Raw genomic sequence first — 60,948 nt, forward strand, 5'->3', positions numbered from 1 at the left:
TGATGTTTGAGGGTCTTATGAACTAATTAAAATTGTATCCACATCAATCATTATATCGTCTGCAAATACAACACATTATTAATGTTTATTTGATCTACTTATATATCTATATAACACTATATGCCTACACTGAGCTACTTTCACTGACATTTGCAAGTGCCTACAAGCTACCCTACATGCAATTTTAATCTTATGAAAATGACAAAAAAACACAACCTTTCCTAGTTCAATCCTTGTCAAGTCTTATATGTGGAGAGCTCAGATATTGGCACAACGTTAATGAAATATAGTATGTAAAGAAAAAACTGTTAACTTAACAGTGAAGAAAAAACGAAAAGAAGAAAAACCTTGTTAACTTAACTAGTGAACATGCTGAGCATTACTAGTTAACTAGTAAAATATGAAACATATGAACTAGTTAACTAGAGAGAATTTGGGCCTTACTAGTTAACTAGTGAGCATTTTGGCTGTCACTAGTTAACTAGTTCACACAGAAATGGCTCACTAGTTAACTAGTGGACAGAAATGGCTTACATGTACATGACAATTATGCCTGATATCAAGATATCTGAATAAATGCTCAATCGGCTTGCCATAGTCACATGACAGTTCAGCTTGCGTTGCTCCAGTCCAACGTCGTTCGATTAGCATGAAAACATATCCCAGAGAACGGACGAACTCGGTACACATGTGTTATTAACCCCTAGGTTCATTTTGCGCCAGAATTGTCCTTTAAGACTACAGATCCTGTTCCACTGCTTCCTCTGTCCACAACTGTTTAAAAATAAAAGTCCTCACCACAATAATTCACAATTTAACCATTTAAACTATCCACCTATTTAACTGTTCAGCCATTCCAACTATATTAAACCACCACCTACCTAGCAACCAACATAGCAACCACCTCAAGTACCCTAACAACAGCCTAGCAACCACTTCCACAGTTACAACCTAGCAACCAATATAGCAACCAATGAGTTTAACCTAGCAACCAGCATAGCAACCACCACAAATAACCTAGCAACAGCCTAGCAACCACCTCAAGTATCTTAGCAACAGCCTAGCAACCATGTCAAATACCCTAGCAACAGCCTAGCAACCACTTTCACAACCTAGCAACCAATAAGTTTAACCTAGCAACCAGCATAGCAACCACCACAACTAACCTAGCAACAGCCTAGCAACCACCTCAAGTACCCTAGCAACAGCCTAGCAACCAAGCTAAGTAACATTGTTAGCACAACTGCTAGAAAACATCAGCTGAGTTAGCTAAGTAAAATGGTTAGCATAGTTAACATTGATAGCATTGTTAGCATAACTGCTAGAAAACATTAACCAAGTTAGCTAAGTAACATGGTTAGCATAGTTAACATTGTTAGCATAACTGTTAGAAAAAAATAGCTAAGTAAGCAAACAAATACTGTTAGTACAGTTAACTTCTTTACATTGTTAACAGAGTTAGCCAATTAGCACATCATCTGTTTTAACAATATATTTCACACCATATGTTTTGCATTTTCATGCACTAGTAATTCCCTGAAATTACATTTTCTAGTTAATTTCTGTTCTCTTCCTAACATGGGAACATAAAGTGCTATTTGGTAATCTAATAGAGCATGCAGACCTTTGAGGTTCCAAGTAGCCTATGTGATGCTTATGAGGTGGACGGGGTACCTAAAGTACATCCTTTTAGCCAATGGACTGAGAGTAAAGACATCATGTGACTGATGATGCTCATGAACGCAATAGCAGGCATGAGACTAATGAGGTAATGAGACTCAGAACTCAAAAAATCCTCCATAGAAATGTATGAGGTCAGTCTGTAATGCAAATATGGCAGCTGTCTACACATATCCCCCTTCCTGTAATGTAAGAAACCAACCACATTTTTATACTTTTTACATTTTTCAGCAGACATTGTTGTCCAAAGCAGGGGCGCCGCTAGGGTTGTATTCCATAGTACGCACCATGGCCCAGGGCGCTAATTATCCCCCCCCCCCCAAAAAAAAAAAGAACGGTGGCTACCCTGCACATAGAGGTGTTTCAAGCTCTCATTTCACCCCCGGGAATTTTTTTGATTCTGGCTGCTAAACACACCATTTTTATATATATATATATATATATATATATATATATATATAGTATATTTTTGGGGCTTTTTGCCTTTATTCTGACAGGACAGTGAAGATTGACAGGAAATGAGTGGGAGAGAGAGATGGGGTGGGATCGGGACATGACCGCAGGCTGGACTCGAACCTGGGTCCCCGTGGGCACTTGGACCCGTACATGGTACGGGCGCTGTAGCCTGTTGCACCACAGCGCCCCCTAAACACACCATGTTAACGCAATTTGGGTGGGGCAGAAACACCTAATTCCTTTACAGAGCAAGCAGCTCTGGCCATATCGGCTCTGGCTCACATGACGTGAACATTGCTTTAAATGCATTATCGCTTCACTACCCAACACGCGAACAAGGGAAAGAAAAGAAAAAAAGAAACCAATGAGCTCATGTCGCAATTTGCGATAGACATTTTCAGAGTGCACAGCCTTTAAAGCTGCATACACACAGCTCGCAACTCACCTGCCACCCCAAAAGTTAGTTAGTAGGTTCTTTATCATCCCAAGGGGATCATCTTTTCACACATCAGAGGTTTCAAGCAGCATAAGAGCTAAAACATGAGGAGACATCTTCTTTTACATATAACAGATACAGTAATACCAATAACCCTCTCCCCACATAACCCACTCACCACAGAAAAACATGTAAACCGAAACAGCATGACAATCAGCAGACATACTTTTCCACATGACAAATAGCAAAAGTTTAAATTATTTTTTGCGTTGCAAATAATTATTTTGCTTATAATCGTTGAATTCATTAACGTTCCATGGTCTTTGTCGCTAGTCTCTTCCTGTCAGAATGCAGTTTAATGTCTACTCTGTAAAGTAGAGAGCATGATAAACAGGCTCCAATGAAAGCCATCTGGTGTTCTATGCATGACTTTTGTAGTTTTGTTAGGAGAAGGTAGCCTGGTTTGGGTACTTTGGATACTCAACTTTGAAACACTGGTCTATCCTAACCAGTCATGTTAATAAGGGATTCCTAATATTGACCTTTGCTTGCATATTCTTCAGAATACAATTTTTGGTAACACTTTACTTTAGGTTTACATATAGTGTTATGACACCGTCATAACCCTAATAATAACCATAACCCTATCCCTATCTTGTCATGACAAAAACCAAATGACACAGAAGCGAGTGACAAGCGCTATGTCATAAATGTTTATGGCTTGTTTATAATGTTTATGACACGTTCATGACTGTGTCATGTCACTCTTATGTAGATACCTTCAAGGAAAGTGTAACCCATTTTTTTTATATATTTGCAAGTGTGTATGTATTTACAATGAGATAGCATGTCTCCCACAAGAATCAGTAATATAAGGGCAACATCCTGCAGCGAAGCCTTTGACCGAGTGAGTAAGAAGTGTAAGGGGTGATGCAACATTTCAAGAGATTTCGGCATCTAAAAAGTCAATGTCTGACAGAAAAACAACAAATAAAAAATAATAACAGTATCAGCCTGTACCTCCGGTGCTCAGGCCCTAATTACATAACATAGGCTGCATTACATCAGACAGAAAAATGTCACTAAAATTACTCATATGAAATAGCTCCTTCTGGTGACAATAAGTGGTCAGAAGTTCTCAGTAATATAGAAATGTAATGTTCTATTTTATTTGTTTGACTTGGATTTTGACTTAATTTGCATGAACTGGAGCTATTGTACTCCAATGATAGATCAGATAAAATATACAGCAGATCCCTCATTTGCATACTTTTAGAAATACATATATTTTGGGTTGAGTTTGTGAACTTTTAACTCGATCCTGGTTAGGTTCAGTAAAAAAATCATACTGTATAACACACTCTGAGCACATTTCACAGTGTTTTGCTATGCTTTCCAGGTTGCATAACAGAATATTGTGTGGCTTAGGATATGTTCTATCATATGGTGTAACAGGCTTTGGGATATATGTTCTATTGTATGATGGAACAGGCTTTGGAATATATGTTCTACTGTATAGTGGGTGTGTCAGAGGTGTGGTCCTCTCAGCAACGATGTGCATACAAAATTCACCATATTAAAAAGGTAGCACAGTCTTTACCCACCTAAAGTCATTTAGAGATGAACAATAAGTAAGAAAAGAGCACAATATGAGAGATATGAAACACATCCATGTGTTCATGATTATGTTGCACACCACTGGTTTGTATTGTTGGGGCTGAACACAACCTCTGTCTCTTCACAGCTGGGTCTCCTGTGTCCTCTTTGTCCAGCCAAACTGGAGGATCTGTCACTCTGGAGTTCCAGCAACACCAGCAGATGGAGAGGGAGAGTATAGATCTCATCCAGTGGTACTTTGGCCAACATAAAATAATGAAATATGTACCACACCAAGGCACTCTTACAGTATTCACCCATAAAGGCAGAGTGGAGTTTAATAATGAGACCTTCTCTGTGGAGCTGAAGAACCTGCAGAAGAATGACAGTGGACTCTACAGAGGAGAGATCCATGCTGGAAAGACAGACGTTAAAGTTGAGCATGAACTCTCTGTTCTGGGTGAGTGTCTCTGATGCTGCATTAAATAATACAAAAATTGCAATTACATTTAGTTACTTTACTCTGATTCTGACAAATAGGCAGTCTCCAGCTCTATCAAAAGGTGCAATGTGTGTACGTGTGTGTGTATTTGTGTTTCAGATCCTGTAGAGGCCCCTGTCCTGTCTGTTGTCTCTAACTGGTTCAGCAGTGACTCCTGTAATGTGACAGTGATCTGTAGAGGTCATGACCTCTCTCTAAACACCACCTGTAACAATATCACCTGCTCTCCAGAGCAAAGAGCCTTCAATGACTCCACCCTCACCTTCTCTGTCAGAGATAGTAGAATTATCTGTGACCATAAGAACCGAGTCAGCTGGAGAAATGTTACCATGGAGATCAATCAGTTGTGTCTGTTGTATTTAGGTAAGAAAGGGATGAATTCACAATCAGACACTTGCAGTGCAATACAAACTCGCACCATTGTTACAGTATTACATTTGGGTTGATTGAATAAGGGATAACGTATGGAACGCCAGTCATTATTGGGAAAATAAGTCCCGACAGGGCGAACCGGACGCGGAGGGGTCTTGTTCCGCCCTGAAGGGACTTTATTTTAAACAAATAGTTTGCAACAACACACGCTGAACTTGAATCAACACAGCTGATCAACTGTCTGCTTTCACTTTTGAATGAAGTTCCAGTCCTTCCGTAGTGATATGAAATACCTGAATTAGAAGCACAAACTCCATTGCCATTGACAGCGGTCATTATTTTTTTCCGAGGTCCTTTCCTCGGAAATAATGACTGCTAAAACTTTGGGAAATCCCATTCAAGTCAATGGAGCGTTCTACTTGCCTTGTAAAGAGCCGTGTAATAATGATATTAATTGTAAAGTGAACCTGGCTATCTCTGTCACTAGCCACATGAGACAGTAAATATCTATAAAGTAGTCAAAAGAATTTGAACTAAGGAAAGCGTATGTGTGTCATCGGTGTATGACAATGCTGTTATTTCTTTATCCTCACAGAGTCCACTATTGTTGGAAACCCAGTATGGATAGTGTGGTTCTCTTGTGGCTTCGGTGCTTGTTGTGCTGGTTTGTTCTGGTGTATCAGGAAAAGGAAACAAATGGGAGCAGGTAAAGAGACTCCTATTACCTCAACATCACATGACGTAACAGCACCACGGCTGGAAAAACAACTGATTATGGTTCTCAATCTGTGCAGGTGGAGCTCACACAGACTTTGCAAAAATCACGGTAATCCAACTGCTTCCCCAAAATATATCTCTAGAATTTGACAACACTAATCCACAGTGACTCTCTGCACTGTCTGATTTCAGCTCCATTGTTTTGACTCTTTTGGTCAGTAACAGTGTATTTCTGTATTTCTTTTGCAGGTGACTTCTGCTCAACAGTCCCCTGATCCAGAAGCATCTATATACAGCACTGTGCAGGATGTAAAGTCATCTGTAACTGAGGAGAGTCCTTATGATGAGGTGAACATTAGGCACTAACTGAGTCTCCCCTCCTGCCCCTGTTAGAGTGAAAACTACACCATCCTCAATACATTTCATCTGTACTGAAAAAAAAAGACGTTCAATGACATTTTGTGCATCTACAGTATATGTGACCCTGCAAGGCGAAACCAGACGCTTTGGTAAAATTTACAAAATTAAGTTATTGTGCTCACATGAACAGCCATTAACTAAGCTTTCCAACGATATATATATATATATATATATATATATATATATATATATCGAGGGTATTGTAAAACGTATCGCTAAGATAACCGCATCCAAAGTTGTCATGGTTCTCCTGTCACGATACGCCAGAAGAGGAGAAAATCACCTTTTTAAGTAAATTGTCACATGCGATAGTGTGAGGACACAGCTATTATTAGCCTTACGGTAGTGTGACTCTGAAGCGGATGACTGACTATGTCCAGTTTCATCAACCGAGTGAGTGTCTTTTTCTGCCCCCTAGTTAATACCTGGGACCGTCATAAGGTGTCACTATAGAATATAATTAATGTATTTCGGGGGAAATAAGGGGAGAGGAAGTTCTGTGTACACAGCTTGTATATAGGCCTACTATTAAAATGTGCTACGTCAATGGAAAACTTCTCCTGGTCCGTAAAATGACGCCAGGATATTTCTAAAAGTTTGTGCTTTTGACCGTTCGTGTCCTGAAAGGCAAGTATTTCACATTCATATTCGGTTACATCTGCCAAGAACGATAGCGAGCTGACACATTGAGTAACGAGTAATGAGTAAATTTTAGCTCTACCGTTAAACCTTATAGCGGCGTGGACAAAGGGAATGACTGCTAATGTGTTGAATCTTCACCTAAATAAAGTCATGGTTTAACAGTCAAAACGTATGTCTATCCGTGAAATGTGTTCACAATATGAATATGTAGACTGTATACTGTCGAATTATGCGAAAACGTGAAATTTGACATTTTAACCCGTACGTTTGTTTATCGTGGATTTTCTCAAAATAGCACTGGTTTCGCCTTGCAGGGTCACATATAGATCTATAATGTTCTTGATTGGGTTGAGGATATGAAGTTTCATATCTCTCAATAACAACTCACAAGCTTCTCTGTGCATCTGCAGATCTCCTTACAAACCCTAGATGATAACAGAACCCTAAATCCACCCAGAGATCCAAGTTGCAATGGAGAAGAATTTTCAGTTACACTTTACTTGACTGTCTCGACATAAGAGTGACATGACACTGCCATGAACGTGTCATAAACAAGTCATAAAGGTTTATGACATAACACTTCTGTTATTAAGTGTCATTCGGTTTTTGTCATAACAAGTTAGGATTAGGATTAGGTTTAGGGTCAGAGTTAGGGTTAGAGTTCATGTGTCATGACAGTGTCATGTCACTCTTATGTCGATACTGTCAAGTAAAGTGTTACCGAATTTTCTCAGGTGAACATCTCTTCTACTTTCATTGGAAAACAAAGCGTTTGACATTGATGGAGAAATTGCTAAAATAGAGTGTGTACTTGCACCTGGGTACAAATGGCACTGGCCACACAGTGACACTGTTTACACACATTACATTAAAAAGAACACAAGTGTGAAAGCACATGTCTACCAATCACTACAAGACAGCATAAAATGTATGGTTTCTGAATACAGCATCATTTGAAATTAGTGTGCGAGTCAAAAATATGACAATATACCAGTGGCGGACCGTCAGTGCCACTATTTTCAAACGAATGAAAAATAATAGTGTCTTTAATAACATTGTACTTTAGCATTTATTATTTGCTTCTGCTTCTCCTTCCACGATTGTTCTTGACAACTGATATCCTACCGCTGTCCATATGTGATTTGATTGGCAGATTGTGTGAACAAATAGCGAGGGGGTGCGATACATTTTTATCCAATCGCACGTCTTCTCTTGTTAAGTCCCGCATCAGGCCTTCACAAGGAATCACTGCGTCTTCGGTACCTAAGCAACCATTAGAAATCATATGTTTGGATTCGGCTTGATTGATGGCTACATCTGATTGATTAGCCAATCAAATCGACCTGTTATGGCGAGGAAGGCAGGTCTGACTGCAGCTGGGCCTGCAATGTTCGAAAAGAATACCCGGAACCGTTCATCACGAATTTTGACGCCATCTGTTTTACGTGATGAACTTCGTGAGCAACTTCTGTCAGTCAGACAGACAGACATTCACTGGAAAAGTACATGTCACACTGACATGACTATGGTTATAGTTATGAACAGTAAATTGACCGTTTTTATTTAAAAAATATATATTGATAAGCCTTCATTAAGCAAAATAATATAGGCTAATGTACGTTATGGTGTCAGCTGGACTACATGTTAGCAAGATGCACATAACGTCAGCTAGCTCTGCACGTAGCTGGTAACCTATGCAGGAATTGGTAAGTTTTGTTTCATGTTTATTTGATAACATACTGTAGGCTTGTACAGTAGTACAGTAGTACTATAGATGCTTGTTATCTGGCCCTTTTCTATAAAAAAAAAAACTTTTTGTGCCTCTTGCAGACTGCAGTGTCTGCTTGGTTACTCTACTGTATGCTAGCTTGAAATTGTGTTTGAGTTGGTGGCTTTGTTGAAGATGTCTGGATCGGCATCTATGTGAAAACTATCATTTGTCTTTGGTTCCCTGCCCTGCTAGTTTAGTCTGACTTTTTATCTCTCTGAGTTTTGTGGAAATTATTGGTGAAATCAGACCAGGCTATCAGACATTCTAAAATAGCCAACACACACTACATCTGCTATAAGGCAATACATCTGGTGACTTTTATGTTTAATAGCATGGTGGTGTGCTGACATTTTTTTGTATAATTTTCTGTTGAGGCATTTTCTCATAGTGTAGGCCTACCGCGAAATAGCCTACGTTTGGCAAACACTGTAGGATAGCCTACTGTAGTACCACATGAGTAATCAGAGCAGCGTGGCACCTAGAACAGTTGCACTGTAACGTTAAAGCTACAGCTAAATAGGAGAGCCACAGTCTGAAGCAAGTTTGCTGGTGTCAGATTAAAGTACTAAATGGTTTGGACACATCATTGTAGACTGGTGGCAGTGCTATATGTGCGTGCGAGTCATGAACATAAATTAGGCAACCGATAGCCTAAATATTTCAAAGTAGTCTGCACAAACCCATACTTGAGTACACTTGGTGTTCACTTTCAATATGACATGGACTAAATTGTACGTCTTTACTGGACAGCAGTAGGCAGCAGTTTATAATGTACTTGTGAATATGGGTGGTAAATAAATAGCCTAGCAGCCTACTTTGCTGCTGAGGATGATCTGTTAACCAATAAGCAATCGGAGCATTAATTGCTTGTGTAACAAAGATTCTAGTGCTACAAAGACTCGCGTAAGAGAGAGAAAACTTTTCCCCCCACCATGGAATGTACGCCCCCCTATTATTATTTTTGTCAAAACATAGTCATCAGTGAAGGCCTAAGGCCTAACTATGCATAGTCTGTCTGCCTCTTCACCCCCTCCATGTTTGGATACTGTCTGTCCACTAGCCACTTTTACCACTGTCTTTCTGCCTCACTGTTTGCGTGCTATATTAGCACATTAGCATAACCCCTCCCTCCATGCCACAGCCGAACTGTGGCCACACTTATACCTTTTCTTAAAATAGTTAAATATATAGATATATAGACTTTACTTTACTTTATTTCTGCATTGTTGCACTGTTGGACTTTCACCATTTCACTATCACCATGACACTCATTCACACAGAGCACTTTACCTTACCTTACTAAGCACAGACAATCACAGGCTCAGTCCCTGCCTCAGTCATTGCAAGCGCCTCTGATTGATTAATCACCACTATGTGGATACTGTTTTTAGAATTGATTTAGATTTAGTGTTAGTTAGTATAATTTGTATTTTAATATATTTAGCTATTTTGTATTTTAGTATATTTAGACTAGCTATTTAGCTAGTCCTTTTGTTTAGTTGTGTTTTTATATTATATACTTTAATTACTCTTTCTGCTGTTAAAGAATGTGTTTGTGTTGTCTGTATGCTGCTGAGACCTTGAATTTCCCCTGGGGATCAATAAAGTATCTATCTATCTAACCTAGATGTATATTAAATCAAGGTATTTCCTTTATATTTTATATAATGCTTTGCTAATGCAGCTAATTTGTACAATGCTAGCACAGCTCTTTACTAGTTCCTTGTATAGTTAAAGGTACTGTATTAATTCAACGCTTCCAAGCGATTTCTAACTCTAACAATGTCACATTTGGTGAATATCGATCAGCACGATCCACTGTCCATTCTGTTAGCACACTGTAAATTAAATCTGATCTTCATACACAACCCTGGCTCCTTGAACTGGAAACAACATAGAGCGGGTCTGTCCAAATGCAAAAGCAAAACAGTTCAAGCCAATCTGTGAAAGGGGGGACGGAAGTTTGGGAGAAGGGAAGGAGAGTTTGGGAGCGGAGAGATGAGCTCGCTCTCTTGTATTTTGTTTGGTGTTTGCTTCAAATATCAACAAACGTGACATAATCTAGAATCACTTACAGCATCTTTGGGTCATTTGCCCTGTAGGACTACGACTAGCGTAATATAACATATGATATAAAAGTACTTATAAGTCTCTCCACCCAGCAGCGATCTTGGGCAGTTATTTTGGTTGAACTGCAGCAGGTTCCTACCTAAAGGAATGAATATGGAGACCCCTAACTCCACAGGATGGTCCAATAAACATTAAAAGTACATCACACAAGTACACACGTAACTCTTAATCCATAAACTTAAAACATAAACAATGTCACCATCTTCCCCATCTCGCAAATACTGTAAGCAAATACTTCATTCTTCATATTGATTCTTTGTGTGAATCTAGGACTAACACGGACCTAGTACTGTAGGTCACATGTCTTGTGTTACCCCTGTGTGTGTACTGCAGGTTACTACTCTTACCTCGGTGCAATCAGCCACCTCAGTGTACAGCATGCTGCAGCCCACCAGCTGAAGGGAACCCTGGTGCTAAGGTGAAAAACCACCTCCAGCGGTCGGCAGATGCAGTACAGTATATGCTTTAAATCACATGGCATGTTGTGTTGTGTGGGTAAAGCTCCATCACACCCAGTGCTGATGTATGTCTGTGTGTCTCTGTGTTCAGACAGCTTCAGCTCCAGAGTAGGCTGGGTCTCCTACAGCCTCCATCCTCTGGGCCATACAGGATCCCCCTCAGCCAGACCCAGGCCTCTGTGCCAGTGTGAGGAGGACCTGAGACCACAGCTACAGAATGAGGCCACTGCTGCAGTTCACATGTACATCATACATCTCCTGAAATTGTGACTGTGATGAAATTAAGGCCTATAAGCAAAGCAAAAATAAATATTTTCTTGTGTTTCTTGGGTTATTCTCAAATGATTGATTTCTGATCTGTTATTTTTACTCCTTATTTCTTTTATTATTTCTTTATTTGAGAGAAAGACAAGTTAGCAACATTGTCCCATTGGCGCAGCAGAAGTTTGGTCTGTGAATGATACACACTGTAAGTGCCAAGAATGTCTCTGTCTGAACAAGACTATTTTATCACAATAGTCCAGCGCAAGGTGCAGTTATTCTTGTGCCAAACCCCCTGCTCAACCCTGTTCTACATTAGATCCACTCCAGTTTGCCTATAGTCCAAACAGGTCCACAGATTATGCGATAGCATTTGCTTTGAACACTGCTCTTTCCTCACCTGGATAAGAAAAACACCTACAGTATGTACGGATGCTCTGCATCGACTAGCTCCACTTTTAACACCATAGTTCCATCCAAGCTGATCATTAAATTGAGAGACCTGAACATCAGTTTCTCTCTGTGCAGTTGGATCCTTGACTTCCTGACTGACAGGACACAGGCGGTACGGCTGGGTAACAATCTCCTCCACTCTAACACTCAGCACTGGTGCACCGCAGGGATGTGTGTTAAGCCCCCTGCTGTACTCGTTGTATACTCATGGCAACTCACACCTCAAACATCATTAAGTTTGCTGATGACACCGCCATGATCGGCTGTATCACGAGTGATGATGTCTGCTTACAGAGCAGAGGTGGCAACCCTGACATCCTGGTGCCAAGACAACAACCTGCTGCTCAACGTCAGCAAAACCAAGGAGTTGATTGTGGACTACAGGAGACTGCAGGAAGAGCACACACCCATCTTTATTGGAGGCATAGCAGTAGAAAGAGTTAGCTGCTTCAGATTCCTTGGAATTAACATCAGTGAGGATCTGAGCTGGTCACACCATATAGGTATGGTTACAAAGTCAGCAAGACACTCTTCTTTCTTCGGCGGCTGAGGAAGTTTGGTATGGACAGTGTAATACTGACTGACTTCTACCGCTGTACCATTGGGAGCATCCTGACCGGCAACATTATAGCATGGTATGGTAACAGCACCGCTCATGATCGCAAAGCTCTGCAAAGGGTGGTCAGGTCAGCGCAACGCATCACAAGGTCTGAGTTACCAACTATCCAGGACCTTCACAGCCAGCGCTGCAGGAGAAAGGCTAAGAGAATCCTCTCTGACCCCAGTCATCCCAGCCACAGTGTATTCACCCTTTGCAAGCACACTTAATTATCCCAGAAATATTACTTAAATAGAAGTTAGTTAGTTATTAACAATTAATTGATAAACTTTTAGAATACTTTGAGCACTGATGCAGTCAGCATAGGCCTCTTACATTGTTTGCAGGCCTACATTTAATTCCGTTTTCGATGGCAAATGCAAAACAGCGCCAAAACAACCACCAGTGGACAAAAAGAGTATTACATGTGTACTGTTAAAGATGCCCTGCCACACGTATTTCATTACTTTGTGGTAATGTCTGAAGTTCTACAAGTGCTAGCATTTTCCAAATGTGCATAAATAAAACCTGCTAGGCTAGCGAGTTCATTAAACCTGTATAACATAGCACTTCCTTGAGTTGACAATTACGTTTTACTTACAGGCACTGGTCGTAGACTGCGATGGTAGCCTGCTCCAGGCTTCAACAGCAACCTTTTTGCAAAGCCTGTGGCATTGTTCCAAAAAATAAACTAAAGCCATTTATCCTCAAGTCTGGGTTTTTGGGCAAAATGCATTGTTGAAGTTCGATTTGTGCATAGCGCACAAGTTCGTTGACATTCAGCCATCCTTGCATAGGCCTACGAAAACGGTCACAGAGCTAAACAAATTTTGTGGGCGTGGTCTCAACTGGGCGAGCTCATGAATAGTAATGAGCTCATCAATTCCACATCAAACTGAAGAACTTTTGCAATTGGCCTAATTTCTCCGCTTATTTCTTTTCAGTGACTAGGGCTGACAGAGGAGTTAGCTGTTCATTTTCACATTCACAACATAGCACAAACACATATGGACCTAACATGTTTAAAAAAATACAAGTAAAAACGGTTTTGTGTGGCAGGGCACCTTTAAGACTCGCCATAGAGAATGAATGGGGGAAATTACGAAGGTTATATTTTGACGATGTCATACTCCTGTGCGGGCCGGATGCTATATACCACGGACATGTTTTGGGGGGCCACCCAAAATGAGGTGGCGGGCCGTAGTTTGGTGACCACTGATAGAACATTATCGGAATATAGAATCAATATGAACATTTTCTGCAGAAACACAGATAGGAATGTAGCCCAGTCAGTAACAGGTCACTCTGTGACGCAGGAGACCGGGGTTTGATTCCTGCTCGCTGCATCAGTTTTGAAGGTGCATTTCTCACAGCTAAATCAAGCTAGATAGATAGATAGATAGATAGATACAGTACTGTAGATATATAGAGATAGAAGGTCGGGCTTGTGGAGCTATAGGCTACATGGTCCTCACTTTAGATTGGGGGGCTGCAAAATTTACTACAAATAGGTAAGAAAGGTCTTATAAGCATATTAGTTATTTACCTCTTTGTCTTATACACCATTAACAAGCATTAAAGCCCCCGTGTAAAAAATTCTCCCATCTAGTGGTTAGGAGTTATATAGCAACCAACCTCTCAAGCGCTGCCTCGTTTACAACTACGGGAGCAGTCTCACACCAAAGCATAAACTTCTCTCTGAAAGCGTAACTCTCGCCAAAATGCACCCTAGGGTGTTTTTGTGAATGTACACGAGTCAAACTTTCGTTTAAAATCATAATTACGTCAGAAGCGCCGCTTGTCCGTGTTGTCGTTTTTAGGTCAAATGGAGTTTTGAATGGGAACTATTTTTTGATAAATGATCGCGTCAAAATCACTTTTTTCAAAACACTAAGAAGGCTTGACACAACATGAAACTTTGATCGAAGTAGTGTCTACACATGAACTCGAGCATTGAAAACATTGTTCGTGTACACAGTGTTCACTAAAAGAAAGGTTTTGAACAACTCACTTGGGTTTTCTGCTCGCTGCCATCATGCCAGTCAAGGAGTGAGTTGTCCAAAACCTTTCTTTTTAGTAAACTATGTGTACACTAACAATGTTCTCAATGCTCAAGTCCATGTGTCAGTTGTGCATTCATGGCACTTGGGAATGACAAGGACCGCCCCCGTGGCTACTTTGTTTTTCCCACAGCAAGTGTTCATGTGCTTTGCCGTCGGAATGTGTGACAAACACGGATGCCACAACAAAGGTTAAAACATACAATCACTAATCCTAAATTAACAACTGTATTTGCTTAAAAATAAAAAACAGCAAATTCCCAACTTCACTTTAAAACTGTTGGACATGAAAGGCCACATGGACTAACAAACTACAACGTGACGACAAAAGTGATGACGAGCCCCTAACTGGGCAACTCTGTTAGCAAAATCTAGCCCCAGTTTCCGACCTCTGACTCACACATTACGTGACGTGCGGAATGATGATGTTTTCACTGGGAAAAAGGTTTTTCCGAAGCCCATGAACCAGTAGGGGTTAAGTCATTGAGAGACCTCAGACGAGTCCGGGAAGTGACATCAATTCCAGAAGTAAGTATATCATTTACTTTACTCTTTATGGAGAATACAGCGGGAAAACACATATTTTCTTTTACAGTTTATATAAAAAATAGTCAAATTAGGAGCTTGTGACACATAGGGACTCACGGCAGATATTGCGCGAAATTTTGGTTTACAGTATGGCTATGGTTTAAACAGAGATGGCAAAAGTACTCACTTCCCGTACTCAAGTAGAAGTACAAATACTTGTGTTAAAAAATACTCTGGTAAAAGTAGAAGTACTGATTTAACTTCTTTACTCAAGTAAAAGTAACAAAGTACAGGCTTGGAAATGTACTTAAAGTATAAAAGTAAAAGTAGTCTTGTGAATGACAACATTTTTTTATGCAACGGTACCTGGACCACACAAATGTTACCAGAGTGCAAGAGTGCCAGTCTCTCTTTTTAAATCTTCCCATAACCTGTTGGGCCATTTCTAGGCTCCCCCCCAACATTGCACTGCCTACATCAGAGGGTGTTCTTTTGGCCTACCATCAAATGCTGGACATCTTTAGAAAGCCAAGATCCTGTAGTTTCTTAGGAAGCACTAGCACAGAGTTACAGAGCCTAGAATATTGTTTTTTCTTTCTGCCGGATAACAAGCATCTCTGAATTGACCACATTTCAGCCCTCTAGGTGACTTGATATGATTTTAGAAACACAACTGAGCCCTAGCACCAGGTCTTGCGAAACTGTGTGCAAAAGTAGATCAATGTAGAATGAAAACTAGATGTACCGCAGAGTGGTACAAAATATGACCGCCGCCCAGTCCAGCACATGTTTTCCACAAAAATAAATCACGCTGAAAGGCCTATATGATTCTAACTGTCTCACTAAATTGCATTATCCACACTCAATTCTCACTGGTATCTGCTAGACAACAAGTACCAAAACATGATTAGTTCATAGATTTCACATGTAAAATTCATTTTATACAAAAGGCTTTGACCTTTGAACTGTATTCCAGTACAAGCTCTTACATGCACAGTGGTCACCTTTTCTGCTGCCAGACGAATTATCTTCTTTCCAGATTGAACTGTTCCGATTTCACAATCTGAATCATCCTTCATAAGCTTCATCATTAACTTTGCTGTCCTACAAGTGACAGAGAAAGCCTGACATAGTCTTTGGATCACTTGTGGCATTGACCGTCTTCCCTCCCTCCCACTTATTATGGCTTGAATGACATTGAACCCAATTATGGGCTGTTCGGCAACATTTGGGTCACTTGAGACTAACATGGGGGCTAATAGTGGTTCTGATGAATTTAGATTTTGAGCTAACTTGAATTCCACCTCTATCCAGCCTAAAAAGGGTATTTCTGTTTGGTTTGCCGCAAGGCCAATCAAAGTACCTGGGCCTAACAACTCATCAATGGGGCGCACTGCACTATGGGGTAGGTGCGTCTTTCTCCATTCCTCATTGATGAGGCTAGCTTGTGCACCGGTGTCCCAAAGTGCCTCCACAGCCACATCATCTAATAGGCATTGTATCAGACATCTCTCACCGATCAGATTTAACAACTTGGCCTTGCGCTTCAACAAAGAACGCTCTACTCTACTTCCCTGCTGAGATTCTCGTGAATACAGACTGCAGCATTGAAATACTGTTGTGCTTTGTGTTATTTATTGCACGTTGGCACTTTATTGTATTGTACTTATTGCATTTTTGCACACTGCATTTTGCACACTAGCACTTGAAGCACTTTGCACTTGGCACTTTAATCACTTGCATCATGTGATGTCAGGTGTTCAATTAGTATAAGTATGGGCTGCTAGGTACCGGTCTTATGTCTGAGGAAGGGCAGTGTGTATAAGTATGGACTGCTAGGTACCGGTCTTATGTCTGAGGAAGGGCAGTGTGTATAAGTATGGACTGCTAGGTACCTGTCTTATGTCTGAGGAAGGGCAGTGTGTATAAGTATGGGCTGCTAGGTACCTGTCTTATGTCTGAGGAAGGGCAGTGTGTCCCGAAACATCACATGTGGTGAATAAAAATAAAAAAATAAGAAAAATAATGGAGCTCTAGTGTGCGGACTTAACTAGTGTGTCTAGTGTGCGGACTTCTTTGTAATTTTTATTCACTCCTTCAGACGTACGCCAACGCATAAACAAACTAGTCAGCTCACGGGCAAGTTCAGTATGTGTTTTATCTCTCCCCCTTCTTCCAATTCCTAAAGTCTGTATTTCGGCAGAAATTTTATCATAGTAGACAAGTTTGACTCAGATGTATTAGCTGATTGAGTTGATGGTAGAGGCAAATCACCAGTGCCACCGGCTGGCCATTTACCTGCTGCCATCAACCGAAGTCTCTAAGTCTCATTCTCTAACTTGATGCGCTCAAGCTCACTTTCTTTTTCCAATTCGCGCTGCCGTATTTTTAATCTCTCATATTCCAGAAGACACTCTTTTTCAGTCCTCGTTCCCTCTCTTTAGCCCTTTCGGCCAATTCTCTTGCTGCCCATCTATTGCGTTCGGTTTGTAATTCAATAAGTACCTTTTGTTGCTCAAAAGTTAAATGAACAGCCTGAGGAGTCGATGTACTTAGAGGGGCAGGCCGCTCAGATAACTCATTCATCGAAACGACGTCCATCTCATTAAGTCTCTAATACCAATGTTTGTAATGTTGCCTTTTTGGCCGACTTCGGAAGTTGAGACTCAAAACAATAGTGTTCAGCGACTTTACGCAACTGGTCTCTCGTTAGACCAAACAATTCTTTTTTCGTCGGAGCAGCAAAAAACACACTAAGATTCTCCATTCAAATAACAATCTAAAAGTAGTCCGATTGTCATAGTACAACAAGCTTACTCAAAAAAAAAAAAACATTCATGAAAAATTCGAAAGCCTTAATAAATCTACCCAATAGTACACATCCCCCCCACCAGTCACTCGGCCCCTGAAAGCACAGCGGAAAACTTTGGCCTACCTATACAGAGAGTGAGCTGCCCGGCATCTATTTCACCAACAAATGCCCTGAATATGTCCACCCCCTGGTGATGTAGTACTCGAGTCCGGTCACGAGACCAATTTCTGCTTTCTCGGTCTCGTCTCGGACTCGTTCCTTCAAAGACTCGGTCTTGACTCAGTCTCGGACCACAGTGGGAGGAGAAGGACTCGTAATTTCAGACCGAGTCCTCGAGACCAACGCATTTTTTATGTTCATATAAAAAAACAGACAACACATAACAACAATAGTAATAAAATGCAATGTTGACCGGCATTATTTAAAAATGACATCCCATGGTGCAATGCAAAGATACTGCCGTCAGAGCCGTTTATTTATTTCTAAGGCTCTGCTGCCGGTGAGTGTCTGTAGGTCAGCATAGTCCATATTAAGACGTTAAGACTGCTCCTCTAAACAATTCCCAATCTAGCTTAGTCTGTAGGCCTAACTGTTGATTATTAACTGGGGTGATATTAAATTATGAATATTAAAACTGAATTTTTTTTATGGTCTTGGTCTCGACTCGGACTTGCTTCCTCAAAGACTCGGTCTTGACTTGGACTCGACTGTATTTGAAAACCAACAGACTCGGTCTCGACCCTTCAAAGACTCGGTCTTGACTCGGACTCGGCATAGTCTCGTCCCCATCACTACCACCCCCTATGTCTTCAGTGTGCCCACCTATGATTGAACCGAGCAGTTCCCCCACGTTCGACACACCGATTAAGCTACAAGTTAACCAACACAAAAAAGTTTTAGGCGTCTCACCTAAGACCGGGTTTGCACGTAGCTCAAAAGTAACTTACCCTATTAGGTTCCGCCAGGCCTCCCGACACCAAGAAACATCGAGGAAAAAGCGCACGAAACGATTAATCCTGCAGCTAAGTACAGGATGCCAGCGGAACTCCCTCCCGTCGTAACAAGCGTACACTGGAAAACACGTAATCAATTAAGCTCATTCACAAAACAAAACATGGAACTCCCCAAAAAATCCCTGTGCGTAAGGCACATCTAATCACACAAAACCGGAGTTATCAAAAAAAAAAATATATTGTTATCGTGCGTCTAAGAGGGGGAAAAAAAATCTTACCGACCTAGGCACAATTTCCAGCCCCCACATGTAACACATGCTGGCTCACGCATGAGCATAAGGGAGTTCCACGCCAGAATGAGTAAATAAAGAATATTTATTAACGTAATATAAGAAAAAGTCAGTGTAATGAGCAAGGTGTAGTGCGAGTGTGTCTAGGAATGTGTTCAAACAAAATAAAAAGACGACGGTCAAGAGGAGAGGAAGCCCCTCTGCGCTTGGAACCCAGGCCTTCAAATACAGGTGCTCATCAGGGCAATACCAAACACCTGCACATCTCGGGCAACCTGCTTCACTCAGAGACAGACAAGCATGAGTGCAAGTGGGCGGGGCCAGTGGAGACCCGGCAGGGTCGTAACAAGCTATATCCAGCTAATGAGGTAAGGTCTATGGAAGCATCATGTTACATTCATAATGCAGACCCTAAGGCCCAATCCCATTTCTCATTCTTCTCCTTCCCCTAGCCTACCCCTTGTCTCTTGAAACAGAGTGGCAAGACATAGGGTGAGAACAGTGATGGGCAGTAGCTTACTACTTGGAGCGAAGCTACTAGCTTAAAGGATATTTCCGGTATTTAGCATGTTGAGTCCCTTTTCTGGTTTATTTTAGATGAACTAGAGTGGTGGACACCTACATTTTGATGATTGGTCCTGTCTCGACTTTTCTGACTCGTTTTGAATCGGCAACAGAAAGAGAAGGCACATGGCAAAGGATGCTGCTATTGAAAAATACTTTGAGAGTGAGTGTGTGTGCATGTGTGTAGCTGGGTAGGTCATGGTACATGGTACAAAAATACAAATGTAAATGCACTAATACAACACTTAACCCACAACTACTGACAATGGAATTACTCTTTTAGAGTGAGTGAGGAAGAGAAACAGAATATTTCTGTAAATGTTTAATGTTAATTTAGAATCATTTATTTCTTTGAATCATTATACAGTTTCAAAATGTTTAATTGTTTGTGTTTTTTATATGAAAGATGTCGATTGTTGTAGATAAAAGTAGCTTGTATATTTCAACTGGTTTTTAACTGGTTTAATTTCTAAGTGTATATATGTAAAAGCTTGTATAATTTTTAAATGTTTGTTTTATTTGCAAGGTTGTGTTTGTTAAACTTGGTAGCTTGTGCTTTTAATTACTAGTTCTGGATTTGTGTTAATTTTCAAGTACTTTTGGTAGTTACTGTAATGGGCCACATGTGGCCCGGGGACCCAGCCAACATTCAGCCAACACTCAGCATATCAGTTTTATAGTATGTGGGCCAGTACAGGCCCGGCGGGGACCCAGCCGACATTCAGCCAGCACTCAAAACAATAAGTCATTTTACTGTGTGTGAGCCACACCTGGGCCAACAGAAACAATAAGAGTCTTTTTACTGTGTGTGGGCCACGAGAAACAATAAGCGTCATTTACAGTGTGTGAGCCGCACCTGGGCAAAGAGAAACAATAAGAGTCATTTACAGTGTGTGGGCCAGAGCAAATTCTTTGTGTCAGTTATCAGTGACTGGGCCATTTTTGGGCCGGGGACCAAGTCAGTAGTGGGCCAACACTGAGGCAACCCCGAGGCAAGGTAGTGGCCCAGAAGTGGGCCAGACAAATTTTGCTATGTGGTTTCAAGTGCCAAACTGATGGCAGTATAACACTAACTTCCTCTGTCTGTCTGTGCATCTGAGAGGAAGTAGACTAATACCTGCGGTCTGAGAAGCAGAAAAACAGAAAAACCACTCAAATACCGGTACTCACTAGACACCAATGTTCACTAGACACCTACAGTACACTCTTAAAACGAATGTGTTGTCCCTATCTGGACACAGAGATGTGTTAAAAAACAACGCAAGTTGTGTTGTTTTCAACACATTTGTTTTAACAGTGTATGTTCTACTTACTGATAACATAAGTCCTTTCATTATTTTTTTGTCTTTATAATTTTGGTCTACCTTAAAGCATGATGTCCAGCAGTCGTGAGCTTTTTTCTATCGCAGCGGGATTGGAGGTGATTAAAAAGGGTTTTGTTAATGAGAAGACTTAATAGCTGAATACATTTGTTTGGTACACTCTTAAAACGAATATGTTGAAAACAACAAAACTTGTGTTGTATTTTAACACATCTCTGTGTCCAGATAAGGACAACACATTTTGCATTATTTGTAACACATCACTAGTGTCACATTGTGTTACACAGCATTTGTGTAATTTTTTATAACACACTTTTGCGTTATTCTTACACCAAATTAACACATGTGTGTGTCAACTTGAATTACTACATTTACAACTACAATATATTGCAATTATTACTATAATTAATACCATTGAAAACAAATCACAAACAAACCAGATACATTTACCATCATTTTTATTAGTAATAGTACTAATCACTGCAATGCACTTCAGCAGCGTTTTGAAAACACTGACTGGAGAGTGTTCGCAACTCAGGCCACCCATGACCTCCACACGGACATTGATTCATATGCCTCCTCCATTTTGGACTGTATCAACTCCAACATCAACAGTGTCACCACCCTCAAACGGATTACCACTTTCCCTAATCAGAAGCCATGGATGAACAGTGAGGTCAGACTTCTGCTGAAGGCACGAGACAGCACATTCAGATCTGGTGATGCTCCAGCCTATAGCTCATCCAGGGCATAATCTGAAAAAGGGCATCAAAAAGGCCAAGTACAACCACAAGCTAAAGATTGAGGATCATTTCAAGAACAGCTCTGACCCCCGACCTATGTGGCAAGGCATCCAGGCCATCACAGATTACAAAACTACTAACTCCACCCCCCCTGTCATCGACACCTCCTTGCCTGATGGGCTGAACCACTTCTATGGTCGCTTTGATAGGGACAACAAGGAGGTGGCCATCAAGGCTGTGGTCTCTGCAGATCACCAGCCCCTCACACTCCACCATCGATGTGTGTGCGGCACTGAGCAGGACTAATGCACGTAAGGCCGCTGGTCCTGATGGTATCCCCGGACGCGTACTCAGGGCCTGTGCAGTGCGGCCGACTGAGGTTTGGACTGACATATTTAACCTGTCACTAGCCCAGGCAGTTGTCCCCGTGTACTTTAAAACCACCTCCATCGTGCCGGTGCCAAAACACTGCAACAAGCCTTAATGACTTCCGTCCAGTCGCACTCACCCCCATCATCATGAAGTGCCAGCCGCTTGAGAGGCTGGTCCTGACCCACCTCAAGACCTGTTTACTACCCTCACTGGACCCCTTCCAATTCGCCTACCGTCAGAAGAGGAGTACAGAGGATGCCGTCTCTATGGCACTTCACTCGGCCCAGTCCCACATTGACAATAGCAACACCTATGAAAGAATGCTGTTCATTGACTTCAGCTCAGCATTCAACACCATCATCCCCTCCAAACTGATCACCAAACTCAGAAAATTGGGCATCAATACCTCCCTCTGTAACTGGATTCTGGACTTCCTAACCAACAGACCTCAGTCTGTTAGGTTAGATAACCACACCTCCTCAACCATCAACCTGAACACCGGCGTTCCACAGGGATGTGTGCTGAGCCCTCTCCTCTACTCCCTCTTCACCAACAACTGCACACCTGTACATGGCTCTAAAATCATTGTCAAGTTTGCAGATGATACTACGGTGATTGGTCTCATCAGCAACAACGATGAGACGGCCTACAGGGAGGAGGTCCAGCACCTGACATCGTGGTGCACTGATAACAACCTGGCTCTCAACACCAAGAAGACCAAAGAGCTCATTGTGGACTTCAGGAAGTCCAAAGCTGGTACACACACACACCCATTCTCATCAACAGGACTGAGGTGGAGCGTGTCACCAGCTTCAAGTTTCTGGGTGTCCACATCTCTGAGGACCTCTCTTGGACCCTCAACACCTCTACACTGATCAAAAAGGCTCAGTGTCTCTTTTTTCTAAGGAGACTAAAGAAGGTCCATCTGTCTCCTCAGATGGTGGACTTCTACCGCTGCACCATCGAGAGCATCCTCACCAACTGTGTCACAGTTTGTTTGGTATGGCAACTGCTCTGCCCATGACCGGAAAGCACTGCAGAGGGTGGTGAAAACTAGATAGATAGATAGATAGATAGATACTTTATTGATCCCCAGGGGAAATTCAAGAAACTGCCCAACGCATCACCGGTTCCTCACTCCCCTCCATCGAAGCCATCCAAAGCAAGCGATGCTTGCGTAAGGCGCGCAGCATCATCAAAGACTGTTCTCACCTCAACCACAGACTGTTCACCCCACTTCCCTCCGGAAGACGTTACAGGTCTCTCTGCACCCGAACTAGCAGGTTCAGAGAAAGCTTCTTTCATGCGGTTGTCACCCTACTAAACTCTAGCTTTGCATCCCGGTGACATACACCAAACTAAGCCCGCATCACCCCCTGCCCCGCCTGATGCCTCGTTGCCTGTGCCTGTTGAGGTGTCTACGATCATGGCAGCCTTGACAGGGACAACAAGGAGGCAGACATCCCCCAGTCCCATTTATTTTGCTCTTATAAGGTTACTGTTAACACTGCACATACTTATATTTAATTTATACTACTCTAAACCACCTTGTGAAAACAACTGTATACTACTGTCTACACTGCACTATATATTTTGTCCTGTCTATGCACCACCTACTTTGTATATCACATTGCACTTTTTCTGCTTTTTTGCACTTCCGGTTAGACACAAAACGCATTTCGTTGTCTTTATACTTTTACTCTGCACAATGACAATAAAGTTGAATCTAATCTAATCTAATCTAAACCTCTTCACGCTATATATAGGAACTGGTGCAAACTCAAATTTACAGTAATCTAAAGCAGGCTGTGTTATTGGGGAGTTGGAATGACTGAGTGAGTAACGGAGACACATAAACGTAACATTTTACAGGAGGGAGGTAAGGGAGGCTCAACATTTCTACATTTCAACACTTGACTATTTATATAGCAGGAACGTGAGAAAGTGCATGAATATGTTTCAGTGGTTGTACCACGATAGCTGCTTCCGGGAGATATCTGATCTTTTTGGTGAGCCGAGCGTCCCAAGCAAAAAAGAGAGAAGAGTGTGACACGGCATGAAAGACATCTACGATGAAGTCTTCCTCAAGGTAAAGATCTCTGTTAAGATGCCGACTCCCGACCCTCTCATTGCTAAACATTCCCTCCTATGGTGGTTTAATGGTGACAAGACAAGACTTTCACAAATGTACATTATCTTCATGCATTAGTTTAGATATATGTTTTTTTGAATGTGAATCTATACTGTCTGAGTTCTTGTGTACTTTTCATATACCAATTTCCATAACCAGAAAGGCAGAAATGAAACATGGCTGAATATGGGTCCCACTAAAATTGAATATACTAAATGTTAATTGTAATTGTTTTCCATCTTGAATTTAGATGATGCATGGCATGTGTGGTGACCTCAAAAGCACTAAGACAGTGGTTTTCAAACTTTTCACAATGAGTACCACCTCAGAAAACAATACCACCATTATGACTGGCATTAAAAAACAATTCACATATTGTATGTTATTGCCAATTTCACATATTGTATATTGCAAACTGTTTTGCATTGTTTGTTACTGGCAGGTGACATGGAAGCTTAGTCACATGTGCTGGGCTCATTGTCACCAACTTCGGTTTTGTTCGACATATTCAGGGTATCTGCACATTTTCCAAATGCAAATTTAAAGACTTTTAAGACCTTTTTTTTAAGACATCTAAATGGAAAAATTAAGACTATATCACGGCAAAAAGATACATACAACAACTTAAAACTGTTTTATGCAATAGTTTTTTTTCTACTAATTTGAACACCCACCCCATTTTGGATGTATACAGAAGCTACCAAATATATTTTGGCGAAAGAAAAATAATTGTGTGTGAAGTACCTTCACAGCTATAATTGCCCAATGTTAGGGTCTGGGCTGCTTGCTTTTGAAGCTGGCTGTAGGCTACATATCTGGTTGTGCTACTGGCTGAGGCTGACTGTTCTTCACCGGTGTCTGTAGTAGCCTAGGCTACTTGCCAAAGACATGTGTAGGCCCTACTGGACTGGATTCCCTTCAATATTTATACGAATGTCAAAATAAAATAAGAGGTTTTTGTTAACATAACCTGTTTTTACGTTCAATCTAATGAACATCATTCCATTCCATTCCAAAATAGGCCAGTAATGTTAACAATGTAAATTTAAAGATGCTGGCAATCAAACAAGCGCACGCAGCGTTACCATTCAAAGTCCTAGTCAGGCCTTAAAAAAATGTTGCAAAACAACCTTTTCCATTAATTTCCCAAGTATGGAGCCGTCACTTAAGTCACGTGACGGCTCCATGCTGGACGGCAAAAAGATGGAGACGGACGGCAAATTACATTATGTCATAAAGATTATGATGACCTGAACACCATTACTATAACATCTTTGTAGTTCAATGTATTGCTGTTTGGGGTCTGATAGTCAAAGAAGATGCCAGTGGTGTTTTTTGATGAAATGGGTCATGATCGCAAATGTAAAGTTATTAAAACTGGTGGTAACAGCAAAGGGGAGATAACGTTACGTTAGGCTACTGTAATTAACATTATGGTAAATGAACACCCATAAGTATTTCTGGACTAAAATATTGCAAAGCGATTTGGTTACTTTATTTGTCTTGCTTTTATCAGTTGTAACATAGTCAAAACGTTAAGAATGTCATATCAGAACATGAAATAATAACTAGCTGCCACACTTAGAAGCTAGCTATTCTAGCTAACGTTTATCGTAGCTCATAGTGCTAGGGCTAATGTAACTCGTCAGTTTGTACGTTGCCCAGCGAATAAACTTACTTACATGTCTTAAGTTAAAGAATGGAAAGAAATAGGAAATAACAAAAAAAAAATTAACGGTATTATCTGTTTACATTCAGATCTTGCCAAAGACTTTGCCTAAGTGCTATCTGCCGTCCTGTTCAGAGTCTATGGTTGCTATAGCAACCGCTGCTGCGCTTCATACACTGAGGAGATAAGCATGCAATTGTGGTTGAAATACTCCCGAAACACAAAGAAAACAAACCAAAATATATCTATGCAAGAACATGGGATGTTGTTGTATTCCAAACAATAAGCCAACAGTCGTGAAAGGGCATTACTACGGTTAAATCTCACTATAATCTCCTAGCTGTGCGATATGTCCCATTACAACCCATTGATTTGATTCGTGTTCTTGCCGTCCACTAGGCTATTTTGCTGTGGCGCGAACAAAACGTGACGTCACTTGCAAGGGGTGAATACGCAAAAGGCATTTGTAGAGAACTCCAGACAATTTACTGTACACAATTAATTTTCCAGGCAAAGAATACTATATCTTAATATAGTAAAAAAATAACATATTTTTACCTGCTTTAAAAAAAAATGAACTAGAAAGGACTAGTCCATAGACACAGGCATCTTGTACAGCTTTGTAGAGACAATGAATTATACAATACATTTTCCAGGCAAGGAAAATACTTTCCACATTTATGTTCATGCTGTTAGTTTTTAATCAGTTTTCCAACTTTTGATTTTGACAGCCTACACAGCAAAGTGCAAACCCACTCTTTGCACCTGCCCCAGGGTTTTACATGTTTTTTGAACAAGTGCAAGTACAATGTAGGCTACACGTTTTGCAAAACACATACTAAATCATTGAAAATATTTATATTGTAGAGGTATGTACCCTTTCAACAAGGTAAACAAAAACAATGCTTGAACGTTCTATTTGGGCCCCAATCTACTTCCTCTGAATTAAGATAACATATGGAATGTTAATAAGGAAGTCTTGTGGGGCCAACTATGATGCTGATAATGGAACTCTCTTGAAAGGGTCCATATATATATTGAGAAGTATTGTAAGATACAATATTATGGACAGGTACTGTAAAATCATATATATTAAAAGGATATTACTGTAAATGGTTTATATGTGTATTGTTAATATACAGTGTGTGCTCTCTCTCTCTCCTCAAAACCATCTCCTCTCTCATTCTTTCTCTCCACCATACTCAAGTCTCTCTCTCCCTCCCTCCCATGTCTTCTATGTTGTGGGAGACACGATACGTGAAATTAAATCGTAGTGATGGTTGTCAATGCCATCTTGAGTTTCAGTACGGTGTTTGCTAAGATTAAATATATCCTGAAAGCCTATATCTGCTTTCACAACTCTGTTCAGCAGTTTCTCTGAACACTGATGTGCTGCAGATGAGATATTGGAGGAGGCCCGTCTGATGCAGTGCTCAGCTGAATCACCTTTACTGTACCATAGCTCGGTACAAACAGACCTCCATGGTTACGCAAGGTCAGCAAATGATAGTGATGACCGAGAGATGAGGGCTCAGCTGTACTAACCAAGCTACTGCAGCATACATCACACTTCACACAAATCCTGCGATATACACTAGAGCAGTGGTCTCCAACACGGTGCCCGCGGGGCGGCTATGAGGCGCCCCCAGCGCACCTTCTAAAAATAGCCAACAGGTCGCCTGCAGATCACGCTCTAAAAACACGCTCCATTGTAAAGTTTTCAGTAGATATTTAATTCAAGACCAGAACCATTTTAAGAATGTATGCCATACATCTGTAACAATAAATTGATATTGGTGATACCTTACAAATCGTAGCTGCGTTGAATTTTAGCCTTTGGCTCCAAATCCGTTTCCCATTCAATCTTTAAACAACGACGGAAGCGGAGCGCATACACGCTGTTCGCACGCATAGACAGTTTAGGGGGAATAAACTTGCTCGTGTGGTGTAGCCAATGGAAGCATATCTTTGCAAAAGTTTTGTGGCCATTCCATGTTCGTCAAATACGGTGCATGATTGTTCAAGGACTGAAAAACAATTGCTTTAGCTCACAGGCCTTTTCTCCTCCGTTGGCTATTGCCGTATAATAGCGCTGAAAATGTTGTGGCATGCCTGGCTGAGCAGGACTGTGCATTACCTCTTTTTGTCAGAACATGGAGAGATTTCAGGTGTGCAATAACTTTAAAAGGAGTTTTCATATGTTAGGGTGGTGTGGGCGATTGAAATGTTAAAACCGAATTGTCCACTTAAATCAGAACTTAAACAACCCCTGAATTCATAATGGTGGGTGGGTATACATTTACAAATTGTAACCCAAATTATTAATTGCACAAAAAGATTGTTTTTTTTTGGTTTAAAAAAAAAATGAATAGATTCCCCATGCAAACGTTGAAATGAATAAACTGAACAAAAATGTTGGTAGTGTTGCATAGGCTATGGATATTAAAGTTGAAAATACAGTTGCTTAATATATCAAGACTTACTGTATAGGCCTACACAATATTGATAATTTAAAAGTAAAAATCACATAGGCCTATTATTTAGGAGGACTACCCTCGCAAAAAAGGGGTGAGGGTATGTTTGTTTCAAATGAGTAGCCCTCCATATGATTTGGGTCTTCAGGTAGCCCTCATTCCCAAAAAGGTTGGAGACCCCTGCACTAGAGCATTCTCAGTTAGGGCCCCAAAGCTGGTAGGTAGGTAGCTATGGTCTAACACCACACCAGTCACTTGCTCAAAAGGAGAGGGTGCAATGTCACTGTCATTCTCCACAGCTGGCGCCACTGAAGACATGTCAATAGCTGACAGGCAGTTAGTGGTGTCCTGTGCTTGTACATTGCCTGTGTCTCCTGGAGTGATGCCACAGCGGACCATAATGTGCCTGAAGTAATTCTGGAAGCTAACAACACTCGGGTTGTTATTCCATCCTCCTGAAATAATAAAAAAAAAGAGAAAAAGACAAAAGCAGGATTGAACTTTTGAATGTTTCATGTCATGGTTCAGACGCATTAAGTGCTGAGCAGTGTTCAGTGCAGCGCATCTGATGTAAAAGACCAATAAAAGCCAGAATTTATCAGTTGTGTTTGTATTTCTATCCTTGCCTGTTTAAGGGTTAAGTAAAGACATTGGTGTTTATAATTTCCACTTTAAATGAGTGCACATTTCAGCCTAGACCTTGTTGTTATAGGGTTTCACATACTTTCATTTGGTACAAATATGACAAAAACCTATTAAAAAATGACCAAGCTAACCTGTTAGGCTTAGTTCAGACTGTCATCAGAAATCCGATTCAAATATCCGATTAAAATCTGATCTCTCTGACTGACCGTTCGCTTTGCATAATGAAAGTGCTCAGATCCGTGTTGGATCTCTGAGATCCACCTAGGCTACCATAACAACTAGACGCTTCATGCCCAGAAATGGTAAACAAACCGCGGAAGGTAGAAATAGTTATGTCAATGACCGCATGCAATAAACATCTGTTCTTACCTGAGGCCCTGATGGAATTTAAAAAAAGCTCTGTAGCGATCTCACCCTCAGCCAAGAATCACCTTTGGCCAGGACGGCCATTTATTGGAACAGGAAGACTCAAACACAATCAGACATACTAGGATAACTACATAGGGCAACACAGGGGTAGTCTCTGCCACACATGTAACACACAATAAGGGTTTACCACACACATCAACACGAGGATAAACACATAAGGTACAACCAAAGAGACTAACACGCTAACAAATACACAACATGGTAAACGTAACTACAACTATTATAACCATAATCATAATGTGACATTACACATTATAGCATTCACTCGCACTGTGACACTCATTCAACGTTAAACATGTACATCCACCGACGCTACAGCTCTAAGTGGTCCTGGCTGAATCGATAAGTGCACACATACTGCTGTCTCTCAAGCAGCTCTGGTATCATCATGGGGAATGACTCAAACGAGTCGTTTCAAATGCTAATGTTAAAGTTAGCTCAGTTTGCCTCAAGTTCATTTCATTAGGCTAACGTTACTCGGTTGTGGACCATAGCTTGCAACACCATTATCAGATATTACTCTACAAACATAGCCGACAAAAAAGTTTCTTACCACCTTTCCAAGATTTTGATATCATACATCTAAATAGTTTATGGTTTTCTTCCATCAAACGTGATACTAGTGCAAACGCTAGCTAACGTTACCCTCACTTGTCAAATGCAATTGCCTAATGATACCGTGTGAATAACGTTATTTTCATGAACACAAACAAAAAACAACATTTAGTATCATAGTCAATCAAAATAAAATCTTACCTATGAAATGTTATGCCTTTCTCCTTTGTCTTCTTGTTTCGCTCGTTTGAACAGCCGTATGCGGCGCAAAAGTCTGGCATCTTTCCCTCGCAGGCGTAGTCAAATGACTCACTGAACCCCTGTACCAAGATGGCGGCCGTATCGACGCATTCCAAGAGGCTCAACGCGACTTCTAGTGTTTATTTCTATGCCGTCGTCCTACTATGGTTGTTATAGTTACCATTCATAAGCACTGATATGGAACGGTGTCCTGTTATTCAGAATTAATAGCCACCCCACCAGCCAATCAGAAAAGATTAATGGGAAAATAAGTCCCGACCGGGCGAACCGGACCCCGACGCGCAGCGGAGCGGTCTTGTTCCGCCCTGAAGTAATAAATAATAAAGTCCCCACAATATGCCTTTGGCTTCATAGCCATATTTGTTTCCGTTCATCGTGGCATTTGCTGAGAAACAAGTAGTTTGCAACAACACACGCTGAACATCAAACATTCTTTAGAACACAGCTGTGCAACCTAGAGATGCACCGATAGATCGGCTGGTGACCGGAATCGGCAGATTTTCATGTGATCGGCCATGACCGGCGACCGGCCGGTCAGTCTGAGACATGCCGATTTTATGCCGGTCAAATACACTCGTGCGCCACAATTGTAACAACACCCAGCTGAGTTTGCAAAGTTTGAAGAAGCTAGCAACCAGGCCAACAGGGCTGGATGTAGGGCTACAAAGAAAGCGCTAATAGGCTAGTGAGTTTTTCTATGCAGCAAACGCTGTGCTTTACCATTGGCCTACTGCGTGGAATTTACTAAGCTGTCACTTCATTAAGCTACGTAAACATCGCTCATCACCGCCCGTCACTGCCGCTAATTGCGTGCCCACAGCTGAACCACAAGCCTGCTGAACGGAGATAAACGACTGCGATATTAAAAATAATCAAAGATGTCAACAAGCAGCGACATACAGTAGCCCTAGTAGTTCTACTCCGCTGGAAAAAAAAATACTCTAACTATTTACTGCACGTAGACTGCGGCTATGCCTTAAAATACCCTAGTCTAGCAGATTGAGAAGTGGATGTCGTGAAAGTGAACAAACGATAGCCTATTAGAAAGGCAAACAAACGTTAAAGTTGCTTTTGACATAGTAGCCTACAATGAAGAAAACTGATGCTCTGAATACTGAATCAGTCGTCTCTGAAAGTTTCTATAGCCTAATTGATGCATTTAACCGGAATTTGGATTTAATGTTTTCACCGCAAAACAGACGTGCACTGTTTTCATATGGTGGAGCACCTAATCGCTATTACCACTTCTCCCTTGTGTTTGCGTGATAGCCTAGGCTGCTACCACTTTTCCCTCGCCCTCCCATAAATTCATCAATGCATATGAAAATATGTTACATGGTAGTATGTTCAAATGTATCATGAAAATTGTTCTTAAATCTTTAGTTGGATATTGGATGTGAGAAGCATAAAATGGGTGTTCCATAACTTAACTTAATCCATAATTTGATAGCCTACTGCATCTGAAGTTAGACTTGAAAAAGAATCTGTCTGCTCACCGGTTCCATTTTTTTTTAACAGCCATTTCATCATTGATAAGTTGATTACACATCTATATTAACATGTTCTATCAAAGAAAAGATAGAAAATAACTATTTGTGTGTGTGCTGTAAAATGGTTAGAAGAAATGAAATCGGAATCGGCTAAAATCGGTATCGGCAGGTCAAACTCTATGAAAAATCGGAAATCGGTATCGGCCCAGAAAATTGCAATCGGTGCATCTCTAGTGCAACCGTCTGCTTTCACTTTTGAATGAAGTTCCAGTCCTTGTGTAGTGATATAAAATAGGCTACCTGAATTAGAAGCACAAACTCCGTTGCCATTGACAGCGGTCATTATTTTTTTCAGAGGTCCTCGAAAATAATGACCGCTACTTGAGAAATCCCATTCAAGTCAATGGAGCATTCTACTTGCCTTGTGAAGAGCCGTGTAATAAAGGTATAATAACTTGGACAGATAGTGAGTGTGTTGTGATTTTGAAAGCACAAGGCTCAATGAGAGTGAAGCTATTGAATTTTATCCCCAATAAAATATATTATAAATAGGCTGAACATAATTTCCCAAAACAAGCAGGTGTAGTATGTTGATAGGGAGGCCCTAGATGTGTGTTGTGATAATAGGCTCAATGACAGTGAAGGTATTGAATTGTATCCCCAAGCAAAATATATTATAAATAGGCTGAGCATAATTTCCCAAAACAAGCAGGTGCAGTATGTTGATAGGGAGGCCCTAAATGTGTGTTGTGATTTTGAAAGCACTATAGGCTCAATGAGAGTGAAGCTATTGAATTTTATCCCCAATAAAAATATATTATAAATAGGTCAAGTCAGTTTTTCCATAATTAGCAGGTGTATGTTGCTAGTGCCCTAGATGTGTGCTGTGATTTTGGAAGCTATAGGCTCAATGAGAGTGAAGCTATTGAATTTTTCCCTCCAATAAAAATATATTATAAATAGGGCGAGTCAGTTTTTTCCACAATTAGCAGGTGTAGTATGTTGTGATTTTGGAAGCACTAGGCTCAATAACAGTGAAGCTATTTACATGTAGCCTATCTTTGTATCCACTTTCGGTTTTGCACTTTGTAGACGGTCCCTAGACGCCGGCTGAAAGCAGAATGCTTACAGGGATGCTTTTTATTTATCCACATATGTACACGTTTCTTTCGGATGAAAACCGGGTTGTAGCTTGTTGTCTACCTTAGGCCCTACTACGGTTGGATAGAGCACTCTATTGTGCATTTCGCTTATGATTTATTGAACTGCAAAACGCGAATCTTGCGAATCTGCCAAGTCTAGTTGCAGTCACATGGCCGTAATTACCACAGAGGACACTGGTATTTCTTTCTTTAAGTTTCGTTTCATTTATTAGGTTAAAATTGGGAACCAACGAGACAATGGGGAAGCCAACGAGACAATAGGCCTTTATCACGGCAGCCGAAGTAGGAAGTGAACAGCACTGTTCCTGTGTGAGCACAGGTTTTTCTAATTAAGTGTCAGATTCGGCCACAGTTAATTCAACCAGAGGCCTCGTTAATGTTTTTAGGAACACCTGTGGTTTGCCTGCCAACAGGAAAGTGAACAGCCCTGCTTCAGCTGCCTGTGGGCTGCCGTGATAAAGGCCTATTATCCTTGCCTCAACACGTAGTTGCAGTCACATGGCTGCATCAAGTTTCGTTTCATTTATCGATTCAAAATAGCCGACGAGACCATTATCATCAAGTACTCAATTTCCAAAACAATGAAGGCTGTTTATACCAACTTAATATTATGCATATAATTGTTAATATAGTGCTGTAAATGTAGCACAAACAACGCTAGAGTTTATCAGCCATAGTCTATATTTGAATGGAGCTGGCAAAAGCCCTTAAAATGACAGTGCACCATTTATACTAGCACTTCAAACTAGTAATGTTTTAATAGTAGTATTTTTCTTAAGAAATTTATATTTTAAACAAAAATACGGGGCACCACAAATGTAGTTCTGCTTAGGGCACCCAAATGGCCAGCAGCGGCACTGGGAATTACAGTCATTTTCCACCTCCCCTTGAGTTGAACAATGATTTTTACCTTTCTCCAGTTCATCCAGCCGTTCTCTGATAGCTGATACCACTTTTAGGAAAATTACCGGAAATCTTAGACACTTTAAACGTGATGCTAGCAGGCGAGAAGCTAATGGTCTAATCAGATTCAATGATCTATGCTAGGCTGGAGCTAAAACTGGTATCGCCAGACTCAGAGAATGGCTGGATGAACTCGAGAAAGGTAAAAATCAAATGTTTAAAGGAAAAATATGTAAGATTGTGGCCAAAACTAATTATAAAAACGAATATAGGCCTACTTTTTCATGAACAATAAAAAAAATAGTTTAACTTTTAACTTCATTGATCGCGTGGTTAAGGATTTTGAATTATATACAGTATGTTTTGATATAATCTGAAGTGATAACCGTATGTCATCTTTGTAAAAAAAAATCTTGGAGACTCCTAGAGTACCATTAGAAGGAGTCCGTAGAAGGAGTAGAAGGAGTACACCAAGGATTAAAGTTCTCCGTCGTACGACGGATTTCCGTCAATTTGATTTTAGAAATGTCATTTGAGATCGATGCAGATCCGGTGAGAAAAAAAATATGAGGGGGGGTCTATCACCTTTTCTTTTCCTTTTTTTAAGGCAACTAAATATTAGGTCCGATGAATGAAAGAGAGATATAACATCCACCTTCTGTCAAGATGATGGATGGGGGGCCCCCTAATTAAGGTCAGAGGTCAAATTATAAATTCGCTGATTCAGGGGGGCGTTACCTTCCAGATCATTCTTGATCACGTGAGGTAGGCGTATCTTATGACGTCATGATGGGGAGGTCTTATTTTCTGCAGGCGTGTCTTATGACATCATACAAAGGGGCGGGACCGTTCTTGTTTTTCTGGAACTTTCAGCAACATCGGCGTAACTTTGCTTTGTGCCTTGAAACCGTAAAAAGTGTAGAGTTTTTTTTAAAAATGTATAAAAGAAGTAATTTTTTTAGTTTTTAAAATGTATAAGAAGTTTTTAAAATGTATTATTGAAAAATAAAAAGAAATTAAAATAAAAGTCTGTAAAGCACAACCAGAGAGTGTGTGAGAGGGACAACCGTGTTGAACAGTTAACTTTTGTTGCCGGGGGCCTGTGCGGCGTGCGTGGCTTGCGAGGGCTCTGAACTCGGGGGGAGCTTGGGATTCCTTAGGATTCCTTAGGATTACCCGGACCTAGTAGCGGGCAGAGGCAGGCAGGCAGGCAGGCAGACAGACAGAGTCCCTGGGATGGGACTCTGCGCGCGCGCGAGAGAGAGAGAGAGCCTGAAGTCTGGAGCTCTTAGTCGCACGTCTTCTCCCTCCGACGGTTTGGCTGAAAGTGACTGAAAAAGCGGGAAGGATTAGGGGCGTGATCAAACAAATGGGGAGGAATCAAAAATGCCTGTGGGCCGGGCTAGAGGCTGACTGTACAGGCACAGCAGGGGGTAGAGGTTGACCTTGCACATGCACATGTATGTTGCAAACGTAGGGGCATTCCTTAACCATCGAGTCACGCTACGTCATCAAGCACGAGGTTCGCAAACACAGAGAGGATAAAAGGAGCAGATGCAATCGAGCCCCGGTAACCTTTTTAAAATTCTCCTTCTCTGCAGCATCAGCGCGCATAAGAGGTGAAACCTAGGCTAGCCATTGTGTGAAAATGGCTGAGCAGATGCAAACAAGCACTGGGTAACCTTTTTAAAATTCAGCTTTAAGCCTTATGACCTGCGATTGAAAGTTCAAGCACAATAGAGGGTGGTGTAGGATTACATACATGTAGCCTATGTTGCAAACGCAGACATTCCTTAAGCATTAAGACACGCTGCGCCATCAAGGACGAGGGTCGTAAAAACAGAGAGGATAAAAGGAGCAGATGCAAACGGGCACTGGGTAACCTTTTTAAAATTCAGCTTTAAGCCTTATGCCCTGCGATTGAAAAGTTCAAGCACAATAGGGGTAGTGTAGGATTACATACATGTAGCCTATGTTGCAAACCTAGGTATTCTTTAAGCATTAAGACACGCAGAGGCTCGTAAACACAAAGAGGATAAAAGAGCTAGAGAGAAAGAGCGGCAGTGCTAGCGGCAGTGAGGAAGAGGCGCTCACTATTGATATGGATGCTGTTGCGGGGCCGTCTAGCGGAGCAGGCACTCCTCAAAACAGGATTTCTAAACCTGACGAAGACCTGGCGAACGCTCCGGCAAGGAAAAAACCGAAGCCCATTTTTACCTCCAGATATCAAGATCCTCCTCCCAACGAGTTAGGAGGAAAAGAGAGATGGTGTAATATCATTTTAGGCTACGACTTTCATTTTCAATTGGGCCAACTGAGTCTGTAGACCTATAGTCTACTATGACTGAACAACAGATCGAGGGAGCTCCTCCAAAGGACCCCATCATTTTGAGATCTTATGACTTTAAAACGTGTCAAGGAATCATCGGTAACTGTTTGAAAGGTAAAACGGAGGGAGAAGAGAGTATCTCTGCGGTGTGGTGCTCTGTACCTACAAATGATGAGAACGTTGTCTATCAGGTGTTTTTGTTGCCTGAAGAATGAAGCTCCGCCGTCTTTCTTTACACTCTCTCGTCAAGTGGGTGACGATGAGGAAAAGGCTACAGTGTAAATTGTGATTAGTTCGCTTTACTTAAAAAACTGTGAAAACCTGTTGCCTTAGAAAAAGTAAGTACATTAACTTGTTAAAGTTTGTTGTACTGTATATTGTATAATATTCTGAGTTGTAAATTCATACGAAAGTTGTTGTTACTCACACACTCACAAACAAACACACACACACACATCCATATGAACATGTATACAGACACACACACAACAAAATGTAGTCATTCAAACTAACTTGAGCTTCAAACTAACTTGCTTGCTTAGGCTACTTAAAGATTATTAAGTAATTATTCCAGTTGTTAATACACCTTATATAGCACATTAACTTCCACAATTTTGCATTGACATAGAATGTAATGCTAAACTGTTTTCATTCATATAATGACAAGATTTACCACAAACATTACAGAGTGTGCACCCTGCATGTATGAAACTCAGGCTTTTAATACACATTTTTAGTTTGTGCAGAAGGTGATGTTGGAGTTAGCCTTAAGGGGTTGCATGAGAAATGTATGTTAGATTGTGTAAAATACCCTATAGGGTTTATAGGCATATTAAGGCCTGCATCTGCATAATCTATCTTTAATAATCAATTTTTCTGATTTTTCATAAAGCCAGATTGTATTTGAGTATATACTGTAGACATATCAGCCTCACTACTTTAACTAAAGCAAACATTTTATATTCAACAGTTAATATTGAGATTGGATGTCAGTTGTCAATAAAAGACTGCGTCGTTACATTCCTTGTGTCACTGATTCCTTGTGTCCTTGTCTTCTGCCTCACACATTCTTTATACATAGCGCCGAACCCTCATTATAGCCCCAAAATGAACACGGAATTCCACTAAACGTAGCATTCTACCTTGTTTTGAAGGGACTGGTTGTTTTTTGAATGGTCTGGCACTTGCCTAAAGCTAGCCTCTAGTGTGAATTTGGTGAGGTTTCACGTGTACTCTTCAGTTTAGAGATTGAGGCGTCTGATGCTCTGTGTTTCCGCGTGATAGTGAGGCCTTGCTGTTCCGGACAGTATTATTTGGCGACCTTCAACATTTTATCCATTCCTACTTGTGATAATAAACTGTATAAAATAATAAACTCTCTCGTTCAATCCTTAATAATAAGCCTAATAAGGCTCATTTCCATAATGTTACACTTTCTTCATGGAATGGTGGGCATTTCATTCATTCATCATTGCTGTAAGCATTCTTGCGTGCGTTCATTTCTGAACAGAATTCACAATCAAATTGACAGATTCACATTGTCAGATTCAGATGTTTTTTTTTGTAAAATGTTTATGTGCACCGAGTAATACTTACTTGACTTACTTACTTAGTATAACTTACATAAATAAGTTCCTTTACTTGTCTTTTCCAGGCAATCGGTTTCCAAATTGTTTAAAGTGTAGTTGTATAGTTAACACATCAGATTTTACAGTGTACATTACTGTGTGTACATGATTCAAGTGTAATCGGATCATTTGGTGTGTTTGTGATTTGACAACAAAATAGAGTTTCATTTTAAAACAAGTGTTTCATTTTGTAAAAGATCCGAGGGATTCTGTTATTTGGCTGTGGCGGCTGTGTGTTAATTGTGTTTTTCGGAAAAAAAAATTTGAATTTGAAATTTCAAAATTCTGCTTAAGCAATGGAAGGAAAAAAAAACTGTAACAACAGTTCTGCTCACACCGTTCTCTAAAAATTTGCTCCACGATCTTACGAAGCCCCCTTTAGTCAAATAAATCTCCTCAGGTTGTAATTTTAGGCTATTCTCTTTTGACAACTCAACTGTTTCCACAACTTTTGTGTTCTGGAGATTTTAATCATTTTACATCTCTGAATGACAATATATCTTGTTTTATACTTTGAGAATCCCCACATTTTTTTGTTTAGATCAGAAAACCGCATCGGAAATCAGTTTCCGTCCTTTAATAGAGCATTGTTCAATTTCCAATAACCTCATAGTGTTGGAAAATCTGAGGGGTCTGTTTATCCGGACAAATAGCAGACTGGGGAAACGTAAGACATGATCAATCCACGATCAATCCACGATTTGAGCGTTACGTTTTTTATTTGACATAGTGATGTCCAAACCTCCTGCACATATCTGTACATACAGTACTGTGCATATCCGTCTATATGGTTTTCTTATAATCATTTCTTATAATATATTCTGTAAATAAGCTGCATACATCTATAGTATTCTTACTACTATTATAAAGTTACTGCTACTTCATTGCACATATCTGTAGCCTACATGTTGTTCATACATTGTTCATATGCTATATAGGCCTACTGCTAATACGCTGCACATATTTACCTTCTGGGTTTACCTTCTGTAAACCAGCTATTCTTTTCAATTTCTTGTCCTGTCCGTCTATAATTTATATATCACATTGCACTTTCCTGCTTTTTTTACACTTCTGGTTAGACGCAAACTGCATTTCGCTAACTTTGTACTTGTACTCTGCATAATGCCAATAAAGTTGAATCTAATCTAAGACCCAGCAATTCAAGTTGAATCTACTTGACAAATCACTGGCAAATTTGCAGTGCATGTATTCGAGTCCTACCGCACTCTTTGTGTTGCACCCTGTGCATGTAAAATGTGCTATATAAATAAATACTTACTTACTTACTTAACGGAGCGCACAAACTTTCTTTTCAAAATGGCGGACATAGCATTTTTCTCATTTTTATAGCGATGCAAGGGGTGATTGATGAAATTTTTGGGGGTGTGTTAGTTTTTAACAGTGTTTCATTGGTTGATAACAGTTCAGGGGGGAGTGTTGTAACATAAAGACATAAAAAGCATCGGGTAGGTGTGTACCGAGTAACTAACTTTCAAGACAGTCAAACCAATAACTTGTCAAGAGTTTCTGGACCTGTATTTACAAGGATGGCCGAATCGCATACACCAAGAGTATCCGTTTCCAAGAAAAGAGTTACGCTCACGTCGGTTAGCAACAGGCTAATGGATCCTGAAATAACTTTTGCACCAAAAAGAGGAAAGCAGGAAACATTCGTAAACTTTTTTCATAAACCGAGCAATGCTCTGGAATACCAATGGATGTTGAGTGATGGTCGCATAGGAGGCTATGTTTTTGACAAAGAAGAATGCAGTGTGAAGCTATATGTTTTGGCTTCACCGTATTTGGTGTTTTCAGAGGGGATGCTACACATCTCATTTTGTGCTGCCGATTGGATAATGTTTAGGGATATTTGGAGTGATCTTGAACTACCTGTTTCGGATAGCACCTTCACAGCATCATGGAATAGTTCGGTCTATACCAAATGTTACCATATTTATGCTAATTGTCTTGAAATAGAACCACAGGGGTTCATTCATCTGTGTAGTGATGACTACAGAATAGCAACATATGCTGAAGCAATATTTACTGCAGAAAATGATGTAGAGAAATTCGTACAAGGTCCTAAAGTGAGGTATCTATGGAAAGACATGCTTGTTTTAAGTAATGTTTTCAAAAAGGTTGATAGATTGTTCAAATGTAGTGTTGGCTTGGATAGATACCAAAGGATCAAGAGGCGTCTTTTCCCGATGCGTTGCCTTGATCTAGCCAACAATTGTGAATCGTCAGCTTTGGAATCAACGCCCCTCGTTTACGAAGCTTAAACAGTGAGCATGCAAAGGGTCACTTCAGTCTCAGCGATAACTTGAAACTTGAAATGGCTGAAGAGTATGTTTGACTTAACGAAATGACAGACATACAAGAAGAAGAAAATGCTGAAACACCAATGATTGTCTCGTCAACAAATACCTGTGAATCCTCTGAAGCTACCGGATTTGGTTGTCACTACCTTACAACATCCTAAAGGCGTGTGTGTGCAGCATTCTACAGCATATCATCGCTGAGAAGTTATGTGAGAATTGTTTCGGCGGTGAAGTCCGGATGCCTACTACTAGCAGAAGCACATAGGGGATCTAAAAAACAGAGACTTTTTAAGCCAGAATTGTTACAAGTCATCACGAGTGTTTTCCAGACGTAAGGAATTCATGCAAACCCTCAAAATTCCTGGGGTGCTGTAGAGGCCCTTGTGTATGAAACATTACAATCAAGGAAAACATTGCTGAAGCTCTGGATTAAAGCTCTGGACTGTTGGTGTGAAAAATACTTTTTTCAAAAGATCATTGTGTTAGAAACAGGCAATCAAAAGATTCTGACTTTTCAAGATTCTGTTATAGCCTACCATAGAATTTGCAGTGCTTAATGCCCTTAAAAACAAATGATGCTTGCTAGGTCATTGTCTGAAGACTGCTCTAACCTATCGTATGTAGAGTAGGGGCCTCCATTAACAAACCATATCACGTAACAGTATGTGAAATTTGAAAAAACATGTCATAGACAACATATAATAGCTGTATGTACATATACTGTAGATGTTTGTATCATTAATTTGTATGAAAATGTGTTTTTTGTATTTATAGATAGCTTTTAAACTAGTTTCATACTTTACCATTGTAAATGTGTTTGTGTGGGTGACAATAAATGTTATCAAAATCAATATTTGGTGAAAAGGTTATCATGACGAACCCTCTAAATGCGGTTTACTATACACCATCCAGTGAGGGGTCTTTCGACGATAAAACAAGATTAAAAGAAGCTGTATTTAAAGATACAGGTGTACGTTTGTCTGACAAAGATGTCACCGACTGGTTATCTGTCGAGGATTCTTATACACTTCACAAAAATATGCATGCTAATTACAAGATAATTGTTTTGAAACAGTTTCAAGCAGACTTGGTGGATATGCCTATATACTCAAAGTAGAATGATAACTTTAAATATACGTTCACACACATAGACATTTTTAGCAAATATACCTGGGTATGTATGAAAATAATAATTGTATAAAGAGTTGAATCCATTTTAAAGGAGGAGGGCCTCAGAAATTGCATGCAAACGGACCGTGGGGCAGAATTCTTCAACAAACATATTTTTTGTATTAAAAGAGACTATTACTTTAATAACTCAACAGCACTGAAGAAACATATTGTAAGCTTATTCATTTAAAACAAATAAAAACTCCCTCTGACGGTGGTGACTTTAGAACTGACTGTGGGCACTAATCTGATGGCGGTGACAGTGGCCTCATTACAACATACAATTCCAAAACTTATACCACTCAAGTCAATAGCTTCTTGCTTAACAACTTTGTTATTTTTTGGACCAATGGTTAAATAATCCTGAGCACTGAGATAAACATTTTTCAAGGAATATAAGGTACAATTAAGCAATATCATTATTAAAAGTACCCATCATCAAATATTAAATAATCATAGTAAAAAATAAAGTCATTACCAGTAGGAATTATGCATCACTGACATCATCTTAAACCGTCATCTAGTGCACCTCCTCATGCTAATTCATAATAATACATTGTATTGTTCTGAAAACTGGATTGTAAACTGTATTTATGACGTGAAGAACAGATAACAAATAACAATTGTGAGCACTGTGGCAAACATTCAATAAGAAACATATTGGTTCAATTAGCAATAGGCTATCATTAAATGCATTCAAATGCTATTGTTCAAATGCTAATTGACTATTGTGATAGATGTTAAGGAAAGGATGTTTTGTGTGTTTTATCTATCTTTTCCCATGTAAATGTTAAGTTTTTTGTGGAAGCCAGCTTTCACAAACATTAGCTATCATTTTCCTAACTAGCAGTGTTAGCTCATAGATATGAGCATAGACTAACATGGTAAGCCAAACATATGCGCTAATTCAAAAAGGATGGTAACGTTATAACATTAGTGTTGGTGAAAGAAGCCTGGTATGTGGATGCATGCAGTAAGCATGATCAGGGCTGTACGTTAACTTTTTTGCAAGTAACACCGGTGCTACAGAGGTTGAAAGTTTTGTAGCACCAGCCATAAATTCTGTTTCATCGGAATAAAATCAATTCAAAATCATGGTTGGGATCTAGGGCTACTGCAACTGGATTGATAAAAGGTCATGTAGTTGTAAAAATCTCACCCGGCTACATTGTGTTTGAGAAGAGCAAAATCTATCAGTATGGTATGATATGCCATGCTATTTTGTTGTTGAATTTATAAAAAACAAAAAAATAATCCCTGTCAGTTCCATGCAGTTCAACTTTTCAACGGGTATCAGAAAGAGAGGTCATGCTACTCCGTCTTCAGTGTCCCGCTGGCGAGACGGTTATCCCCCCTCCCCCACCTCCCCCAACATTCTAAACCAATTGTATGCACCGTATTGCTATGTAGCATGGTAATGGTATACACCATTTGAAAGCTTGGACTCTTGGGAATCCAAACATGACAACTTTTCATGTACAATCTGTATAGTGCTTTACATTGTCAGATTAATCTTACTATGTCTCACTTAAATTTCATCAAAAATGCCCTCCTCCCCCCTCTATCACCTTTGGTGCTTCCCTATCTTCTAACTGCAGTGTATATCCTTAGCAATAAGTAGATTCAGCATATTGGGTCTTGACATATTCACAGGAATCCATAGAAATGGAATCTTCATGCTGTTTTATCCAATATTCGATGTGCAGATGTATAGTCCATCTTATACACACCCATTGAAGCAACAAAGAAAATGGAACAAAATGAGACTTTTGTGTAATTGTTCCATATTTTGCGTAGTCATTCTATATCAGAAACCCTGACATACAATTCAAATAGTCTACAAGAAACTTCAGAGTGTTATCTTTCATTTGATACCAAGATTATGCTTCTACACAAAAGGGGTTCATATGCATGTAAGCATTTGATTGTCAGTATGCATTTTGGATAACCAATAGTCCTATGGGAAGTTTCCATAGGGCATTTTACGAAACGCATGAGCATATCTTGGCAAATAATGGTACCCGCATTTTCATTCTATATTGATCTACTGTTGCACACAGCTCCACAATACCTGGTGCTAGGGCTCAGTTGTGTTTCTAAGTCGTATCAAGTGACCTAGAGGGTTGAAATGTGGTCAGTTCAGAGATGCTTGTAATCCGACAGAAAAAAAATCTATATTCTAGCCTTTGTAACTCTGTGTCAGTACAGTTATTCTGATTGTTTCCAAAGAAACTACAGTGTCTCTGTCTAACTACAGTGTCCAAAGAGGTCAAGCATTGGATAGGCCCAACTAGGTGGCCTCTGAAGCAGGCGCTGTGCAATTTCAGACAAAAATTTGAAATTGGTATTGAGAATGAAGCGGTTCATTTTTCTTATACGCATTGTAAGTCAGTTCATATATTTTTGAGTAAGTAGAAGATGTGCTGAAGATTTTGTTCCACTAAGATTAAATTCACGTTTAGTTCATATTTCTAAGTTTTTAGATTAGAGTATGTTCAACTTTATTGTCATTGCACGGGTGAAATATTATTTTTCATCTAACCAGCGGTGCAAATGAGAACTGACATGTCAAACATTTGCCAATATTTTTGAGATGGTAAAAAGCTGATTTACACTAGTTATTGCTTTCATGTGGCTGTTGAAATTTATATCACTGTCAGTTAATACACCCAGATTTCTAACAGTATACTTTGCTTTCAACCCTTTTGTGTCAAGGAGTGTGGCAACCCAAAGTCTTTCCTCCATTTTACCAAATATTATTACTTCCGTCTTGTCTTTGTTCAGCTGAAGACATTTTTGAGACATCCATTTGTTCATTTGCTCAATACACTGACAGAGATTCTAGGGAACCATAGTCATTTGGCGACAGAGCTGTACCGTTTTTTTCAAGTGTTTTGTAGTCTAAGCTGAACTCTGTTCTCTATCAAGTTAAGTTTCCCTCTATTTGTAGCTGGAAATTCCTGATGTTGAAGTAATAATTGAGCAGATATGTTGACTGATTTTGTCAATTTTACCTTTGAAAAAGATGACTAGTTGAGAGAAGTTCAGGCATTTATTTTGAGGGGGGATTTGTTAACTTCTTGACAGTTGAAAATAGAAAACAGTGTTATTTTAACTTCTACTGATGATGTTAGAAAAGAAAGTCTATCTTCCTTTGCATACGTCAGAGTTATACTGTATGTGCGGAGCATCTCTTTATGGATCTCAATGCGGATCTGAAGTTTGTATTTACGCCATTTTCTTTCGGTCTTCCTACACTCTCTTTTTAGGAGTTTAACCGCTGGATTTTGCTTCCATGGTGCTTTGTTTGTCCTTAACTTTCCTGAATTGTAATAGAGCAATGTCATCCATAATGGTTGCCATTTTTGTGTTAAAGTCATCCAATTAGTCTTCTACCGTCTGAAAGTAGACTTGACGTCTGTGAAAGTGCTTGCTCAAAGAGAGCCATTTATGATTCTCCTTTTTTTTGTCATCATAGAAATGTTATTGGGAACATAGACATTATAAAAGAACACAGAAATGATCGGGTAAGGTCAGGTCTTTAACAGTTGTAGAGACATTGAGACCCTTTGTGATAACAAAGTCGAGGGTATGGCCGAGAGAGTGTGTTGGCCCCCTGTACATTAATTCCTTGGCATAATTGTTTTCAGGATTATCCACATGTAAGTTTAGATCCTCTGATATAATCTGATAAGACTGACTGATAAGACAGTCAAACTCTATGCAAATGACTGACAGCATATCACCTAGCTCTTCAAGAAAGACTTTAGCTGAATGTTTTGAAGACATGTAAATTGTCAATAATAAAATCTGAGGAGAAGACTTGCAGTAATGTGTGCACACACAGGTATTCAAATGATGTAAAGCCACCGATGATGACTACCCAGTTGGAAGGATTGGAGTGTGTTTTCTGATTTATTTATTTATTGGTGATGGTATGAACATATTGTATGTTTTTACAGGCTTGCTCATGTATCCCAAGGCTTGTGCATTGTTTTCTGAGATATTACTCTAAAATGTTGCTAAATGACTCATTACATCATACTTAAAGAAACACATTATTCACCTAAATTCTATGGTCTATGGCTATGAATCCAAACATGAAAATAAGATAATAGATAATAGCTTCTGCAAAGTTACTGCAATGACTTTGAAAAGTAATTTTGTAAAATCAAGCACAAGATGCAATAGTGCTGGGAGCTTTTCTCTGTAACATTCTCTATGCATTTGTAATGGTGACGGTAAGCAGAGAGTGTATTTTCATCACTCATTGACATGAACTTGAAAGCATGCAAGGTTTTTTGTGTGAAATGTCACTAAGTCAAATATTGCTGTAATATAGATAAAATAAAAGTGTTATTAGTGTTGACCACCTATCATGCATTTTTTTTTCTTCTGCATATACACAATGTGGCTACTCAGGCAAAATATTGTAAATCAAAGTGTTTTATTATTTACACTTACATAAAGAGCATGTTTTGCATAAGTATATTGATATGAATGCAAGATACTTTGATGTTTTGATATGAATGTGTTTTTAATATGAAGATGATTTAATGTTATCATTTATTGTACCTGCATTCATGCGTAGTATTGTGTATAATGTCACTGAAAGTGATTTTTCTCCCTTATAATGATATAAATTTACTTATAGGAAAATATAAAATGAGGAGGTTGCACCAGTACATTGCTGAACAGCCAATACCTTGGTCTATAATGATGTACCTTCAGATTTTATAATTTCACAAACTTTTTATTTTCAAAATTAAAACCTGTTTTATACAAATTCCCAAGAATCAGTGAACTGTATTAGGGACCCTCACAGTCTGACCTCTGCACGATGGACCACAGAGATGAGTGTGGGGGGCACTCTAGGATGGCAAAAGTTATTTCAGGATCCATTAGCCTGTTGCTAACCGACGTGAGCGTAACTCTTTTCTTGGAAACGGATACTCTTGGTGTATGCGATTCGGCCATCCTTGTAAATACAGGTCCAGAAACTCTTGACAAGTTATTGGTTTGACTGTCTTGAAAGTTAGTTACTCGGTACACACCTACCCGATGCTTTTTATGTCTTTATGTTACAACACTCCCCCCTGAACTGTTATCAACCAATGAAACACTGTTAAAAACTAACACACCCCCAAAAATTTCATCAATCACCCCTTGCATCGCTATAAAAATGAGAAAAATGCTATGTCCGCCATTTTGAAAAGAAAGTTTGTGCGCTCCGTTAAGTAAGTAAGTAAGTATTTATTTATATAGCACATTTTACATGCACAGGGTGCAACACAAAGAGTGCGGTAGGACTCGAATACATGCACTGCAAATTTGCCAGTGATTTGTCAAGTAGATTCAACTTGAATTGCTGGGTCTTAGATTAGATTCAACTTTATTGGCATTATGCAGAGTACAAGTACAAAGTTAGCGAAATGCAGTTTGCGTCTAACCAGAAGTGTAAAAAAAGCAGGAAAGTGCAATGTGATATATAAATTATAGACGGACAGGACAAGAAATTGAAAAGAATAGCTGGTTTACAGAAGGTAAACCCAGAAGGTAAATATGTGCAGCGTATTAGCAGTAGGCCTATATAGCATATGAACAATGTATGAACAACATGTAGGCTACAGATATGTGCAATGAAGTAGCAGTAACTTTATAATAGTAGTAAGAATACTATAGATGTATGCAGCTTATTTACAGAATATATTATAAGAAATGATTATAAGAAAACCATATAGACGGATATGCACAGTACTGTATGTACAGATATGTGCAGGAGGTTTGGACATCACTATGTCAAATAAAAAACGTAACGCTCAAATCGTGGATTGATCGTGGATTGATCATGTCTTACGTTTCCCCAGTCTGCTATTTGTCCGGATAAACAGACCCCTCAGATTTTCCAACACTATGAGGTTATTGGAAATTGAACAATGCTCTATTAAAGGACGGAAACTGATTTCCGATGCGGTTTTCTGATCTAAACAAAAAAATGTGGGGATTCTCAAAGTATAAAACAAGATATATTGTCATTCAGAGATGTAAAATGATTAAAATCTCCAGAACACAAAAGTTGTGGAAACAGTTGAGTTGTCAAAAGAGAATAGCCTAAAATTACAACCTGAGGAGATTTATTTGACTAAAGGGGGCTTCGTAAGATCGTGGAGCAAATTTTTAGAGAACGGTGTGAGCAGAACTGTTGTTACAGTTTTTTTTTCCTTCCATTGCTTAAGCAGAATTTTGAAATTTCAAATTCAAATTTTTTTTTCCGAAAAACACAATTAACACACAGCCGCCACAGCCAAATAACAGAATCCCTCGGATCTTTTACAAAATGAAACACTTGTTTTAAAATGAAACTCTATTTTGTTGTCAAATCACAAACACACCAAATGATCCGATTACACTTGAATCATGTACACACAGTAATGTACACTGTAAAATCTGATGTGTTAACTATACAACTACACTTTAAACAATTTGGAAACCGATTGCCTGGAAAAGACAAGTAAAGGAACTTATTTATGTAAGTTATACTAAGTAAGTAAGTCAAGTAAGTATTACTCGGTGCACATAAACATTTTACAAAAAAAAACATCTGAATCTGACAATGTGAATCTGTCAATTTGATTGTGAATTCTGTTCAGAAATGAACGCACGCAAGAATGCTTACAGCAATGATGAATGAATGAAATGCCCACCATTCCATGAAGAAAGTGTAACATTATGGAAATGAGCCTTATTAGGCTTATTATTAAGGATTGAACGAGAGAGTTTATTATTTTATACAGTTTATTATCACAAGTAGGAATGGATAAAATGTTGAAGGTCGCCAAATAATACTGTCCGGAACAGCAAGGCCTCACTATCACGCGGAAACACAGAGCATCAGACGCCTCAATCTCTAAACTGAAGAGTACACGTGAAACCTCACCAAATTCACACTAGAGGCTAGCTTTAGGCAAGTGCCAGACCATTCAAAAAACAACCAGTCCCTTCAAAACAAGGTAGAATGCTACGTTTAGTGGAATTCCGTGTTCATTTTGGGGCTATAATGAGGGTTCGGCGCTATGTATAAAGAATGTGTGAGGCAGAAGACAAGGACACAAGGAATCAGTGACACAAGGAATGTAACGACGCAGTCTTTTATTGACAACTGACATCCAATCTCAATATTAACTGTTGAATATAAAATGTTTGCTTTAGTTAAAGTAGTGAGGCTGATATGTCTACAGTATATACTCAAATACAATCTGGCTTTATGAAAAATCAGAAAAATTGATTATTAAAGATAGATTATGCAGATGCAGGCCTTAATATGCCTATAAACCCTATAGGGTATTTTACACAATCTAACATACATTTCTCATGCAACCCCTTAAGGCTAACTCCAACATCACCTTCTGCACAAACTAAAAATGTGTATTAAAAGCCTGAGTTTCATACATGCAGGGTGCACACTCTGTAATGTTTGTGGTAAATCTTGTCATTATATGAATGAAAACAGTTTAGCATTACATTCTATGTCAATGCAAAATTGTGGAAGTTAATGTGCTATATAAGGTGTATTAACAACTGGAATAATTACTTAATAATCTTTAAGTAGCCTAAGCAAGCAAGTTAGTTTGAAGCTCAAGTTAGTTTGAATGACTACATTTTGTTGTGTGTGTGTCTGTATACATGTTCATATGGATGTGTGTGTGTGTGTTTGTTTGTGAGTGTGTGAGTAACAACAACTTTCGTATGAATTTACAACTCAGAATATTATACAATATACAGTACAACAAACTTTAACAAGTTAATGTACTTACTTTTTCTAAGGCAACAGGTTTTCACAGTTTTTTAAGTAAAGCGAACTAATCACAATTTACACTGTAGCCTTTTCCTCATCGTCACCCACTTGACGAGAGAGTGTAAAGAAAGACGGCGGAGCTTCATTCTTCAGGCAACAAAAACACCTGATAGACAACGTTCTCATCATTTGTAGGTACAGAGCACCACACCGCAGAGATACTCTCTTCTCCCTCCGTTTTACCTTTCAAACAGTTACCGATGATTCCTTGACACGTTTTAAAGTCATAAGATCTCAAAATGATGGGGTCCTTTGGAGGAGCTCCCTCGATCTGTTGTTCAGTCATAGTAGACTATAGGTCTACAGACTCAGTTGGCCCAATTGAAAATGAAAGTCGTAGCCTAAAATGATATTACACCATCTCTCTTTTCCTCCTAACTCGTTGGGAGGAGGATCTTGATATCTGGAGGTAAAAATGGGCTTCGGTTTTTTCCTTGCCGGAGCGTTCGCCAGGTCTTCGTCAGGTTTAGAAATCCTGTTTTGAGGAGTGCCTGCTCCGCTAGACGGCCCCGCAACAGCATCCATATCAATAGTGAGCGCCTCTTCCTCACTGCCGCTAGCACTGCCGCTCTTTCTCTCTAGCTCTTTTATCCTCTTTGTGTTTACGAGCCTCTGCGTGTCTTAATGCTTAAAGAATACCTAGGTTTGCAACATAGGCTACATGTATGTAATCCTACACTACCCCTATTGTGCTTGAACTTTTCAATCGCAGGGCATAAGGCTTAAAGCTGAATTTTAAAAAGGTTACCCAGTGCCCGTTTGCATCTGCTCCTTTTATCCTCTCTGTTTTTACGACCCTCGTCCTTGATGGCGCAGCGTGTCTTAATGCTTAAGGAATGTCTGCGTTTGCAACATAGGCTACATGTATGTAATCCTACACCACCCTCTATTGTGCTTGAACTTTCAATCGCAGGTCATAAGGCTTAAAGCTGAATTTTAAAAAGGTTACCCAGTGCTTGTTTGCATCTGCTCAGCCATTTTCACACAATGGCTAGCCTAGGTTTCACCTCTTATGCGCGCTGATGCTGCAGAGAAGGAGAATTTTAAAAAGGTTACCGGGGCTCGATTGCATCTGCTCCTTTTATCCTCTCTGTGTTTGCGAACCTCGTGCTTGATGACGTAGCGTGACTCGATGGTTAAGGAATGCCCCTACGTTTGCAACATACATGTGCATGTGCAAGGTCAACCTCTACCCCCTGCTGTGCCTGTACAGTCAGCCTCTAGCCCGGCCCACAGGCATTTTTGATTCCTCCCCATTTGTTTGATCACGCCCCTAATCCTTCCCGCTTTTTCAGTCACTTTCAGCCAAACCGTCGGAGGGAGAAGACGTGCGACTAAGAGCTCCAGACTTCAGGCTCTCTCTCTCTCTCGCGCGCGCGCAGAGTCCCATCCCAGGGACTCTGTCTGTCTGCCTGCCTGCCTGCCTGCCTCTGCCCGCTACTAGGTCCGGGTAATCCTAAGGAATCCTAAGGAATCCCAAGCTCCCCCCGAGTTCAGAGCCCTCGCAAGCCACGCACGCCGCACAGGCCCCCGGCAACAAAAGTTAACTGTTCAACACGGTTGTCCCTCTCACACACTCTCTGGTTGTGCTTTACAGACTTTTATTTTAATTTCTTTTTATTTTTCAATAATACATTTTAAAAACTTCTTATACATTTTAAAAACTAAAAAAATTACTTCTTTTATACATTTTTAAAAAAAACTCTACACTTTTTACGGTTTCAAGGCACAAAGCAAAGTTACGCCGATGTTGCTGAAAGTTCCAGAAAAACAAGAACGGTCCCGCCCCTTTGTATGATGTCATAAGACACGCCTGCAGAAAATAAGACCTCCCCATCATGACGTCATAAGATACGCCTACCTCACGTGATCAAGAATGATCTGGAAGGTAACGCCCCCCTGAATCAGCGAATTTATAATTTGACCTCTGACCTTAATTAGGGGGCCCCCCATCCATCATCTTGACAGAAGGTGGATGTTATATCTCTCTAATGAATGTGTGTGATGGTAAATATTTAAAGACCTAATAGTGTTCTTGAGAACTTTCTGTGTCTCAATCAGAGACCGCTCAAGAAGATACGTCAGCCATGAGTTTCGCTTTGTTTATGTTGTAGCTACAGTACACGCTTGTCTCATTGGCCTGGGGCGGTTGCTTAAAAAAAAAGAACACGTCTGGAGGACGGTCTAAAAGTTGGATTATAGTGACACAATCGAGACAGCTGATGAGGTTTCCCAATCCGTTTAACTTTTTTGGATATGATATTGTGAGCTCTATGTGCGAATTCGGAGGCTGTGTTCTTTCCGTGCATCAATGTAGCCTTGACAATTTTCTTACCATCACGAACTCTTGTCAGGGGAGGTCATTCATTTTGGGTGTCATCTATGACTTGAACAGATAGCCTGCTATGCCACCCGATGCACTATTATTGTTACAGTTTTTAATCAATGCAACTAACATTATGTGTAAAGCGACGCAATATAAACCGTAGCCTATGCCTATTATATGTACAACAATGTTTTTCACAATTTGCGACGGAAGGTTTTGACTGAGCGTGTTAACATAAAATAATAATATCGCAAACTGTTGAGTAAGGGGGTCAGTCGTGTTTGTGACGCACAGACAGCCTTGTAGCCTATTTTGCTTAGGCCTCACTTTTAATGACAGTAGGTTGTGAGCGTATGTTGACAAAAAATAACCATGCAATTAAAATAGTCAACTTAAAACTTTGCTATTATTAATGTATAGCACAAAAACATAACCAGTAGGCCCACCAGAACCTCGCATATTAGCGTCATGATTTGTGTGCGTCTATTTGCAAGGCCACTAGCTGTCATGGATGCGTTGCTAAAGGAAGGCAGAGGTGTCAAAAGTTAAAAAAATAAATGGAGATGGGCGGCTGTTGGAAACGGGGGAGAACTAACAAGCCATGGTGTAAAACAATTGCCAGGGTTTTGCTTTTGCGCGGTTTGCTGCAAGAAAATTGTTTATGGATGCAATAGAAAAACGTTTTAGCACGCCAACAATCAGAAGACCGCCAGAAGACGTTCGTGCACTTCAGGACATCTTCCTTACCTGGTGCAACTAGCCACCACGACAGAGGTAGGCTACGTTTATCTATGGCTGACCGTTTTTGCGCTCAGAAAGTAGGCTACGCATGTTCTTTCATAGCGCAACATGACCTGTCCCTCACCATATCGCAACCTCTTGTCAACCTTATACAATCTGTTGCTTAAGACAAAAGTGCCCTCTCCAGATTGTCATTATCAGATGCGCAGACCTCCTGCATGAGCACACACAGTATTGCTGCTCATTGGAAAACTGAGTTGTCTGTAAAACTCAAAATTACCATGTTTTCATTAAATGCGAATGAGGCAACAAATGGAAATATGAACAATATCTAGAATGTTCTGATTCGTTACTTTGATGAGGAAATGTGAAGTCTTGCAAACTTGATTTTATAGATTTAACTTGGTGTTGAATTGCATATTAACAATAAAAAAAATCTCCCCTTTAAGCACTTTTGGCCTGAAGTAATTTAATAAGAGTTTAAGTTAAAGGCTTGCTACAATATTGCTGCAGTAGAAAAGAACAGCAATGGCTAATCAGCAATGGTCAGGGATGGTGAAATATTGTTTTGTTCATCAGGAAAACTCAATCTCAATCAAGAACACTCTCAATTCGCCTTATTCACATGGCGGCCATTGGCGGCTAAAACGAGGCTACAGGGTACACAAACCATAGGATTGTTAATGTTCTGTGCATTCACCTGTAGGTGGCATTAATTATATAGTAACTTAAGAGTACCCTGTAGCCTCGTTTTGGTGTTTATTTGGTGCTTTACTTTGCTGTTTGCATTTTTTTGTACATTAAAAACCAATAGGTCGCGACCGCAAAAGGGGTGCTATCTCCATAGGTAGATATGAACAACGTATGAATTATGGCCTGAAAAAAGTTCAGTCAAACGATTTTTTTTTTTTTCACTTTAATCCCTGGAGTACACGTACCACAGTTTGAGAACCAATGCACTAAGACATAACAAAGTGAAAATATCAAAGAAATGTCTACTCTTTAATGTCCAGAGTAAAATGTTTGACAGGGCTTTTATTGAAAGTGTTTTAACTTTCTGTATCATCTGCCGGTTTGGCAATACCACTCAGTTACAGAAAAATACTGCCCGAAAAATAATAACAATAGCCAATAAACTATGAGGAAGCATGCTACCAAGTAGCCCATGGCTGCATTTACAAAGACTGACAAATGAACAAGGCCAGCAAAATAGTATGTGACAAGAGGAAAACCATTGGCTTCAATTTTATTTAAACTGCTGTCATGTGGGCGGCAATATCCCCTGATATAGTTACCAGCACCTTTCAGCAATGTGCTCCAGAGAAACCAAATGTCCTTTGCTTGACAGTATTGGCTAAATATTGTGTGTATGTTCTCTGCTTTCTTAGACAGGAAATCCATCATCAGGAACATGGAACTCAATACCTCACTGTTTGCCGCAGGATCTTTTTGTTTCTTATCCTCTTGTGCATAACTTTCACCACCTATAAATTTCAGCAGAGGCAAAAGTCATTCATCGATCCTGTCAATGCTACCATGATTCTGGTGTGGCACTGGCCCTTTGGCTATTCCACCCAACTAAACCCCAACATCTGCAGTGAAACCTACAGCATTCCCAACTGCGTCCTGATGGACAGTCGCTCTTGGTTCCACAGGGCTGACTTTGTAGTCTTCCACAACCGGGAGCTGATCACGGGCAGCCAGAGGCTGCCGACAGATCGCCCACGGCCCCACTATCAGCGTTGGGTCTGGTTCTCGCTGGAGAGCCCTGACAACAATGGGAACTTGAGACCATTTGCGGGTTACTTCAACTACACCATGTCCTACAACCGGGATGCCGATTTCTACACACCATATGGAAGGCTTGTGCCAAAGAAGCCGGTGAAGGGTGTGACAGTTGATGATTTCATACCAAAAAATAAGTCTTCACTGGCATGTTGGGTTGTGAGCAACTTTTCACCCAGACATAAGAGAACATCTGTGTACAATAAGCTTAAGAAAGTCATTCAAGTGGATGTATACGGGGATCCATTTAATAAGTATCTGAATCAAAGCAGTCTGCTCCCCACAATCTCCCGTTGCTATTTCTACCTGTCTTTTGAGAACTCTCAGTTCAAGGACTACATCACTGAGAAGTTCTGGAGGAATGCCCTGTTGGGTGGCGCCGTGCCAGTGGTTTTGGGGGCGCCCCGGGCGCACTACGAGGCAGTAGCACCAAAAGGGTCCTTCATCCACGTAGACGACTTCAGTTCTGTGGAGGAACTGGGAAAGTACCTGACGGACCTGGCTGAGGATAAAGAACGCTACGCCTCATACTTTACCTGGCACCTGAATTACACCGTTCAGGTTGGTGGCACCTGGGAGCACAGGATGTGTTCAATTTGCACCATGACTGACAGCCTGCAACCTAAACAGGTCTATAAGGACCTGCAGGCTTGGGAGTGGAGTAAATGATTAAATCAATACAGTTATATCAAAACAGAGTGAAAGCACCAATCACATATTTTTGCTCTTAATATGATTTTATATCAATATATTTCTTACAGTTATGATATGGTTTTAGTGGAAGAGTTCCAATGAATGAGATTTTCTTGTATTTTGTGTATGTGTTGCACATGTGTTGTCAATTCAGTGAAGACGTTTTTCTTTTTTTCAAGTTTCTTTCTTTTGTCAGTTTGCATGTTTTTTGTAACCTGACTCTCGCCAGATGAATTTCGTTCCGCCTAGCTCCACTCACATCCATCTGGGATCGCTTCCGTTGAGAGTGATTTCGGCACCAGATTTTATGGTAGAACCAAACAGGAGACAGGGTGGGAGTTTCATAGATGTGACGTAGCGGAGAAGCGACTGTGAGACTGTTTTGATTCAGACAACGCATCGAGGAAGCAAGCGTCACGGGTTGGCTTCGATGTGAGTGGTTGAAGTAGCACATCAATAAAGATGACGGACAAGTGGCTTATCCAATCATATGCAAGGATTTTTGATAAGGCCCAGCCTTTTGAAACACCTTTCCAATGGAGCGATCCCAGATGGATGAGTGGAACTAGACGGAACGAAATTCATCTGGCGAGTCAGGTTATGTTTTTTGTTGATTTGCATGGGTTTTCTTAACATGTTCTTAATATGCCAGAGCAAGTTTGCATCCCTCTGCCTTTGCAACCTTTTTTGCCTATTCAGACATTAACTTTTGAATTTTGGTTCATTTCTGGTTTGCTTGGTAAAGTTAGCCAATGCAGATTTGTTGTTGTTGTTGTTGTTTTGGCTACTGGGCTCCCCCTGCAGTTGTGGAGTACTCATATTTTACACAGCTGTCATAATTACCACTCATGGGTTGTACCCTTCCCCCTGGACACAGAACATTTTGTTTTCAACCCGGCAAAAATAACCTCCGAAGAGCTACAGTATGTAAGGTTATATCACATTATTTCTTACAAATGTTAGGTTGTTGCACAATTGCCGTAAAACTGTTTGTGATTCTCTTGGTCTGGGGAGAGTGAAGTTGCGAGGGTTGAGTACAGATAAGGTGCTCTATTCCCTCTATTACAAGTTTGTTTACCATCAAAATGACTTCAAAGTTGTTGTATTAAGGTAAAGAATGGGCATAAGATGCCTTTAATATCCTCATTAGAGTTTTATAAAATGTCATCCCCCTCTTTTTAAACAAGATAACTGATACAGGAGGGGGATGTGACAAATCACTCACTAGGTAACTGAGTGTTATTGAGTAAGACTCAATAAAAAGATAGAATTTGAGTGTCATTTCTTAGACACATTTTACAGGAAATGACAAAGGGCTGTAAAACATTTGGTCAGACTGCATTCTGACTTTCCTGTCAGTGTTCAGATCTTAGAATTTTCTTACATGCATTGTGCAGCTGGAAAACATTGTTTTTTGTCCTATAGTACCTAAACAGATTGAAGCTTATTCATCATGTATACCAAGTCTTTAATATGTGAATCCACAAACTGTGACAAGGGTTGCGTAAGAGAGCCATTCCCCGAAACAATTGGACAGCCCGGAGGGTTTAATAAGTGTTTGTGGATTTTAGGGAGAGTATAAATGACAGGTCGTTTAGGATTTACTTGAAACATGAACTTATATTCAGCCTCACTGATCTGTTCCTCACGTAAAGCCTGTTTCAGGACTGTCTTAATTTCACTGCTGAACTTACTTGTGGGATCTGACTGTAACGGTATGTACACATCACCATCACTTAGTTGTCGCAACAATCCTTATTATAACAACAATCCTTATTCTAAGTTCCTTAAGACATATTGGAGGTACATTGACAATTTATTTTTCATTTGGAGTGGCAGTACTGATGATTTAAACAAGTTCCATGAATATCTCAACTCGAAAATGGATTTGACCAAATTCACACTAGAATTTAGTTTCGAACGCATTTCCTTTTTGGATGTTCTTGTTAAAAAAGTGGGTACAGTCTTGCATACCGAGCTATTTAAGAAAGAGACAGACAGGAACACTTTTTTCACATTTCAGCAGTTATCATTCACCTGCTTTAAAGAGAAGCCTCCCTTACAGCCAGTTGACTAGAGTGAAGCGGATATGTGACTCTGACGATACGTTTGAGTGCCATGCCAAAGTCCTGTGCGATGGATTCAGGGATAGGGGGTATGGTGATAATTTACTTAACCAACATTTGGGAAAGGTGCATCAGATTCATCGATCTGAGCTGCTTACATCTAAGTCCAGGAACACTTCTGATCAGGGGTTAGCCATGGTTTCCATAGTCCCATATCACCATCAGTAAAACGCATAGTCAATTAACACTGGCACATATTGAAGACAGGTCCACAAATTGCCAACGCTTTTACTTGCCCACCCAGACACTTCTATAAGAGGACATCCAACTTACGGGACTTTTTAGTTAAATCTGATTTGCCCGCCACTAGGCCCACACATTTTTTGTCACAGATCCCCAGTGGCAATTTCCTATGTCATAACTGCGTACACTGGACTTTGACATAGGTTGTTCATGTTTGTTACATATTTATGCTGTTGTAGTTTGTTGTCTTTTGTTTTTTGTTGCAAACTGCAGTTCAATTATTCTATGTTTTTGTACATTGAAACTGGGTCTCCCCCTGTTGGAGAGCGCTGGGTACCTGTGGGGGGTTAAAGGTGATGATCTAGTTTATTTAAACACACCTATTTGGGGTCAAGGGAGAAATTGCCTTTTTTCACACTGAAGAAGGATGTCAGCCCGAAATGTTTGTGAGGCAATTAAAAAGTAAACGAAACTGTTGACTGCTTGCTTTATTTATTTTTCAACGCGGAAATTATGCCAAAAACCTCCCCTACGATGATGAGTGACAGGTCTTTGATGGTGAGAATGCATGTGCTACTGTGTACTGCGAAGGATGGAGGATGATGAATAAATACCCTAAATGAATATGTAAGACAAAGCAAATTGTTTAGTAGCTTAATGAAATACATAAGGGATTGATCAGTATCTTGTAAATGAGTCTGTATGAAGTTTGCAAAGAGGAGAAACAGTTTAATTTGATTTACAATGAAACGTTACATATAGTTTACATGTTGACAATGAATGGTTTTGATTGTTGTTGGTGGCGTTATTGCATCACTTAGTTACAATGCACAATTATTGCCTCATGATTGGGAGGTCTTGTAGCTGCATTCACATTTCAAAACATTGCAATGTGAAATGCCACAAAAGCGGCTCAGGATTGTTTGTGAAAAGGTCTTAGTGAGTTAGGAGTCCTATTGACTTCTTCTAAGCTGTCCCACACTTAGGTGCTACTTTTAGGGCTAAAATGCTTTGTGAAATACTCTTAGTTAAAAAAATTAGGAGTCCTAAAGTTACAAGTGACACATTGCTAGGTGTTTCTCCTAAATTCCCTAGTTAGGAGATACTTTTAGCCTTAAGATTCTTTGTGAATACAGCCCCTGCTCTATAAGCACCCTATGTCTGCTTGGTAGTGTTTTGATAGCCTATTGATGCATCTCAATTCTATTCCACCAAGGGTGGTGAAAGAGGCATTTGAGAGTGTGGGTTCCTCCATCCTCTCTATTATCAATTCATCACTTATCTCTGGCCAAGTACCAACTCATTTTAAACATGCAATAGTGCAGCCCCTGCTTAAAAAGCCAGAGCTTGATGACACTGACTTAAACAATTATACTGTAGACCCATCTCAAAATTGCCCTGTCTTTCTAAAATCCTAGAAACGGTTGTCTTTCATCAACTCCAATCCTTTCTATCAGAGAATGAGATGTTAGACATCTTCCAGTCTGGATTCCGACCTAAACACAGCACGGAATCTGCTTTAATTAAAGTCACTAACGACTTGTTACTATCTGTGGATGCAAAGAACTGTAGATCACTGCATTCTTTTCGAGCGCCTTGAGCACTGGGTTGGAATTTCAGGTACTGCACTGAAATGGTTTGGTTCCTTCTTAGAGGGAAGAACCTTTTCAGTTTCTTTCAATGATACTTCATCTTCATCTGCCCCCTTATCGTATGGTGTTCCACAGGGATCAGTGCTTAGTTGTATTTTATTCTCACTGTACATGTTGCCACTCAGTCAAATTATGAAAAAGCATGGTATATCCTATCATTGCTATGCGGATGATACACAACTGTATCTCCCATTTAAATGTGGTTCCTCTGGTGCTCTAAACCCATTGCTTGATTGCCTAAAAGAGATTAAAAAATGGATGTCCACCAATTTTTAAAAACTGAATGAATCCAAAACAGAAATTCTATTTTTTGGTTCACATGAAGCTGCAAATACTGCAATTAGTGAAGATACGCCAGATATGTAAAACCTTATGCAAGAAATCTTGGCTTTCTACTTGACCCTGATTTTAAATTGTAGAAACAGATTAATGCTGTTGTCAAGTCATCTTTTTACCACCTTAGAATCTTAAGTAAAGCCAAAACTATGTTTTCTTTCAAAGACTTTGAGATATTGATGCATGCCTTTATTTCATCCCGCCTGGACTACTGTAACTCTTTACTTTGGTGTCACTCAGTCCACTCTATCCCGACTTCAGATGGTGCAAAATGCAGCTGCAAGGCTGCTCACCAAGTCTAAAAAGACACAACATATTTCTCCAGTTTTGAAATTCCTGGTTACCAGTGAAATTTAGAGTAGATTACAAAATTCTTCTTTTTGTCTTTAAATGGACAAGCTCCCCAATACCTAAGTGAGCTTGTACACTTTCACTGTGCTCCCAGAACTCTGTGGTCATCAGATAAACTACTGCTCTCAGTACCTCAGAGTCATCTAAAAAATAAAGGTGACCGGGGCTTTTTCAGTAGCTGGGCCCAAGTTGTGGAACAACCTGCCTTTTCACATTAGACACCAACTATTGGTGTTTTTAAAGCCAAGTTAAAAGATCATATGCTATCAATGGCTTTTAAATTAAGTGTGGAATGTAATTATATAGGCTATATATATGTACATTATTTTAGTTTTATTTTCCTGTTGTGCTTTTTTGTGTCTTTATTCATTTTGTCTTCTATTATCTATTTTGAGCACTTTGGTCAACCACAGGTTGTTTTAAATTGTGCTATATAAATAAACTTGACTATGACTATCTCAGAATAAAGGAATGGCCGCCACATCCAGTGTTTTTTTGTGAATATATTTTACTGAAGAGTCATTAAATGTAGCTGGATACTCATGAACATGTCTCTTATAGCCTCAATAACACACAAGTTTAACACTGTATTTTGGGTGGCTCACGACGACCCAGTGGTTTCCCTGTCTGGCCCACTTGGTAATGAAGTTGAATAGCCCAGAAGGTAATAATTGGAGAGAATTTGTTATAACCTCTAAATTTGAGGTTAACGCTGGTCAGATGCATTTTGTTTACACAAGCTGTCATTTAAACACAACATTTCCAAGTGATTTTAAGGACACGGTTTTAACTTTTTATGTGTAGGCATACATGAGGATGCATCCTATTTGCATGACATTAAATATAGCCTACTGGAAAGATTTTGAATTGTAAACTATGTCATAGAAAAAATCAGGGTTTGAGGATTTGACCATTCACAAACACAATCGATCTCGATCTCATAAGCAAGGTAAGACAGGATACAGAGTCTACACTCTCGCTGTGAAATGGGTGTAGCATTAGGAATAATGGGTGTAGCATTAGGAATAATGGGTGTCGATCAAAACACAAAGAGTGAATGAAAAACCAATCTGGAACTTTACTTGAGGTATTGGCAGGTAAGGTCACACTATTTGGTATGCAACCTACAGTATTTAGGTATAAATGTGTATACATATGTGTGATTACAAATGGATCTTACATTAGTACTTGTGAAGCTCACATTTCTATACCATACAATCTCCTTCTGACGATTTAACCATATTTAAATGTGAAATGTAATTCAACAGTGCCACCTAGTGTCCACATGCATGAACATTAAAAGTGCCAGGGGAAATATTTTCAACAATGTCACATCAAGACTAATTATGTACATGCCATGTCTTTGCACGTGGTTTAAATCGCCAGAATCATGTGTAATAAAGCCAAATAATATCACATACATATGCTTACATAGGACAGGTGTAAATTAGACATTTTAAGAGGGCAGCAGCATTGTTCACGAGTTATAGAAGTTATATAACCTAATAATAAGAGTGCTCTATCATGAAGTTCTAATCTTTCTAACTTCAGGGGCAAACCTTCAATGATCAAACCTTTGATGCTCTGGAGTAAACA

General features: G+C 39.9%; 1 protein-coding gene across 1 annotated transcript; it reads left to right on the forward strand.

Moving 5' to 3' along the window:
• Nucleotides 1-24,144: 24,144 nt before the first annotated feature.
• Nucleotides 24,145-54,886, forward strand: LOC121700698 (alpha-(1,3)-fucosyltransferase 7-like). The gene is made up of 2 exons (XM_042083911.1): nt 24,145-24,225; nt 53,615-54,886. The coding sequence occupies exons 1-2, from the start codon at nt 24,209-24,211 to the stop codon at nt 54,678-54,680; spliced, it is 1,083 nt and encodes a 360-aa protein (XP_041939845.1). The 5' UTR covers nt 24,145-24,208; the 3' UTR covers nt 54,681-54,886.
• Nucleotides 54,887-60,948: the final 6,062 nt, after the last annotated feature.

This window comes from Alosa sapidissima, chromosome 1 (assembly GCF_018492685.1).
Source record: "Alosa sapidissima isolate fAloSap1 chromosome 1, fAloSap1.pri, whole genome shotgun sequence".
Taxonomy (NCBI): Eukaryota; Metazoa; Chordata; class Actinopteri; order Clupeiformes; family Clupeidae; genus Alosa; species Alosa sapidissima.